This window comes from Astatotilapia calliptera, chromosome 4 (assembly GCF_900246225.1).
Source record: "Astatotilapia calliptera chromosome 4, fAstCal1.2, whole genome shotgun sequence".
Classification (NCBI taxonomy): Eukaryota; Metazoa; Chordata; class Actinopteri; order Cichliformes; family Cichlidae; genus Astatotilapia; species Astatotilapia calliptera.
In genome coordinates, this window is record NC_039305.1 from 29,581,624 (window position 1) to 29,653,712 (window position 72,089).

Sequence of the window (72,089 nt, forward strand, 5' to 3'; positions counted from 1 at the left end):
CCAAAACACACAGACAAGAAGGGAGCTGGGAGAACAGGTGCAAAGTCAAACAGTTCTAAAACCATTCAGTGCAATCTCATACCATGACTACACTGACAATGTAAACTAAAAAATCTGTACATGGATGTAAGTGGTATTTTTCAGTGTAATGGCCTTTTTTGTGTTGGAAATGACATCAAATTCCAAAGTTTTCATATGCAAACTTGTTGTGTAATGTATGTACACACAGGCAAATGTGTCCTCAAAAAACGCACTGTGACAAAAATGAATTTGCCATTAAGAGATGATGAACTGTTCCTGATATTTCTAAATAAGAAAAGGAAGAAACTGACATTCTGGGTTCATCCGATTCTCAAGAGGCAGCAGCAGGGAGGATTTCCTGGTTTGATCCCAGAGTTGAAGCTGTATCGTGATGGCTCTCCTACAGGATGACAGTGGGACAGCTTGAGTTATTGTTGGCAGACTTGGGCAATGTCTACCTGCGTGTGTAACTCTACTATTTCTATATCATTGTGTAGTCAGCAATTGGCACACTAGTTACCAAATACAGTCAAGTGGTCTGATTGGTCAGATGTGATTATTCACATGCGAAAAATAAAACCAACAAATGTGTCCTGCAGCATCACGTGGTCAGCGTGAACAGCAGCATTAAGAAACCGTGTCTCTAAAAATTGCATTTAACACAAATATTTGCATAGATTTTTCGAGTCCATTGTGTAACTTTGCATCTAAGTATATTTTACTGGAAAACAAAACAAAGAAAAAAATAATAATTGTTTTGGCACTTTGAATTTATTCACAGTGTCTCTTTAACATGTGCGCATCTGACATACATGCTGTTACTATTATATTTATTATAATTAAAAATAATGATGTTGTTCTGGGGATTTTACTCACATGTGCATGAGCTACAGTACAAACATATTTAGAACGTATTAGAATGTACTTATTTGTTATCTTACTTTATTCATCCTCTTTTTAGTCCTACAAGTCGTATGGGTTGGGCACAATCCCTGCAAATGCTGCCAGCAGACCAGATTATAAATTTCCTAGAAATTAACCAAGATATTATTCAGACATGCACACCTGTAGACAACAGGAAGTACATAGAAGTAGAATGCACTGACTCTTTTTATGGTCAAAGGAGCTTGCAAAGAAAAGCGTCTGGACTTCTTTAAGTTGCTTGAAGACGTTTCACCTCTCATCCGAGAAGCTTCTTCAGTTCTAAGGTCAAATGGTGGAGAGTCCCAGATATAAACCTAGTGGGAGTTTCCCCCCACAGAGGGACAAAAGGACCCCCTGATGATCCTCTAATCGCCTGAGCCAAGGTGGGAAACTGGGCGTGGGTCCCAATCAGCCAGAGTTTCGGGTGAGTTCATTGTGAAACCTGGCCCCACCTTATCATGCGAATTCCTGAGGTCAGATGGCCCAGGATGTGAGTGGGCGTTAAGGCGTCTGGGAAGGATCTCAAAACTGGATTATAGATGGCAGAGAGTTGGTGTCGTAAACCCCCGCCTCTGTTCAAAGATGGTCGCTCACAGTGGACATAGATGCTTCTTTCACTCCTCTTTCAAACCATCTGTCCTCTCTGTCCAAAATGTGAACATTGGCATCCTCGAAAGAGTGACCTTTATCCTTTAGATGCAGATGGACTGCTGAGTCTTGTCTCTGATACACCGGCTACATAGGGGATGACAATGTTGTTGCGTCTGTCCTTCTTATCCACAGCGTTAATGTGCGCAGTGAAGGATTCCACTTCTTGTGTCTTGATTTTGACCCAGGTGTCGTCCACATATCTGTACCAGTGGCTGGGTACAGACACAAGACACAAGAAGTGGAATCCTTCACTGCGCACATTAACGCTGTGGATAAGAACATCAAGTTCACCAGGGAAGACACAAAGGATAACTGCCTGCCTTTCCTGGACTGCGCTGTGCACATTGAAGAGAACGGCAACCTCAACATCGAAGTTTACCGGAAGCCCACACACACGGACCAGTACCTCCTCTTTGACTCCCATCACCCTCTGGAACACAAACTTGGAGTAATCAGGACCCTACACCACCGGGCAGAACATGTTCCCTCTAAGCCTGAAGGAAAAAAGAAGGAACACACACATGTAAAGGAAGCACTCAAAACGTGCGGCTATCCTAAATGGGCGTTCTTAAAGTCAGCAAAGAGGCACAGAAAAGAAGACCAGACACCAGCGAGGGAGGACAGACGCAACAACATTGTCGTCCCCTATGTAGCCGGTGTATCAGAGAAACTCAGGAGAGTTTTCTCCAAGCATGACATCCCAGTGTATTTCAGACCCAGCAACACGCTCGGACAAAAACTGGTTCACCCGAAAGACAAAACGCCAAAACACAAACTTAACAATGTGGTGTTTGCTGTACAGTGCAGCGAGGAATGCTCAGACCTCTACATTGGAGAGACCAAACGGCCACTTCACAAGCGCATGGCACAACACAGAAGAGCCACCTCCACAGGACAAGACTCAGCTGTCCATCTGCATCTTAAGGATAAAGGACACTCTTTCGAGGATGCCAATGTTCACATTTTGGACAGAGAGGACAGATGGTTTGAAAGAGGAGTGAAAGAAGCCATCTATGTCCACTGTGAGCGACCATCTTTGAACAGAGGCGGGGGTTTACGACACCAACTCTCTGCCATCTATAATCCAGTTTTGAGATCCCTTCCCAGACGCCTTAACGCCCACTCACATCCTGGGCCATCTGACCTCAGGAATTCACATAATAAGGTGGGGCCAGGTTTCACAATGAACACACCCGAAACTCTGGCTGATTGGGACCCACGCCCAGTTTCACACCTTGGCTCAGGCGATTGGAGGATCATCAGGGGTCCTTTTGTCCCTCTGTGGGGAGTCACTACCACTAGGTTTATATCTGTGACTCTCCACCATTTGACCTTAGAACTGAAGAAGCTTCTCGGATGAGAGGTGAAACGTCTTCAAGCAACTTAAAGAAGTCCAGACGCTTTTCTTTGCAAGCTCCTTTGACTACGATGACCTGGATGACTGAGAACCTTCACAGACAGACTCTTTTTATGATGTTCTGTGAACATCAGACTTCAATAAATATTATAACTTTAAAGTAGTGAGTCTTTGGTGCTGTTCAAATAATCACCTCACACCAAGTCCACACTGACCAAAGTGCAGCTGCGCTGACTGTTAGCTGACTGAGATACAACAGACACAAATGATTTCCTCTGCTGGAATTCCAAAGAAAAAAAGAGCTATGATAACAGACAAGGTAATGTCGAGCCCAACAGAAAGAGAGCTTCTTCTTTCAGGTGTTCTCTTTATTCGTCGCCACAGTTGATCTTTGTTCAGTAGCTCCTCTATCCCTCCATCTCAAACACAGACCATCTCAACTGGACCTTTCCAACATCTCCAAACTGTTCAACCTGGCCTGTTCCTCGGATATGTCTCACTACCACCATGTTCACATTCACTTTTACTCCTCCTGCTATCCCTCTGTTGCAAGTCATGCCTGACACTCATCTCCACCCACTCCATCCTGCCTGCACTCTCTTCTTCCTCTCTCTTGTGCACTGTCCATTGCATTGGATGGGTATTTAAACTTATCTAACTTCACAAATTTTAATGTCAGTCTAAGGCTGCTCTAGTATTAGACAGACTCATCTCAGAAATCTCTCATTTCTTGCTTTTTAAACAGAACCCTTTCTTCCTGGATTCACTCACCCATCAGATAACATTAATGCAGTTTGTTCATCCAGTAAACATCCAGAGGACCATTTAGATGGAGCTCTATCATTAATACTGGAAATAAATTGTTCCCTTAGCAACAGAAGGATAGCATACTGACGTGACCTTAATGCTACATCCGAATCCAAAAATACATTAGCAGCACCAGGAGGGTCACAGAAGAATGCTTAAAATGGTAGCTTAACATGTAACAAACAAGTATTTTTGGAACAAATATTTCATTTTCTGACAACAATAATACTGATATTTTGTGATTTAACCTCAAGCACTTGCTGCATCTGGATACTCCGACTGTATCCACTGGAAATTATTCCGGTTTCATGCTTAAGGAAACATCATATTCAAACATTTATAAGTCTTGAGCCGGCCCTAATTTCTTTTTATTTTATAAAGAAAACAGGAAATTTATTGAAACCTCGAAACATAAACAGAGTTTGTACAATCTGGCTGTTCTCTACCTTACAATACAAAGCGGTTTGAGGTGACTGTGTTGTGATTTGGCCCTCTATGAATAAAACTGAATTCAACTGACTTCTCTCACACTTCAGTAGTGTTGAGGCCCCGGGCTCTGGTGAGGCCAATCCATGACTGCTGGCGTGTCGGTTGTGTGTTTTCCTATCCAGGTATCCTTTTGACAGAGTGCTTGGGATCATTGTCATCCTGAAAAATGAAGCCACTGCCAATCAGAAACTTTCCAGATGCTACTGCAAGGTGGAAAAAATCAGACGCCAATTTTCTACCTTCATAATTCCATCAGTTTTGACAGCACCCCAACACCACTGGCCTTAATGACGCCCCAAACCATGAGAGAGCCTCTACCATGTTTTACAGATGACTGTAGACTAGTTTTTAAAGACCTTCTGAAAGACTGCAGAACTATTACTGAAGACCACTGTCTCATTGTATGTGAATCTTCTCACATACGAAGTAGAACAAAGGGCCATAAAGACAACATTAACTGATCTGAAGACAATTCGTTATTTGAAAAGTTTCCTAACAAGCGGTAAATGGAAAGAGTGAAAAGGAAAGCCTGAGCTTCTCAGTCGTCTGCAAACAAACTTAAAAAAAAGCCGAGGCATGCATGGTGTATTGAACCCACAACATAAGTGAACTGGAAAGATCAGCAAATTGTCAGCAGCATCTGTAGCAATTTTACAGGTGTGCACTTAACATACAAATAAAGCTGAATGAGGTGACGATGGGCGTGTCCTGAGAGCTCCATTTGCCTGAAAGCTGGTGTGATCCCATTTACAAGATGGCTCCTAGTTTTTGCTGGAAATTAGGTTGAGGGTTTGAAGGAGGGGTGAGAGGGTTGTGAAGTGACAGAGATGTAAGAGGGAGTTGCACAGATGTGGACAAAAATGGAAGGCGATGAAAGAGAAAAATGAGGGAGGTGCGCTTGTCCTTTGACCCAATGTTCCAATCTATCTCAGCATACTTTGGGGGGCCCTGACAGATGCTTAATGCCTCACATGGAACCACATCAATGTACATTAGCTTGTGTTCACATATGCACGCACGCACACAGGCACGCACACGCGTGCTCCTACAGCTAATCTCTGATATGCTCGTGAGGGTGGTTGGTTAGATTAGCAGAAAGATCAGGGCGCTAAACCATCTCGCTCTCCGTGCAACTCTTTTTTTGTTCCTTCTGTTTCCCTGTCTCCTTGTGTGTGCACATCAGCTCAATAAGAGTGAAAGACACGTGAACGCACCCATGCACTTGCACATGCTTACAAAAGCAGACAGACTGTGAGCTCAATGTCAATAGGTTTGTTTTGGATCCCGGATCAGGTGGTTCACTATGTAGGTCAGAGGGAGAATAAAAGGAAAGGCAAGCCATGTGTCAGATTCTTTAATAATTAATCAAACAGCCCCCCCCCCCCCTTTCTTTCTCTGCCTCCATCTTCTGACTGACATGAATGTGAGAATAAATGGATATGCTGGTGCAAGGCACTCAGGAGGCAAACATGGACAGAAGAAGAGTCAGGCAGCCAACCACACATTGAGCTGTGGAGTTTATTTGTCCTCAGGGAGCTTTAGCTTGGATAATCACCTCAAGGTGTTTTTAGCAAGCTGCTGTCATCACCAGCGTGCCTATCTCATTCAAAGTTCTCAGTGCAAGGAAGGTTGCACATGCTCACGCCCACACGCATGCTTTTGAGGAACACTGCTGTGCCCCGTTGTAAGGATTCTTTTGTGATCTTGCTGGTAACGCGTGGCCCTGCCAAACGAATGGTGTCTACGACCAAAGCACAGCTCAGATGGCCTTGCGTAGATACACAGGCTGGTGACACAGGATATCCTGCTGTAGGCGTCAGCTCAGGGAAGAAGAGGAAGTGCAATCTGCAATGGCTCACGTGAGATCAGCATCAGTCCAAGTTTTCTCCAAAATACAAGGAAGTGATTGTTGTAGACTTCAGATCATTAATTTTATTTGACAACGTTGCTCAGATGCTTAAGCTCAAGAAGTATAAAGGTGATGCTGTTCTGAATGACAGCAGCCCAGTCCACAAGATGTGCTAGCACGAAAATTAGTTTCTTTAACGAGTTCACATGCATACACACCAAGTTTTCAAAAGTCCTGAATGGAGGTGACCGAATGTGAGTGTTTTCACATTTAAATAAATGTCAATTTCAATTTTATTTATAATGCATCAACTCACAATGACTGTTGTTGTGCACAAGGTCTTGAATAATCCGTCCCCATCTTATTCTATTGACATTAGTACCGTATAGTACCATATCACCCAATTTGAGCATTTCGCTCTAAGATCGCAGGCTTACTTGTGGTTCCTAAAAGTAGAATGGGAGGCAGAGCCTTCAGCTTCCAGACAGGCATCCAAGCTACTTTTAATATTAGTCTTAAAACTTTCCTTTTGTTAAAGCACATAGTTAGGACTGGATGAGGTGGCCCTATTCCATAACCGTTTTCATTCACTATGTATTTATACACCACATTTAATTATTAACTCTTATTAATTTGTTGTCGCCTCTTGGCCAGGACTCCCTTGCAAAAGAGGTTTTTAATCTCAATGGGACTTTTCCTGGTTAAATAAAGGTTAATAAAAAATTTCTGGCTGTCTTCCACAGTGTGTCTTTGTCCTTTCTTGGTTCTGCTGGAGGTTTCTTCCTGTTAAAAATGAGTTTTTTCTTCCCACTATCACCAATGCGCTTGCTCGTGGGGGCTCATATGATTGTTAGGGTTTTCTGTTTTTCTTTGTATTTTTGCAGAGTCTTTACCTCACAATACAATCCACCTTGAGACAATTGCTGTTGTGATTCATATAAATAAAATTGAATTTAACTGCATTAGGCACGTTATATTGTAAGTTAAAGACAATTAAAACTCCCTTTTAACAGGAAAAAAGCTCTGGGAGAACCAGGCTCAGGAAAAAGTAAGCTGTCAGGGCAGTTGTGGGTGAGGATTTGGAGACGGGCCAAAGAGGTTAAAATAAAAATATGGCATAATATACACACACACACAAGCAAACTTATATACTTCTACAGAACATAATTTACTTTTACCATAATTAGATTGAAACATTAAAGTAACAAATTTACTCACATTTCACCTTGTTTTTGGTCTCTACCAACTCCATTGTGTTTCAGAGTTTATCCAAACCAAAAGCAACTGCCAGCTCGAGGTTCATGTGGACAATTAATGTATGTGTCAAAGGCCCAAAACAATGAAGTGAAGAAGACTAAAGTGCATGGATTGATTATGCATGATGATGATTATTTTCACATTTCACCGGGTCAAAATGTGTTCTTGTCATGGTAACGACACAAAAGGAAATCAACCACAGTAGTTTTACTGTGACAAAGAGCAGTAATGAGAAGATGTCTGTACATGTATTAGTAACTGAATTTTTTTGTTTTTTTGTTTTTGCCTGTCCCGTTTGGATGTTTAGCCATCAGAATTGTTGTCTGAAAGCTAGAAAGATGCCAAGTGGATTTACTTTACCAAGTGGATCATCATGGCCTTGCCATATTGGTCAATTTGATTGACCTTTATTATAATGTATTCATTTTATTTTCGTTTAATTAAAGACGAGACAGACATGACTGGGGGATAGGACAGGGAGAAAGAATGAAAGAGGGGAGAAGAGATGGTGAGAAAGGGGGGAAGAAAAAAAAAGAAAAGAACAAACAAAACACCTGGATCACCTGTATGGAGATAAAAAACCAGAAGAGAAAACAAACAACAGAAAGCAACATAATAAAAACAACACCATCACAATAAACTAGCTAACAATAGATAACAGTAGATACTTTAATTTCACCTGTTGAGAATGAAAAAAGAAAACAAGCAGAAGAAAACGAGAGCAATAGAATAAACTGTTATGTGACGGCTGTGTGCAGGCAGGAAAAGGACCCAAGGTGCAGACTCCGGAGACAAAACGTGAACTAAAGACAGCTTTAATGCTGAACACAAAAGGGTAACAAAACTAGGAATACAAAATACACTCACGCAGACAGAACACACAGCTTGATAAGGGTAGATCACGACACGGACACAGAGAAACACTGTTAGGGTCCCTGGGTCGTCGACCCAGTGTTTTGTGTTTTTGGTTCTTTGATTTTTGTTATTTCATTATATTCTAGCTTTGCTTTATGGGTTTTAGGGTTATTCTTAGTTTAGGTTCTCTGGGTGGGGTTTGGTTAGAGTTTTAGTGTTCTGGTTTTCTGTCTGTGTTCCATAGTTGCTGTCTCCCTCGTCTGCTGTATCCCCACGTCCAGTCAGTGTCTTTGTCTGCCCTGGTCCCACGTCTCTGTTCCCTTTGTATAGTGCCTGCCTGAGTCTGTGTTATGTTTCCTGTTTTACTTTGAAAGTTCATGTCTGATGTTAATGTGTCTGGTTTTGCTTCCCCTTGTCTCGTTAGGCCTGATTTGCCCAAGCTGTGTTTCCCTCTTGTTACCCATTCCCTGATTGCTCCCTCTATGTATTTAAGCCCTGTGTTTCTTTGTGTCTGTGTTGTGATCTACTCTCATTTATGCTGTGTGTGCGCGCGCCATCTGCCTGGTCATATAAGTTTATTTGGATTTTTGTTACGTTTGCCACGTTTTGCCATCCAGCAATAAAAGCTGAGTTTTGAGTTACTTTCCGCCTCCAAGTGTCTGCACATTGGGTCCTTCTACTTCCACTCCTGCCTGCACACAGCCCTAACCTGACAAACACAGGACTTAAATACACAGAGGGAGCAATCAGGAAATGGGTAACAGGAGGGAAACACAGCTGGGGCAAATCAGGCCTAATGAGACAAAGGAAGCAAAACCAGACGCATTTACATGAGACACGGACTTCCAAAGTAAAACAGGAAACATAACACAGACAGAGCAACTAGAGAACACAGAGACATAAACCATAAGACAGAACTCAAAGAAACCAAAGACTAGAAATGATAAATAATATAATAAACTCAAAACCCTGGGTATGTTTTTGCCATCCTGAGATAAACTAAAGCCTGTTGGCTAAGAAGTAGTGCTGAAAGTTAGGTAGTTCTAATCCTCCTTTATCCTTGGTCTTTTGCAGTGTTTTTAAGCTTATACGTGGGGGCTTATTTTTCCAAAGGAACTTGCACATATACGAATCTAGAGATCTGAACCAATCTTGTGGCGGTTTAGTTGGGATCATTGAGAATAAATAATTTATTTTTAGTAAGACCGTCATTTTTATAGCGGCAACCCTTTCCATGAGTGATATGGGTAAACATTTCCACCTAGCCAGATCACCTTCTACCTTCTTTAAAAGTGGGATATGGTTTAATTTAGTCAGATCTGCAAGCTTGGGAGAGACATTAATACCTAAATATTTTATATTTCCCGATTGCAGTGGTTTAGAAAAGGAATTATGGAAGGAGCAATTAATCGGAAGGACTGTAGATTTTAACCAGTTAATTGAGTAATCTGATATTCTTGCAAAAGAGTTTATCAATTCAATCACCCCAGAGATATTGGTTTGTGAATTTTGGAGAAAGAGTAACACATCATCCGCATAAAGGCTGATTTTATGTTCCACGTTCTTGCATTTTATGCCCTTAATTACTGAATTCTGTCTAATTGCTGCTGCTAGTGGTTCAATAAAAATTGCAAACAGTGAAGGGGAGAGTGGGCATCCCTGCCTGGTGCCCCTCAGGAGAGAGAAGCTGGAGGATGTTTGGTCATTTGTTCTAACACAAGCTGTTGGGGAGTTATATAATATTTTTAACCAGTTAATGAAAGAAGATCCAAAACCAAAATTGTGTAAAGTTGCAAATAGAAATTTCCAGTTAACTCTGTCGAATGCTTTTTCTGCGTCTAAAGAGAATATTGTAGTTTCTAGGTTTTTACTGTATGAGTAGTCTATCAAATTAAGTAATCTACGTGTATTTGTTGATGAGTGCCTACCTTTTATGAAACCAGTTTGGTCAGGATGAATTAAGAGGGGGGTTATTTTCTCCAGTCTCTTTGAGAGAGCTTTGCAGATTATTTTAAGGTCTACATTTATAAGGGATATTGGACGATAGCTTGAGGGATATACAGGGTCTTTGCCTGGTTTTAGCAGGAGATTAATGTTTGCAGAATTCATATTTGATGGAAGTCTGCCTGTTTCTTTGATTTCCAACAACGTTCTGTAGAAAACTGGTGCTAGAATCGTCCAGAATTCTTTGTAGAATTAACTGAACTGAAATTATTTTAAATTCAATGTAATTTTATTCATATAGTACCAAATCATAACAACAGACGTGACACTTAAATAGGAAATGATGGCCTTGAAAAAGCACGTGACCCAAGGGACAGTTTTGATCAATAACCATGTTTTTGTTTTTTTTAAATTATTATTATTTTATTTTTTTCTGAACGCAAATGCATTTTGCTGAAAATATTTAAAGTACAAAGTGAAAAAGGAAAATCCAACAACGGAAAAATGTAATAATGGATTGGATTTATGTAGCGCTTTTCAAGGCACCCAAAGCGCTTTACAATGCCACTATTCATTCACTCTTGCATTCACACACTGGTGGAGGCAGCTACGGTTGTAGCCACAGCTGCCCTGGGGCAGACTGACATATGTCATTGCTTTCTAGTGCCTTGCGATACTGCAAATTTTGATATTGATCTGATATCAAGTAAATACACGTCCAGTATTGCTAATACCAATAGTTATACTTTTAATCTATAAAGGCAGCGTATGTAGGGAAAAGCCGTGTCTCATCATTTATGAGATGAATCATCGTCAAATTAAACATTCTGATGATCATTTACATCATTTATTTGGGGTAAAAACAAACTATTGCATCTGCTAACCTCAGTTAACACCACTAATGGTGCAGGTCAACAAACAGGAATGCTTTCTTGTAAAGACTTAAAAAACAGAGCCAGGTATGAAGCATGTGTGTGGGGTGGTGGGAATACAAAAAGTAAAGGAGGTGGTAATGATGGGGGGAGTGTGTTTGTCTAAGTGTGCGTGTGTCCATGACTTTGCGCTTGTGTGTGGTGGATTCAGTGCCTGAAGCAGATGGAGAATGAAACAATGGAGGAGCTGTGACATGATGGGATTCCCCTGAATTCCCCTGTTTGGCTGAGACAGTGAGGCCAAGCAGTGACAGCGGTGTATTTGCACACAACCCACTTGTCATGTGCAGGACTGAGCGCCACGGGCCATACATGTTTGTGTCCGTAAATAGAGGGTTTATTGTTGCAGGGTATCCGTGAACTGATAAGATTACATACAATCTCCTGCAGAAAGAACATTAGTATCATGAACTTTTCAGTGAATTAAAAAACACAGTTATATAATTTTTTTCTTGTTACAAATTCATGCGAATGTAACAGCGCTTAGGAACATACTGTGTAACCATAGTTGTGCTGTGTAGAAATGGCTGCCCTTATACAACAGACCCAAATATGTCCACACACTCTCACATATGGGCATGTTTTGACCCACATTACTCCAACTGTAGTAATCAGGTCAAAGACTGTTAGCTGGGAAGTCTGCTACTTCCTTTCTGATGTAGTATCTGTTCTTTTTTTTAATGCAAACTCTGTGTTGGTCTGTAGATGTGATTATGTTCTCGTTCAGTTTGCATTACACTGAATTTGAATTTGAACAAAAAACAGATCACAGTTAGATCCACTTGCAGTCAAACTCAAAATACTACGAGTACAAATAATAATAATTGTATTTTTATAGCACTTTTTGTAACACGCAATTGCAAAATATATTTTTAAGATCAAAAAACATTAACATGAAATATCCCAAAATGCCATACATAAAACCTTTCAATCATGCGTTCTTACATATGAACATACATATCTAACCTTCAAGTGACCACGTGTGGTTAGTTAGTAACCCAGCCATACATTTAAGTGTGCTGAGGTGATACTTTCAATGGTAAAGATTTTTCCACTAGTGTGGAACAACTTCCATAAGTTCCACCTATATGCTCTCTTGCCCTATGCCCACCTGGCGCCTATCCCATTGGGCATAGGGAAAGAGACGAGGTGGAACCTGGTCGCCAGTCTATTGCAGAGCTAACAGAGAAAAGTTGCCTCCTATTTGGTGACCTGTGCAATCACCTTGCCATCAAAAGTGATTTAACTTCATGTCATTTTAATCTAAGTTTGCTCCTCTAATGTCATTTCAGGATGACGGTGAACGAAATGGGTCCTCTCGTTCATTTTACTCCCAAACTATTTACATTTATTTCATAAAAATGAATATTTGGTGTCACTGTATCGATACAGTATTGCCACACAAAATAATGCCAATTTTTCCCCCCACCCACAGTAACTCTGTGGTTTATGGGACACAAATATATAACAGAAACAAATATGTCTGTCTCTTTCAACAATTATTGGGTAAAAGTCATCCAGAAAAAAGCCCTTTTCTCCGTTTTCAGAGTTATGTATCATCATTAAGCAGTGCGCAGTATGTGGTGTCTCCCAAACATTTTTGCATATTTTAAAGTAAAGCAAAGTTATCAAATTTTACAGTGAGAAGCTACATGTGCACAGTGATCTTCTGCATCTAAGACAATTTTTATTTTATTTTTGCAGATAATATCATATTATGCAGCCTTTGTGACTGTCATTGTTAGAGTATGATAATATTACATATCTTAGCTGTTGCATTTTGATTGCAGGCTCTCATGGGTGTTTATTATAGAGACCAGAATGAGCCCCAAAATGAAGCTGTATAATTACAGAGTGTGATGAACTTGCATCTCTCCTTTGGTAGTTTTACCTGACTTTATGCATTTCCTGTTTTCAAATTGAATGTTATGTGTTGCATAAATATGCAGTTATTATAAAGAACTAGTAATGACACACTTTTCTGTAAATCCTCTATATTTATATTAATAGTCTTTGTATTCAGCTGTATTTTACAAAAAGTTTAACAGAATATCTCTAACATGTTAGCCTTTATTTCACTAGTGATATTAATGAAATGTTAAAAAATATAAAGTCTGCCCTGTGTTGTACATTTTAATTGATTCATCTAGGATTTGTCACTCACTGACCTGTTATTAATAATAACAAGGGGACATCCACCAGCAGGACAGTATACACTACACAATACATAAACCACCATCATGTGCTATATATAAATTTGCACAAACCCTCCCACATTGATACCCACAGCCCTAACATGCATATTAAAGCCAGTGTTATACATGTATATGCATGTTCACACGCACACACATCTTCTGTACTTAGTGGCTGTGGCATACAGTATGGCTGTGAGTCACATGTTTCATGCATGAAGTCACCCTGTTGCAATAAGGAGTAGGAATGTTGAAAAGAACCATCTATGTAGACGTTTTCACAAATCATCTTATTGTTTGCTGTTGTGCATTTCAGTTGGAGTCCTCCAGATCTCTGATGCAGTTATATGCAGGGTGCAGTTTCCCAGGTGGATGAGCAGGAACTTCCTGTGACATCAGAGATGAGTGCATGAACCCCATTCCACACCAACTTTTCATTACTCCATAAACCAATGTTGTTTCAATGTGAAAGCTACTACTAGCTAAATAAAAGATACATGAAAATGATTCAGCGTATCAGATTTTACCTGAAACCTTGGAAAATGTTAGAAACATTCCTACTGAGCATCAAACACTTGATTAATCATCTACATCTGAATACCCTATATGGTGACATCTGCAGTTTCTTATTTCCTGAGTTACAGTTAGACACCAAAGCTGCTGTCTGTGATAGTTTGAAACACTTGATATGAAGAGGTCTCAGAAAAAATATTACCCACACAGTTTGTTGACTTTGCAGCTGATGGAGTCACAGTCCTATATAAAAAATTCACCCCTAAGCTAAACATTAATCAAAAGTTAGAGTCTGTGGTCTACGATGCTCTAGAAGTGATCTCGTCATTTTCATTTATTGGTTCAGTCTGCTGCTGATCTTATGGAAGGTCACCTCCTTCCCTGGAGATTTGTAGATGGGGTAAAAGAGCACAATGCAGATCGCGCTTTGCAGGAAAGCAGGAAACAAAATCCAGTATCATCCAGTAGCACAACTGGATGAGTAACACTAAACGGATGGTGGGATTCACTCTGACAAACTTCAGCATCCCCGCTCTCTCCAAGCAAAGGGTCAAGACAGTGTACCCACTGCCTTTAAAACTAGCTGTTTATGCCTAAAAAATATCTTGGCACAAACATCCGTCTCCATTAAGAGATGACTAGCAGTTGATAGAGCAGGATAAGGAATGTGATGACTCACTGGTCTCCCAGTCAAGAGCTGTGCTCACTGGAATGCGTGACAAAGTCTGCCAACAATTTCTTAGTGCGAAAATTCAATGTGAGATGGTCCCAGTGAGATGGGCTCTCTTTGCCCCTTAGCTCAGACTTTACAAGAATAAGATCAAATATATTTGGTGGACGGCTGGCTTATGCCAAAATAAAAAAAAACCCAGTTCATCCATGTTGTCAGTCCTTATATGAGGACATGGACTGTGACTTACTGGTTCTTTTGAGTGTGACTCTCCTTTAAAAGAAATGACCTCAGGGCTTGTTTTTACAAAAACATTTTTTAAAACCAAAACCTGCCCAAGGCCCAACAAAGACTGTACTTTTTAAGGAGGTTGAGAGGTTTTAATGTTTCATCTGAAATGATGACTCTCTTTTATAAAAGTTTTATTGAATCTGTTTTAACTTTCTGTATCATTGCTTGGTACGGTAGTATGTCCATGGATAATAAGACCAGACTTAACAATCTGGTTAAAGTGGCGGGCAAGATTTCAGGGAGGTCTCAGGTCCAGCTTGTGGACTTTTATAACAGGCAGGTGCTGAGGAAGGCAACTTCTGTCCTGTTGTGTTCAGATCATCCTCTCTTTAACGATTTTCAACTGCTTCCATCAGGTCGTCGTTATAAAATGACTGCAGTGAAGACAAAGCGACACAAATTGTCATTTGTGCCTAGTGCTATTATCTTAATTAACAACACTAAATTGTAAGTGTTGTTGCCATTGCACATTGCACTTTTTTCGATGGAATATCTAGGTTGTTTTATCAGGCTTATATTATATTATAGTATTATTTTTAATGAGTGTACGTGATGTGTTGGTTGTATGTTTGTTGTTTGTTTTGACATACTGCGAATCAATTTCCCATCAGGGACAATAAAGTTACCATTGACCATTGACCATTGCTTTGTAAAATTAAGTGACTTCTAGTGATCATTGATTGATTGATTGTTTGAATGAATGAATCTTTATTTTTAACATGTTGAAAAAGTACAACAACATAGAATTAAAAGAGACAAATGAACAAAGCAAAACAAAAGGAAAACGAGCAACCACAACTCCAAATAACTTTCATGTTCAAAAAGGAGCAGAAAGAAGCAAAAGCTTATTTAATCCCACCCCTTTTCCACTATCTAGTAATAAATAGACTACAGAAATACCTCCTTGCAATTTCATTATATGTCATGTGTATTTTTTTTTATTATTCATTTTTTTAATATATATATACATATATGTTTCTATCTATCCATACATACGTATATATGATAAGGTGAGTAATGTGTTCAAAATTCTCCATAGTATAGTATAGATACCAGCAAGTGTGATGACACAAACTTTCCTTTTTGCTGAAGCATATAGTTAAGGCAAGATCAGGTGACACAGAATCCTCCCTTGGTTATGCTGCAGTAGGTGTAGACTGCTGGGAGATTCCCGTGATGCAATGAGTGTTTCTTCTTCATACACCTTTCTCATTCACTATATGTTAACAGACCTCTCTGCATTGAATCATACATGTTATTAATCTGTCTCTCTTCCACAGCATGTCTTCATCCCGTTTCCTTCTCTCACCCCAACGTCGCAGCAGATGGCCCCGCCCCTCCCTGAGCCTGGTTCTGTCGGAGGTTTCTTCCTGTATGTATTGTTGTAGGGTCTCCCTTACAATATAAAGTGAGAGGACTGTTGTTGTGATTTGGCGCTGTATAAATAAAGTTGAACTGAATTGAACTGAATTGCATTTCAGCCTGAATGATATTCATGAAGGTTCTTTACCAAAACGTTTGTGTAAGTTGTGCAGGGATTACATTTGATTGTTTTGTAGAACTTTTTCATTTGATGCACCTGTCATTCATTCAGAGTTGCAGAGATTTTGAACCAATTAATTAATCTGACCAAAAAGAAGGCTACCAAATGATGCTTGAACAGTATCCACGGCAACGTTATAGTTGTTTCTTTGGTTCTTCTCTGTGGCATCAAAAGCCTGTCTATGGTGTGCTGGTTTAGCTCAGTGGTCAGGTGACCACATGCTGCATGACTAGAAAACAGTGGTGTAGGTTCAAATGCAATCTCTGAGCTTTTGATGTGTGTCCTCCACTTTCTCTCTCCCTTTTTTCTGGTCTAATATTCAGCTTCAGATGCATCAATTCAGGTAGTGCATTTTTTTAAATCTTCAATTTATGATGCTGAGAATAATATGAAAACAATGAGTCACAATTGTGCATACCTCATGGCTGTTTAACCTTTTTCCCTTCCTGTGCTAACTTAAAATTGGTCTGTCTTGATATCATTATTTGCTATTAAAAATAATAATAAGTAATATAGGCTTAAATCCAAAGTTACACAGAAGAATGCCTACATTCAAATAGGTTCGTAGCCAGGTTATGAGACTGCATTTAATGGTTTTATGAATGTCTTCTCTTAGCCACCTTAATCTATAGAGTTCAACCTGTTTATTTCATTTTATTCTGTTCCTTTGTTAACTTTCTTATTCTGTTTTGTATTTCCCTGCCTCGAGACCTTCTTGTTTCTCTGTGTTTGAGTTTGTGGCAAGTTACACCAAAACATGCTGCAAGCTCCACTGATGCCTGGGGACAGCTGTACTGAAGGCACACCAGCTCCTGCATCTCAGTCTTGTTGGCAGCTATGCAAAGAGACCGTAAGGGCCCTGAACCAGTGACCACCTGGAAGGTTGGTTCAAGTAGTTTTTTTATTTTTGTTTTCAGTGCATTCTTTTAACACCTAACAACTGTCAGTGAATTTGTGTTTTACAGCTGTATAAGTAATGTTTTTCATGTGATTTGAGATTGTGTGTATGTGTGTGATAGTTATGCTTTTCTGCATCAGCTGCTCTTTTTGGATACATGTGTGCTATCAGTGCCATGTTCAGTTCTCTCAAAAAAAGCTCTTTGATAATGTAAGAGGATGTGATACTTCTGAAAGTGATAACTGGACAAACTCAGTTCCCAGTTCCTTACATTCGAACAGAAGAGATGTAGGTTCTCTAGTTTAATATTACACACTAACATTAAGTGAAAAAATTGTATCTTAAAAGGTTACCTTGAATTTATACATCATGTCGTAACATAAGGTTGTGATGTCTTCTGCCACTTGTAGACACTCGTTTTGGAAACACTCATATGGGATGTATTTGTATTTGTATTTTCTTACTCTGGATGGCATTACCTTGGCCTCCAGTAATGCTGTGAGGAACCTTGGAGTCATTTTTGACCAGGACATGTCCTTCAATGCACATATTAAACAAATATGTAAGACTGCTTTCTTCCATTTGTGCAACATCTCTAAAATTAGAAATATCCTGTCTCAGAGTGACGCTGAAAAACTAGTTCATGCATTTATTACTTCCAGGCTGGACGACTGTAATTCATTATTATCAGGATGTCCAAAAAACTCACTGAAAAGCCTTCAGCTAATCCAAAATGCTGCAGCAAGAGTACTGACAGGGACTAGAAAGAGAGAGCAGATTTCTCCTGTTTTGGCTTCCCTTCATTGGCTTCCTGTTAAATCCAGAATTGAATTCAAAATCCTGCTCCTCACATACAAGGTCTTAAATAATCAGGCCCCATCTTATCTTAATGACCTTGTAGTACCATATCACCCTATTAGAGCACTTCGCTCTCGCTCTGCAGGCCTACTTGTTGTTCCTAGAGTATTTAAAAGTAGAATGGGAGGCAGAGCCTTCAGTTTTCAGGCCCCTCTTCTGTGGAACCAGCTTCCAGTTTGGATTCAGGAGACAGACACTATCTCTACTTTTAAGATTAGGCTTAAAACTTTCCTTTTTGCTAAAGCATATAGTTAGGGCTGGACCAGGTGACCCTGAATCCTCCCTTAGTTATGCTGCAATAGACGTAGGCTGCCGGGGGATTCCCATGATGCATTGAGTTTTTCCTTTCCAGTCACCTTTCTCACTCACTATGTGTTAATAGACCTCTCTGCATTGAATCATGACTTTTGTTGTGATTTGGCGCTATATAAATAAAATTGAATTGAAATGAAATTGAATTGAATTGAATTTGTTGTATTTGAGGGAAGCAACAAAAGCTTGATATTGTCGTTTGGACTGGAGGACTTGTTCTTCTTTTGTCCTCTCACTGACTCCACACTGCTAGCCCCAGATTCATCAATTAATCTAATGTGCATGTCTTTGGGAGGAAGCCAACCATGCAGGCACACAAAATGCAAACTCCACACAGAAAGATCCCAGCTGACCCAAAGGTTCAAAACCAGAACCTCTTTGCTAGGCAACAGTGTTAGCCATTCCTCTACCGTGCCACAGCTTGTTCAGCTTATCCAAAAAGCCCCAATATCAAAGAAGACAGAAAGATACTCTGAAATATGTTGGTAAGCACTCGGCTCAGTCCACAGCCCAGCTTCCATAATACAACCAACAACATCTTAAAATTGAGCTTTTATGCTTCCTGCACATTTCGCATCATTAACTGTGTACTTTAAATGATGATGTCATGTAACAATCCTGCTTTACATGCATGTGTACGCACTTTTTTTGTTTGTCTGGTTGCCCCAGGCACAGTGAATAACAGTGCAGTTTAATTTCGTTCATTTGCTTTCTCTTCCCTTATTTTCTGCTTTTTCTCTCTTCTGCCCTTTTAAAGCCATTTCTCAGTGTGTTTTTTAACACCACGGCGTCCAGTTTCTCTCATTTTCAGTTATTTTTCTTCCATATCAACCATTCATTTCATTTATTTCCTCTTTAATGTTCTCGTTCCTCCTGTGCTCCAGCTAGTCGACAGCTTCATCTTTCCCCCTCTCTTGCTTTCTCAAAGTTTAACCTACTTACAGCACAGCTGTCTGATGAATAATGGAGGAGAGACAGTTACTATCAGCAGGATCCTGCCTTTGATCTCTGATCCTGTCCTCCTCTCCTCCCATCCACACAATATTCACCTTTTCTAATAATTCTTTTCACCAGCTTTTTTTTCAGTTCAAACCTCCCAGTCCAGCTTCAGTTCCATAACACAATCAAACCACTGAAATGTTATTTTATATGTAACAATAGGCTTATGTTGATAAATGTCATGGCAGCTGTGGTGGTGCTCAAGATTCCTCCAAAGAAAGGTTCCTTTGTTACCAACCTGTTGTAACAGTTAGAAACCTGGAGTATGTGGAACGACAGAAACATCCATCACTATTTATCATCAGATTGTGAACAAGTCAGTGCTAATGAGGTTATCACTGATGTGCCACATGCGCACATGTAAATTACTCTCAATTTAAAGACACACTAATCATTTTTTTTCTTGCTGTGTGATGCTACAGGTGTTTGTTAAGGTCAAAGGAAAGAATCTGACAGCTGTGTGCGACAAGCAGTAGGTCTACTGATGTTTCAGACCTGCAACATTAGTGTCAACTTAGCAAAGAGCCACTTTCAAATGACATCTTTAGGCAATTTCTTACAGCTTGTTACAAAAACATAATATCTCGAAATTTCCCTAAAAATATAAGGAAACTGGAGAAGGGAGGACAAAGAAAATTGGAAGGCCGAAAAACAATCTACAGTATATGAAAAGTATTTGAAATTCTGGTCCTTATGAAACGTTATCCATGTGCTGTTTAAAGATGATTTAACACAAATGGTTGGCTGTTGGCTGTTGGCTGTCAAGAAGCCATTCATGCTTTCCAATGGACTGACAAGTTTTCCTATGACCTGTATTAATTTTGTATCATATAGTAAATGCTCTCACTACCTTTGTGCCTTAAGGCTGAGTCGCAATAAAACACCAATTTTGACTGACACGAGTCTGTCAGCCTTTAAGATTTGTGGCAAATAATCCGTGGAGGGCCCAGGTCCTGTTACCTGCTGACAGGAACAACATGTTCTGGATCTCACACTTACGGAAGCTACTTATAAGGACATTTCAGACTAATTCATTATTAAAGGGAACTATGACTACACTCCTTTGAAAAACAGATACGGTTCCTACTGTATATGGGGTCAATATCTTGCCCATTCAGGGCTATTTGGCATACAGACTGGCACAGCCAGGGATCAAACCATCAACCTGACTAGCAGATTCCCTGCTCTGCCTGCTGAGCTACAGCCACCCCTTGTCATGTGCTTTTCAAATATTCTGTTATAAGAAGCAGGCAGTCAGGAGAAGGTTGACTTAAAAGCAAGGGGAAGGGCTTGTTCCAGACAGAGAATAAATGATGGCCTGTCATAAAAATAAATAAGCGTTACTGGGAAGTACTAGTCATGCCAAACTATTCTAATTGAGTTCTATAATTAAAAATATGGATTTGAAAATGACCACAATAGGACCCCATTTAATCTGATCTGTGTTTTACAAAAGAAGGAGCCATTGAAATCAATGTAACAGTGGGCTTGAGTCTAATTTTTATTTCCCAGTTAGGGTTATTATTCCCAGTGTACATAAAATAAAATACAATTTTGCCTTAAAAACGGTGTGAAGTAATTTATTACAACATCTACACTTGCTCTTCCATTATGACCAAATTTTAAAGCCAGCGAATGGTTTTCACAGGGCACACAGTCTCCACATTTGCAGCAGTACAGTGCCCTCTGTGTAGTTGCAAAAAATGTATTTTGTGCAATTTGCAAACAAAAGCCTTTTATTGAGGCACATACCTGCCAGCATGTAAGCAGTGCCTGTAAAATTGTTTTTATGAGAAGAAAACTGCAGGCAAAAATAAAAATGGAGCTCACGCTGCTTATGCATGCAGAATATTTCTTAGCGGGATTGGTTGATTTTTGGTTTTGGTTTCTTTGTTTCTTTTAATCATAAGAGAAATCAAAGAAAATGGACTTTTTCAAAGCATGTTTTCAGTTCACTGTGAAACTTTGACAAAAGTGCATTCTTTACTGTTTCATTGTCACCCTGGCTGCTACTCATTTGTGCATTTCCTTGTCTTAGCTGTTGCTTGAATAAGGAAGGGAGAGAAAGCTTGAGGTCAACGGTGGATTCATATGGAAGACATGCTGCAGTTAGAGATGTGTGTGTGTGTGGTAGAAAGAGAGAGACAGAATGGAAAACGGAGGGAGAAGAGCAGTGTGTCAGGCCTGTCACAAAATTGCTGAGTTTAGTCATTCTTAAACTGTTAGTTTGGCTCCTGATATAGAGCAGAATTCCATGGTTCTTTGTGTAGACATATAAAACTAATACAATATGGTAGATAGTAATAATTAGATCTACAACCCTTTTACACATTTGTTCTGACAAACCCAACCTGCCATTGAAGTGGGGCTGCCCCTCTCAGTATAATTTCCCTCAGATCATCAGGTAAGTAATCCATTAAAGGGCGCCATATATCCAAAAAGATATCGTCATTACCGCTTAGTTTTGCACTCAGTCTTTCCATTGGTAAGGCTCTAAAGATTTCTTTATACCACAGAGTTAATGTTGGTTGTTTTTTATTGATCCAATTAAAAACAATACATTTTCTTGCCAAGAATAATAATTTACATAATAGTTAATATTTGTTTTTATCTGGAAATTTGTTCAGAGTTGGCAGCCCCAATAAATACTGAGCTGGATCTTTTTGTATTCTGCTTTTAAGTATACCCTTTAATTTTTGAGCAAGTCCAAAGACAATGCAAGTAGGTCCCCACCGCAGATGTACATTTAGCACATTGTGCCTACTCGGATCAAGTTTATTCAGAAAAGTAGGTGTCCTATACCAGCGGTCCCCAACCCCCGGGCTTCGGACCGGTCTGTGAGTCATTTGGTACCGGGCCGCGAGAGTTGAAGAGTGAAGAGTGAGAGTGAAATGTATGGTTTTCAGGGTTTTTATCGGTTTTCAGCGTTATTTTGTTATCGTTTTTATCGTTAACTCGGTTTTCCTTGGTCTTTTCACATGTGTTATGAATAAATCTTCTTTTTTTCGGTGCCGGTACTAGTTTTATTTTGTTGGATTTATCCGCGACACCTTAAAGGCCGGTCCGTGAAAATATTGTCAGTCATAAACCGGTCCGTGGCGCAAAAAAGGTTGGGGACTGCTGTCCTATACTGTCTAAGTAAAAAATTATATTGTGTTTCTTTAAATCTATTATTAAGAAATAAAGAATGCATAGATTGTATGCACTCACTCCAGGCATGATCATCACAATGACACTGGAGGTCTCCCTCCCAACTCCTGATAAGTTTTCCAATATTGTGTTTGTTATGGCCTTGTAGTGTATTATAAAACTGTCTTATAGTACTTTTATCTGCATTTAAATGTAAAAAGAAATTTCCACTACTTGCACTGTATTGTGTAAAGTATCAAAACTTGAAGTAATTAAGTGACAGGCCTGTAAAAATGCAAAAAAAATCCATTTGATGTATACCATATTTCTTTTGGACCTGCTCAAAAGACATACAAACATTCCCAATAAACAAATCACCAACCAGCAGCAAGCCATCTCTGAAATACTGCACTTGTCATTCCAGGTGTAAAGTGCCGATTATTTGTAAAAGGTGTTAGGTAACTCAGTATCGGATTACTTTCAGTGTATTTGTTCATATCCCACCATATTTTTAAATAAGTATCAATCATTACTTTGTTATGTTTTTTAGTATATTTACTCACTAGTTCACTTAAGAGATTAAATGGCGAACATGTCCAGGCTTCAAGGGGATTCTCTGTCTCTTTTAGATATGCGTGGATCCATTCATGTATGACTCTACTATGGCATGACCAGTTATAAAGCATAATGTTAAGAAAGGCAAGACCCCCTTTATCTTTGGGCAGCTGTAACGCTTAATCTGTTGGTTTCTTACCCCTCCAAATAAACCTTGACAGGTCTTTTTCAATTTCTCTTACAATTGTTTTGTTAAGACTTATCGGGAGCATTTGCAAAGGATATAATCTCATGCGGTGTAGTAGGACTCAGGCGCAGAGCAGAGTTCAGGGGAAAACAACGTTTATTTACACAATCACCAGGTGGAGATATATACAGTGAGGGAAACGGGGGTCCTAGGTCCGAAAGGGAAGTCTGGGATTGGAGTCACAAATACGCTAGCTCTTCTTCTTTACAGCCGGTGGAAACGTCACAGACGAGGAGGGGACCACCGTCCTGCACGGGTCTGTCCTCTAGTATGAGGCCCGTCTGGGTGGATTTAAGCGCGAGGATGTCCGGGTCACCGCTCTGATCGGCAGCCATGGCGGAGTAGTCTATGCCGAGAAAGACGGGAGAAACCAGAGCACGGGACAAACAGTCAGACATGACTGGATTTACCAGCCACATGCCGAATGTCCGTGGTAAACTCAGAAATGGCTGCCAACTGGCGCTGCTGGCGTGCACTCCATGGATCAGAAACCTTGGACATGGCAAACGTCAAGGGTTTGTGGTCCACGTATGCGGTAAAGTGACGACCCTCGAGAAAAAAACGGAAATGACGAGTCGCCAGGTGGAGTGCCAGTAGCTCCCTGTCAAAAACGCTGTAATTGCGTTCGCTGTCACGCAGCGTACGGCTGAAAAAGGCGAGCGGTTGCCAGACACCCGAGATTCGCTGTTCCAGCACCGCACCTACCGCTATGTCCGATGCATCGGTGGTCAACGCAATCGGCGCTGAGGGGGATGGGTGGGCCAGAAGGGCAGCATTAGCTAACGCTGACTTAGCATCAGAAAACGCTTGGATGCTTTCCGGAAACCAGTCAATGGAGTCATTAGCTTTCTTACCTTTTAACGCCCCATAAAGGGGCTTCAGCAGATGTGCCGCTCTGGGGAGAAGACGGTTGTAAAAATTCACCATCCCCAAAAATTCCTGCAGTGCCTTAACATTCGTGGGACGCGGAAATTCCGAAACAGCTCGGACTTTGTCAGGCAACGGAACCGCACCCTCGGCGGAAATACGGTGCCCAAGGAAATCGAGAACGGGCAACCCAACTGGCATTTAGACGGATTAATAATCAGTCCATGCTCCGCCAAACGCTGAAAAACCTGACGCAGATGGAACATGTGCTGCTCCTTCGAGCTGCTGGCCACCAGTATATCATCAAGATATACAAAAACAAAGGGCAGCCCACGCAAGACCGAGTCCATCAACCGCTGGAAAGTTTGGGCGGCACCTTTCAGGCCAAACGGCCGAAAGGTGTAATTATGGCGGTTTTGGGGACATCCTCCGCGCGCACGGGAACCTGGTGATATCCCCGTACCAAATCGATCTTCGAAAAAACCGAGGTCCCCGCAAGATGGGCAGAAAAATCTTGGATGTGGGGAATGGGATAACGATCGTTCTCTGTGACATTATTAAGATGGCGGAAATCCCCACAAGGTCGCCACCGACCATCAGATTTAGGCACCATGTGTAATGGGGAAGCCCAGGCACTATTCGAACGCTGCACGATGCCCAGATGCTCCATGGTGGCAAATTCTTCCCGAGCGACAGCCAGTTTGGCAGGGTCGAGGCGGCGTGCGCAAACACCGGGGGCCCTACTGTAGTTACTGTATGTAATGCTCCACCCCATGCTTCGTCACCGTGCTCGAGAAAGTGGGGACAGTGAGTGAGGGAAACTCAGAAAGCAAACACTGAAAAACGTCACCCGAATCTACTGAGTTAGCATGCACCACGGGCTGAGCACCCCGAGTCAAACAGGGTAATGAGGAAAATGACACAGCATCAATTAAACGTCTGTTAGCAACATCAACCAGCAGTCCGTGAGCACAAAGAAAATCAGCGCCTATTATAGGCACAGAGCTAGCAGCAACAACAAAGTTCCACTGAAAGTCACGGTCGTGAAAGCAAACAGTCACCAACCTTTCACAGAAAGTTTTGATGGGAGAGCCTTTAGCCGCTGTTAGCAATGGCCCGCAGCCCTCAGCTAGCCTGTCCGAGCCAGCCGGGGGAAGAAGGCTCTTCTCTAAGAAAAGCAGCCTTTCCTTGTTGCCAGCGGTCGCGGCTGCTACAGAGCGCTGACATGCCCGTTTCCCTGGATCTGGAAACTGCAAGGCGGAAGACAGCGCCGTGCCTTCGCTCCAAAACGCTGGTGATAAAAACAAAGCCCCTTGCCGCGGTGCCACCGCAGTGCCGCGGTGCTGCGGTGCCGCCGTGCAGCGATTCCGGCCACCGTGGACGAGTCGGAGGGCCCCTGGAGCATCGGTGAGGGGGCGGGGGAAAACGCTGGTGAGTCCTGAACAATCGCCTGGACGCCGAAAGTCCTGGTAGCCAGGAGGATGCGATCCGCCTCTTCCGCAAGGGAGCGGTAATCCTTCGTGGCCAATAGCGGGGAGTTGGCAAGGCCAGCATGCACTAGAGCTGGCAGCTGTCGGAGAAAGAGGTGGGTGAAGACAAATCCTCCGTCATCCGCGCCCAGCAAGGACAGCATGCTCGAGAGCGGTGCCGTTGCCCAGGTCCGCGAGGAAAAGGAGTTTCTCGGCCCGCTCAGCATCAGAGAGGGAGTAACGCCGCAGTAGCAGAGCCTTGAGGGCGGCGTACTTGCCTTGGGCTGGGGCGTCCCGGAGGAGAGTCATCACGCGGCGGGTTGACAGCGGGTCAAGTGAGGCCACCACATGGTGGTATTTAGTATCGTCGGCTGAAACTCCACGAAGAGCAAACTGAGCTTCTACGTGCACGAACTATGAAGGAGATTGTGAAGCCAAAAATCCGGCAATTTAAGCGCCACAGCAAACGCAGCCATCGGCGGAGGTGAAGGTCCGGCAGCAGCCGATGCTTCCAGGCCGGAGCTGGCTTCATTGTCAAGCCTTAGCATGTTCGCTACAGGGGTCACCAATGTGGAGGTATGTAATAACGACAGGAGAGGTCTCAGTGTCTCACTCCAACTTTATTAACTGACTCTCAGAACTTCACATGTAGTAAGCACCAAAATCTCCACCCCAGCACTTCCCTTCAACTTGGGTGTGAGTGGAGCCGCCTGGTGGTCCGCCACACTGCCTTCTTTCATCTTTTAATGACATTATAGCACGGGATTCTAGTTTCCCAGCAGCCAGACGTGCCAATAGGCACCCAGGCTTATCTGCCATCTCAAACAGCCTATGCTCACCATAAAATATACTGGCCTCTGCTTTTTGAGTCAGAAGTTGATTCAGAGCTGATCTAGTGGCTTCTGTTTTTTTCAGTACGTCAGGTGAAAAAATTATTTTAAGTGAGTATTCTAAATTTGCAAATTTTTTTCTAGGTCCAATTGTTGTTTTAAAGATTCTTTCTTTTTCGCTATACAATACGAAATTATAACACCACGTAAGTATGCCTTCATTGTCTCCCAGAGGGTAGAAGGATTTGTGTTTTCATTATCATTTGTCCGTAAAAAAAGTTCAACTTGTTCTTTTATAAAAGTCCAAAACATAGAATTATTTAACAATGATGGATTTAATCGCCAATTACGTGGAGTTGCGTGAGCTTGAGGCGGTGAGATATTTAAATGAACATCTGCATGATCAGACAGTATGCGCATGCCTATATCACAAACACTAACTCTATCAAGGACCTCCCTCGAGACAAGGAAATAATCAACACAGCAGAAACTATTATGTGGATTTGAATAAAAAATATAATCTTTTTCACCTGGATGGAGAGTTCTCCATATATCTACCAGGTGCAAGTCAGAACACATCCCCTTGATAGCTTCCCGCATTCTGGATAATGAGTTTTTGGGTGGTGGATTTTGATCCATTTTTGGGTCTAAAGTGCAATTGAAATCTACTGCAAGAACACAGGAGAAGACACGTTTCAAAATATGTAATAGCATTCACTCCTTCCACACCTTCCTTGACACCAAATATGCGGAGATTATCTCTTCTACTTCGAGCTTCAGCCGGTTCGAGAACATGCACATCTAACTTTCTAGCCTGGCTTCCATGTCGGCAATTATATCTTCCGCATTCGATATGCGGGTTTCGGCTTCATCAAGGCGTCTTGTGTTGCCGTCAAGGGTTGCCTGAATAGCGTCAATTTTGTTTTTAATAACATCCATCTTCCCTTCTACAATCACACCAACCACATCTGTTATTTTTGCAGTTAAGATATCATAATCGAAGGGGTAGCTTGGGTTAGCTTCAGCCATGCTTTTGTTAATAGCTTCAAGGTTAGCCTCCGGGCTGGCCTGGCTTCGAAGTTGTAAATTAGGCTTTGGAGGTCTTTTCTCGGCGTTCTCTATTTTATCTTTTTTAGCTGGCATAATGTCCGTTAGTCAGTGACCTTTTTTGTCCGCCATGGTGACACAACTTATAAGCAAAATATTAAAGTTCTGGAAGTCTTATTGAGAGCTCATGACCCTTGATCCTCTCAGTATGACGCCATCAGTTGATCATCTTTAAGAGAACATTTTAAGAGCAGGAAAAGATTAAGACTGCTTTTCACATAAATAAAGACCTTTAAAGGAATTTAGGAATTTCTGGTTCGAGGGTGCAGGTTAGAAATTTGTACAGGTTAAGTTTAGTGTCTAGGCTGTGAGGATGGGACTTGAGTTCTTGTAGAAAACTGGTTCCCAGTAGTCCAGTTCTTCTGAATTGTTAGTGTGCCTGCGTATCGATCCCCCTTGTTGGTTCTTGCACTCCCGCTATAATCAGATAAGTTCAGTTTACATGTCAGAGGAGGAAAATAATGTAAAGTAATGTAATGAGTAGTGTAACAAATTACTTTTTTAGAGTAATTAAGTGATGTACTGCATTACTGTTAAGAAAGGTGTGCAATACTGTATGTGTAATAATGACTCCAACACTGAACACGGCAGAGGGGAAATACCTCAACACACATGCACAAACATTGGACCCACAGCATGCAGTTCATTTGCATGAATGTAGCTTCTTTATTGCTGCTTAGCGATGGTGGTGACTCTCAAAATGGAGCCAATGAGAATCAATGAGAGAACTGATAAGTGACATATCGATAATAGAACTAGAATCGCTAAATTTGTATAAATTCCCATCACTAGTAGCGTGAGGATTATATTTACAATTTAATCAAATAATTTTTTCCAGCACTAAACACAAAGTACTGGAGATTTCTATTAAGTGCTCCCAATATGTAAAGCTGATATAATATTTACCATGTTCATTTTTGTTCAGCATGCTAACAAACCTGAAAAAGCCAGCATAATTACAATTCTACTAAAACATCTATCACAAAATTTGAGGATTAATTTGAGGAACTTTCAAAATGTACTAAGTCGTGTGAACTAACTGAAAATATTTTATGTTATTATCTATGCTGTTAGAATTGGGACTGTCAGTGCTTACGTGGAACCAACAGAGGCCCAAAAATGGAAATAGAAAGCATATTAGACACCAACCACTGGTGGGTAGATTCAATGAGAACATATTATATGCATTTAGAATAAAACAGAATTCATAATTTTTATGGAAATGATTTCTAGGCGCAGCCAAGTGGCGGAGGGCTTTCACTTCAGTGGCCTCAGAATCTCGTCTCTGCTTTTCGCGGATGATGTGGTTCTGTTGGTTTCATCAGGTGAGGGCCTCCAGCTCTCACTGGAACGGTTCGCAGCCAAGTGTGAAGCAGCGGGAATGAGGATCAGCACCTCCAAATCTGAGGCCATGGTTCTCAGCCGGAAAAGGGTGGAGTGCCCACTTCGGGTCGGGGATGAGTTCCTGCCCCAAGTGGAGGAGTATCACGGGGTCTTGTTCGCGAGTGATGGGAGAAGGGAGCCGGAGATCGACAGACGGATTGGTGCTGCGGCCGCAGTGATACGGACGCTGCACGGGTCCGTCGTGGTGAAGAGCTGAGTGTAAAAGTGAAGCTCTGAATTTACCGGTCGATCTACGTCCCTACCCTCACCTATGGCCAAGAGCTGTGGGTAGTGACCAAAAGAACGAGATCGCGGATACAAGTGGTGGAAATGAGCTTCCTCCAAAGGGTGACTGGCCTCTCCCTTAGAGATAGGGTGAGAGGTTCAGCAATCCGGGAGGGGCTCAGAGTAGAGCCGCTACTCCTCCACATCGAAAAGGAGCCAGCTGAGGTGGTTCAGGCATCTGACAAGGATGCCTCCTGGGTGAGGTGTTCCGGGCATGTACCACCGGGAGGAGGCCCCGGAGCTGACCCAGGACACGCTGGAGAGATTATATCTCTCGGCTGGCCTGGGAACGCCTTGGTGTTCCCCTGGATAAGCTGGAGGAGGTGGCTGGGGAGAGGGAGCTGTGGGCTTCTCTGCTTGGGCTGCTGCCCCCGCGACCCAGCCCCAGATAAACAGAAGAAGATGGATGGATGGATGGATGGATAGAATAAAACATGTAATATTTTAGGGTGAATAATGGTGCTACTGGTCAATGTGTCCATTTCAAACTGTCTCCTTCCACTGCTTATGATGTTATTCCCACTTCTGATTCCAAGAAAATAAAATATCCGCTTAAATTATCTGAAAATTATTACCTGCCATTTCACCTGTTCGTTTCTCTCCGGTTGGTGCCTTTACATTTAACCCATCAGCCCCCATCCTCATTCTCATCATCCTCCTCCTGCTCTTTTCAGCCACCCACCCTTTCTTCCATCCCCATTTTCACCTCGCTTCACCTCTGCCTTCGCGGTTCCCATAGATTAAACTCCCTGCATCGATTAACCGGTAACAATAAATGTGATGTGATTCCCCTTTCATATTTTAACCATGAGCCAATCAATGCAGCAAGGCCTCACAGCAAGGACACACACTCACCTACAGGCAAAGGGCCCAGGCTGTGTGTGGTTAAGACTGTGTAATGCATGGACCACTACTAATATGAGCCTACATGTGCAGAAATACAATCACACACGGCTTGATTTTAGCAAAAGCTCAGATATTTAAAAAGTCCAATATTCTTTTAATAACATCTACTTATAAAATTGAGTTACTGAACCCTTAACTGACAAAATAATCCTACATTTCGTCCACACAGAAATCAGTACCAGGAAGACTGGATAACTGGACTACAAACTTTGTACAGATGTCCTTGAATGTAGCAAATTTATGCTCTAGTTTCTTGGTTGTCAAATGCCATCTGACAGCCAAATTGTTGTCAGAAATTGTTAGGTTGTTAGATGTTAATTGTCAGACTAGATTGCAATACAGTGATTACAAGTACTATCTCATGAAGAGATTAAATGAGAAGGTGTGTCTTGGCATTCTCTGGATGAGCTTCCACCTTAAATGGAGTTGAAGGAGTTCCCAGAGATCCTGAGCACTTGTTATTAATCAACTAAAGAGCAAGACAGACTTTTAATTCATTTGAAAGCTCAGATAAAAAAAATTATTGTGGGTGATTTTAACATCCATGTAGATGCTAAAAATGACAGCCTCAACATGGCATTTAATCTGTTATTAGACTCAATTGGCTTCTCTCAAAATGTAAAAGAACCCACCCACCACTTTAATCACACTCTAGATCTTGTTTTAACATATGGAATAGAAACTGAACATTTAACAGTGTTTCCTGAAAACCCTCTCCTGTCTGATCATTTCCTGATAACATTTACATTTACAATAATTGATTACACAGCGGTGGAGAGTAGACTTCATCACAGTAGATGTCTTTCTGAAAGCGCTGTAACTAAGTTTAAGAATATAATCCACCCACTGTTATCATCTTCAATGCCCTGTACCAACATAGAGCAGAGCAGCTATCTGAACGCTACCCCAACAGAGGTCGATTATCTTGTTAATTAATAATTTTACCTCCTCACTACGTACGACTCTGGATACTGTAGCTCCTGTGAAAACTAAGGTCTCTAATCAGAAGTACCTGACTCCGTAGTATAATTCTCAAACACGTAGCCTAAAGCAGATGACTCGTAAGCTGGAGAGGAATGGCGTGTCACAAATTTAAAGGATCATCATTTAGCCTGGAGAAATAGTTTGTTGCTTTATAAGAAAGCCCTCCGCAAAGCCAGAACATCTTACTATTCATCACTGAAGAAAATAAGAACAACCCCAGGTTTCTCTTCAGCACTGTAGCCAGGCTGACAAACAGTCAGAATACTGTTGAGCCGTTAACATTAACTAGTAATGACTTCATGAACTTCTTCACAAATAACATTTTTATCATTAGAGAAAAAATTACCAATAATCATCCCACAGATGTAATATTATCTACAGCTACTCTTAGTACCATTGGTGTTAAGTTAGACTCTTTTTCTCCAATTGATCTTTCTGAGTTAACTTCAATAATTACTTCCTCCAAACCATCAACGTGTCTTTTAGACCCTATTCCTACAAAACTGCTCAAAGAAGTCCTGCCATTGATTAATTCTTCGATCTTAAATATGATCAACCTATCTCTAATAATCGGCTATGTACCACAGGCCTTCAAGCTGGCTGTAGTTAAACCTTTACTCAAAAAGCCATCTCTAGACCCAGCAGTCTTAGCTAATTATAGGCCAATCTCCAACCTTCCTTTCATATCAAACATTCTTGAAAGAGTAGTTGTCAAACAGCTAACAGATCATCTGCAGAGGTTTATTTGAAGAGTTTCAGTCAGGTTTCAGAGCTCATCACAGCACAGAAACAGCTTTAGTGAAGGTTACAAATGATCTTCTTATGGCCTCTGACAGTGGACTCATCTCTGTGCTTGTCCTGCTAGACCTCAGTGCAGCGTTCGATACTGTCGACCATAATATCCTATTAGAGCGATTAGAACATGCTGTAGGTATTACAGGTACTGCGCTGCAGTGGTTTGTATCATATCTATCTAATAGGCTCCAATTTGTGCATGTAAATGGAGAGTCCTCTTCACACACTGAGGTTAATTATGGAGTTCCACAGGGTTCAGTGCTAGGACCAATTCTGTTTACATTATACATGCTTCCCTTAGGCTGCATCATTAGAAGACATAGCATACATTTTCACTGCTATGCAGATGACACCCAGCTCTATCTGTCCATGAAGCCAGATAACACACACCAATTAGTTAAACTGCAGGAATGTCTTAAAGACATAAAGACCTGGATGGCCGCTAACTTTCTGCTTCTTAATTCAGATCCAACTGAGGTTATTGTACTCAGCCCTGAAAATCTTAGAAATATGGTATCTAACCAGATTCTTCCTCTGGATGGCATTACCTTGGCCTCCAGTAATGCTGTGAGGAACCTTGGAGTCATTTTTGACCAGGATATGTCCTTCAATGCACATATTAAACAAATATGTAAGACTGCTTTCTTCCATTTGTGCAACATCTCTAAAATTAAAATTACAAGGTCTTAAATAATCAGGCCCCATCTTATCTTAATGACCTTGTAGTACCATATCACCCTATTAGAGCACTTCGCTCCCTGAGCCTGGTTCTGCTGGACGTTTCTTCCTGTTAAAAGGGAGTTTTTCCTTCCCACTGACGCCAAAGTGCTTGCTCATAGGGGGTCATATGATTGTTGGATTTTTCTCTGTATCTGTTATTGTACAATCTACTGTCCAATATAAAGCACCTTGAGGCCACTGTTGTTGTGATTTGACGTTATATTAAATAAAAAATTGAATTGAATCTAATTGAATTATTGGCTCTTTTGCTTTCACTCTGTGGTCCATCTCGTCCCAAACTATTTCCATTGGGTTTAGGTCAGGTGACTGTGGAGGCCAGGCCTCCATCACTCTCTTTCTTGGTCAAATAGTTCTGTCACGGCTGCCGAGGCGAGCCGTGTGGAGTTGGAAAAAGGACCCAAGAGCAAGCAGTGTATGAAAAGATTAGTGGAGTTTATTTACAAGGTGTCAGTGGCAGGAACAGAAAACGAATAATGAGACAAACTAACGGAAACCTAAACTGGGAAAACTAAAGAGCAACTAGAAATCCACAGGACACGGGGTGAAAGGCAGAGAGACGCAGACTGACGGAGGATACAAAAACGCAGAGAGACACAGATGAATGCAGAAAAGCGCGGACTTACATGGAGTAATACAGACGAACCGGCAACAGGCAGGAGAACACACAGGGCTTAAATACACACACCAGTAATCAGGGGATAAGAGACAGGAGGGCAACACAGCAGGGAGAAATCAGAGCTGACGGGACAGGGGAAATGTAAACTGAACACACTCACATCAGACATGAACCTTCAGAATAAAACAGGAAATTAACAGACAGAGAACCAGACAGGATACTGAACTTGACAGGCAGACTCATGAGCAGACACAATAACACCATGGACAGACAGAGGGAACACAGAGAAGTGGGAGCAGGCAGGCAAAGAACAGAAACCTAACAAATGGCAAAATAACAACAGAATACACACTCGGAATGAACAAAAGCATAAGGAAACACAAAACACTGAGTCCTCAGACTCAGGACCATGACAAGTTCTTACACAGCCTGGAGATGTGTTTGGAATCATTGTCCTGTTGAAGAATAAATGATGGTCCAACTAAACCCAAACTGGATGAGATGGCATGCCGCTGCAGGATGCTGTGGTAGCCATGCTGGTTCAGTGTGTCTTCAATTTTGAATAAATCATCCAACAGTGTCACTAGCAAAGCACCCCCAAAACCATCACACCTCCACGGTGGGAACCATGCATGTAGAGACCATCCTTTCACCTTTTCTGTGTCGCACAAAGACACGGCAGGTGGAACCAAAGATCCCACATTTTGACTTGTCAGACCAAAACAGATTTCCACTGGTCTAATGTTCATTCCATGTTTTTCTCGGCCCAAACAAATCTCTTCTGATTGTTGCTTTTTCTTAGTTGTGGTTTCTTAACAGCTATTCGACATATAGGTCTGATTCATACCGTCTCCTCTGAGCAGTTGTTGTAGAGATATTTCTGCTACTGGAACTCTGTGTGGCATTTATCTGGGCTCTAATCTAAGGTTCTGTTAACTTAAGGTTTCTGAGGCTGTTGACTTGGACGAATTTATCCTCAGTAGCAGAGGTGACTCTTGGTCTTTCCTGGGGCGGTCTTCGTGTGATCCAGTTTCATTGTAGCGCTTGATGGTTTTTGCAACTGCACTCAGGACACATTCAAAGTTTTTGCAATTTTCCAGACTGACTGACCTTCAATTCTTAAAGTAACAATGGAGTGTCGTTTTTCTTTACTTAGCATCTTGCCATAATATGAATTCTAACAGCTTTCAAATGTGTACCAACCTGACTTCTGTCCAACACAACTGATGGTCTCAACCCCACTAAGAAGGCAAGAAATTCCACAAATGAACCCTGACAGTGCACAGCTGTGAAGTGAAATCATTTCAGGTAACTTTTGTCATGTAATGCTGTGGCAGGCAGGATGAGGTCCCAAAAGCCGCACTCACAGATACAGATGGATGAACTTAAGGAGGTAGCTTTATTGCTGTATAACCATATAAAAACCTCAAGAACACAGAACTCAAACTAGGAAACTAAACTGGAACTAGGACATTATTAGGAGCACGGAAGAAACACACAGCAAAGAGGATACAACATGACAACAGACAGAGGAAAACACAGGGCTTAAATACACAAAGGGATAATGAGGGAATGAGACACAGGAGGAAAACATAGCTGGGAGAAATCACACATAACGAGATGTGGAGAAAGCAAAACTGCAAACAATAAGTACGGGACACAAGACTTTCAAAGTAAAACAGGAACTAAGAGACATTTACAAAGCCGCCGACTTGACACTGAGACATGGAGACACAACTAACTGAGGAGACAGAGGGTACATGGAGACAAGCGTGATTAGAAAGTAACAAAGTAACAGAAACCTAAAGCCTAGGAACCAAGAATATAACACCAGCAGAAAAACAATAAAGAGAACCAAAACCATGAAGAACAACAAATTCAAGACTATACCTTTAACTAGAATTACACCTACTGGGTCTCTGTGACAACTACATGATGAAACTCACTGAGAAAAGGCCAAGGGTTTGCAGTACTGTCAACAAAGCAAAGTGTGGCTACTTTCAGGAATCTAGAATATAAAACATATTTAGAGTTATTTTTTTATTTATTCTTTGCTACATAATTCCATAAATCTTGCTTCATATATTTGACATGTTCAGTATCTATCTACAATGAAGAAAGTAGTAAAAATAAAGAAAAACCGTTAAATGAGAAGGCGTGTCCAAACTTTTTCCAGTATCCTTGTCACAGCACCATCTGTCATTACCTCCTACACAGTCCAAAAGTCCATTTACTGCTCTTTATCTTTATGAAGTTGCTTTTAAGCAACTACTTCATATTTTTCTGTATATTCAGCACATAGACTCTTTATTCTTGACAGTATTTATTTATTTTTTATGTATTTGTTGCCATTTATAATGTAAAAACGTGATATGCTCAAGTCCTTACACAATAATTTAATATTGTAGTTGAGATTTGTGTTAAATGTATTTTTCTGAGTCAAATAGCATAAAACATTTTATTTATTAACCTTGTTGTTTTTTGTGATGGTTAGCAGCTGCTGTTCTGCTTTTCTGCTGACAGATACTGCAAATGTAAGTTGACAGAATAATGGATAGACAGAGGCTTAACATTAAGGTTTAATGTAGGTGTGCGCGCTCAATTAAATCCAGCATTTATGAAAGCATATTTTTTTGTCAGCTGTTTTCTATATTTGTTGATGTCACTGTCGAAGCCTTCTCATAACCCTACAAAAATGGATTATAGCTCAGAACATAGGCATCAAATATTTGAACAGTGTAAAATAAAAGTTTAGTGCACACAGAGCATTTATAGTTTATGGTCCCACACTGCTCGCTTGCGTCAGTTGACCAGCAGGTTTTAGTGCCTGTTGTTCCAGACCGGACAGGCTTTCTCAGTTGTAGCTCCTAAACTCTGGAACGGCATCCCTCAACAGATCTAGTCACCTACCTGATAACAGCACCTCCCCACTGAAAACACAGCACCCCTGCTTACCCTTTTCAGGTTAGGATTTGGTGCAAAACACAGCTATATCCAAGACTTGCCCAAGTGTATCTTTGAAAAAAGATGTTTGTTTGTTTTTTACAATGATTTTTCATTTTTACTATAGTGCTTTAATGGCCTCTCAGTTACTTGCTGTGCAGCAGTTGTTCAACATTTGATTATGCTGAATACTTACAGCAGATTTTACAGTATCTTGATACTGAATTCCGTTAAAATGGAGCTTACATGATTCCTTGTCCCCTCATTTGTTGAGCCTGAGTAAATACACTTTGGATGTAGAACATTAGTTTATCTGACAATTCTCTTGGAATAAAAAGTGAAATATATATTATAGCTGAAAATGTTGTGCAAGTAGAAACTTAAACTATCACAAAATGTAAACTGCATCTCAAAACTAAGTATTGGCTCTGATACATGCCCTCCATAGAGAAGTTACTAAAAAGATTCAAACACTGAAACTTTTTCAAATAATAAAATCTAAACTGAAAGGAGAAAATCCATTATGGAAACTCATTGAAACTTAAATGAATTTTTTTAAAAAAGGATAAAACTTAATTTAAAAATTGGAATATACAAAGCTAGAATAACCGAGTGGTAGAAAAGAGGTCTTTCTCACACACTCATTTCTTTTAAGATAATCTAGTAAAGGGAAGTTGGGGAATGGCAGTGGGCCAAACTGCTGCAAGTGAATTGTTCAGTGATTAAAATGTACTGTTTAAATTTACTCCATTACCAAACTGTTATGGGACAGGCAAATCTCCGAAAGCCCTTATATGGGGGCAAGGGAAGCCACGATTAAGATCATTTCCTTTAACTCTATACCCTCCTCCTGGTGGAACAAAGCAGGTAGGTTTTATTTGGAGGCTCGCGCATGACAAGTAGGGGGAGCTCGTGCGCAGCTGGTGTCTCTCACCAACCAGAAAGAGAGCGAGAGAGAGAGGAGAGAGAGAGAGGGTGGGGGGAGAGAGAGAGAGGCCGTCGGGTACAGAGTGGGGGTTACCACAGGACACTCGTGTACCGCTGCTGGACCTCAGCTACTAGCAACAAGCAGCGCTCCTGACTGCCTCGGATTATCTCTCCAGCTTTCCTCACCTCTGGATATTCTGCTCTTTGCATATACAGCAGCAACTTCAAAGTCCCACACCGCTCACATTTGCACATTTGGGCTTTTTTTCGGTTTTTTGCGTATTTTTGCTTTTAATGCGTGCACTCTCTAAACCGGAGCGAGCGACGCACCAACCGACCGGACCGATTTACTTTAAGGCTTTGGTTACATTCATTGACAGCGTGCGTGGATTTCAGGACAGAGTGTACTGGCTGTGACATTACGGAGCACAATGTCGGTGAAAAAGACTTCACCTGGGTGGCTTCAGGGGCAAGTTGTATGACACGATATATTTAGCCTAATAGAAAATAGGAGCTGTGGATCAGCGGACGCAGGCGGCAGCCCACACTCACTATGAAGTAAAACATGACACACGACTGTGTGACGGTGCGAGAGGCGACTGGAGCGACAGTGTTTCTCTCCCCTGGCTTTTAGTCTTTTCGTCTTTTCAGGGCTTCGAGGTAGCAGCGGCACTTGGGTTGTTAGCACTTGTAGCATTTGGACTGTAGCGATGTTTAATTTGTGAAAGAGACACAAAAGAATACATGAATAACATCACAAAAGACGGCAAAGTTTGACTGTTAACTACGTTTGTCCGAAGCCTGAAAGGTCACCGGGAATCCTCCTCCTCCTCCTCTGGCTCCTATCAGTCTGTTATGAAGATGTGAACTCTTCCTTCCCTCCGCTCCTCTTTCTCTCATCGCCGTCCAGGACGCTTTGATCTTCTCCCCCCCTCCCTCTATTTACCACACAGAGACCACATCCCGACTCCCGCCTCTCGGAGATGTACGAAAGCGTGGATGTTGTGGGTTTAAGCCCAAGCCCCAGCAGCCCAAGCACGGGCTCTTTTCTAAGCATGGACTACTACCACAGACCCCCGGGGCTCGGGCCGGAGAAGGGACTCTTGTCCGTTGTAGGAGGACTCCAGCGCCCCTTTGGAGGGTCTCTGCTGACCGGCAGGCACTGGAGCGGATCCAGCCACTGTGAGTGAGACAAAGATTATTTGTCATGTTGGAGTTTTACACAGAGCGCTGCATCATCGGCCATAGATCTGTAGTAGTACTTAAATGAGTTAAAACAAGTACCAGGGGAGTGCAGGATAATCCAGCGCTCATGCTGGAGTATTCTTGTCAGCTGAAGGGAATGAGTACATCCGTTAGCTGAGGCCAGCTGGGACACATGCCAGCATCCTCTTCGAGCTGCCACGGTTTGTTTTTAGCCTGCTGAATGAGAAGTGAGGACACAGCTACACCATTTAGCTTTTCTTAGCTAGTGTCCTTAATTAATAACGTGCTTTAAAGTCTTTACAGCTTTTGTGAGCTTTTGGTCACAGCTGTCACCTCTGTGTCAGGAGGGTTTGGACAAAAATATAAAGACATAAACTGGTCCCAGCTGTTTCACTTTGTCATCGCGTTTCCTCTTTTTCAATTGTAATTGACACATGCTGTGTGTCATCTCGGGCTTTAGCTAATTTTGATCAGTACCTTTTCACCACTTTCAGACATTTTTTTTAAGCCAAACTTTGAGTTATGAATTAAGAATGCGCTTAATCTACCGATTAAAATTGTGGTTTGTCGCAAGTGTCCATATTATAAACTTACAATTCTATAAAGTGTTCATATAATCGTACATTTATTTATTTAGTTACCAATGAACTATTGGACACACACACTTGAAACTGAAACAAACGCAGATTGTAAATAAAACTGGGATTAATGTTTTCGGTAACAACTAAGGCCCATAGGCATCTTTTATTGGTATTATTTGTTCATTTTGATTATATTGTTTTTTTTCCCTTTTCAGCCCAGGACAAAATCTTTGTTATTGAAGTTAAAAGTCTTTAGTGATCTAAAGTCTTTCAGCCCATTGTCACAAAATCGCTACATTGATCTGACACAACAGACAAACCATGGTAACTGACATCATTACGTGACGTTGTTGCCCGTTGATATTTGCGTCCATGGTGCCATCAGCCAGTTAACCTCGGTGTGTCTAAACTGTAAAGATATGAATGACTGATAAAGAATATTCCAGTTTATGATAATGACTATCCTCTGAGTTTGAGTATCATGATGACGGCGTCATTTTGGTGCATAATGGCAAAACCACACATGTATGAGATGTGAGTGTGCATGATTGTCTCTGTGTGTGTTAGCCCTGTGACAGACCAGCGACCTGTCCAGGGTGTACCCTTCCTCTCACCCTAAGCTATCAGTGTGTGTGTGTGTATATGTATATATATATATATATATATATATATATACATGTGTGTATAATATATACATACATGTGTGTATATATATGTACACACACATACATAGTATGCATAAGAATTTTGCTTTAAGAAGTAATCGGGGGAGGTGATGGCGCACTGTTTGGCCTCAGTTGTGGAATAATCTTTGCTCCTTACCATATAAGGTGCATAAATTTACCATCCAGACACTTTGATGCTTCGATGAGGTATGATATGTATGCAGAATATCAGTTTCAGCCATTATGTGCCCTGCTGACTGATCTCAGGGAATTAGATGTGATTTACAGTGGCCAGTATTCATCTGTTGTGTCACCTCCGTTTTGCACTGGCTAAATGTTCAGTGATGTTTGATATTAATAGCGCTGCTGCTTTCACTTCCTCCCTGGTACAAAAAGGGGGACAAAAACAAACTCAAACTGTAGAGACATCAGCTGTTGGCCGAATATTGACCGCAAATGGGTCAGGTAATTGAAACAGATTGGCAAGTAAATAGCAACAACAACTAGAAATAAAATCTCGGTATCTACTAATGCAAATTGTTGATTTGAAACACTGTTATTTACCTAGAATTTCACAACTGGTGCATCCCAGTTGTGGGAGGGTTGTTAAAGCCTGCTAAAGGTCGCATTCACTCGGGATGGGCTGCGCATGTGTCACAGGACTAACACGAGAATATATAAATACATAACTTCATTGATATGATTCGACAGTGTTGCCCCACCCCACTGTGACATGGCTGAAGCACTAAGCCTGAGAGTCAGACTGTAACCCTGTGGTGATGCTGCAGTGATGTCACAGCTTGCACAACTGAGTAAAAGCAATAAAGAGGAAAAGTGCAAAGTGGACTCTGGTTAGCTGGTGAGAGGGGAGGGGGGGCATATAGGAACAAGAGAGGAGCGCTCGTAAATCCAGGCTGTAAAGATGGGGATGGTTGCCCTGTGTGTGTGTGTGTGTGTGTGTGTGTGTGTGTGTGTGTCTTTGCGTGACTGGAATGAAGAGTGTCAAACAAGTTCAAAGGCCAAAGGCTATACACAGACCCAGGCACACATATTCAGCAACAACACAGAAGCTGTGTGTGTGTGTGTGTGTGTGTGTGTGTGTGTGTGTGTGTGTGTGTGTGTGTGTGTGTGTGTGTGTGTGTGTCCCTCTTCTTGAATGTTTGTTGGGTGTGATCCAGAGCAATGACTCACTGACAATTGGGAAGTGACCTACATCTCCCCCTCCCTTTATTCTTCCTTCTATCTAACTCTTTCTTTCCTGTGTCAGCTGCCCAGTCATCATTTCTCTGCACTGGATGACCTCTCTTTCTGTCTGTTGGAGGCAGTGATGCACACACACGCGCACACACACACAGTCACATTCACAGTTTGTCTGGGAATGCAAGGGTATGCTGGCCAAGTTTAACTGAAGTGTGCAAAAAAAGAGAAAAGAAAAAAAAGGTGTTTTTTGTATTCCTGTGTGTCGGTGTGTATCCTATCATACAAATGTTAAAGAGTAGTCATGGAAACCTACTTATTAATTGATTTGCTTGAGACACAGTCCTCTGCTATACAAAATCTTGGTGTACAGTTCACATCTTCATGTCCTGGTCTCATCACTGGATGCATGAGAAAGAATGAAATGTAAACCAGCCACACAAACACTTTGTTGTTTCATATTCGTAACATGCTAATTATCGCTCATATCCACTGACTGTATGTCAAAGATGGACACGGCTACTGATTTTGGACTCTGCATTTTTAAGCCTGAAGGTCAGTGCTTTGGAGCTGCGACTACAGTCGAGGCCAAAATGTTGGCGGTAGAAACTTTGACTTGTATAGTTTCCAAATGCCTTGATTGCATTTCATGCCGAAAGATTGTCACTTGCTGAAATTTAGTCATTGCAAACTGTTGAGTAAGTTTTAAAAATGTAAACTAGATAAGCTTTCATATGGTCATTTATTTCTATTTTTTGTTTTTCTGAGAAAATGTTGACTGCCAACTCAGTGGGCTAAGTTTCTGTTGTGGCGATCCACAGCTGGATCCTTGCAGAGGATCTCTTGAAGGACATAGTTGAGCTTCATCACATTGGACTACAGCTGGAGACAGAAGTCCTTGTTCCGCTCTGGAGAACTACTGCGAGCTGTGTCACTCTAACCTGGATCTGCAGAAAGAGGAGAACTGGTTGACGTGCTGCCACAGCTCATTGGCTGCAGAGCAGAACAACGACTGTCGCTCTCAGCTGCAGTGCAAGACATTGGAGCAAGAGTTCATTCACAGAGCCAGCAGAGAAGAAGCTGTTAGTGCTGTTACGCCTGAAAGTAGTGCACTGTGCAAGCCTCCGTACATATTTCAGGATGTCAGTCGGACAGTTTGAGCTCTTGTTGGCAGAGTTGGGGCCACATTTGAGGAGCCAAATAGATCATGTCAGAGATCCGATTGACCGGGATATGTTCAATACCGCTGAGCGTACCGCAAGCTACAAATGCACTTGTTGCCAAATGCAGCGTTCTGATTGGTCAGTCTGTCTTTTGGTCTGTTATTTACATTAAAAAATAAATAAATAAATGCAGCATAAAATCAGTTTAACAAACTTTGAAATATGAATCTTAGGCATAAAATTCAACCATAAGGCCTTTTATAGTTCAATGTGGCAAGTGTGTGTAATACAAGCTGTCCTTGTGGTTGCGTTATGTTATTAGGTCAGAGTGAGCACATCATTGTGTAGTCACTGCTTTTTGGCAATACTGGATTTACAGGATTGTTGATAGTTATGAAATAACTTGATTTAATCATTATTACACAATGTAATAAGCCAAACACGAACATCGTCATCCCATTCAGTGCAGTACTTTCAGCTGCAGGCTTACAGCAGGTAGTTCTGCATGTTTGGTTTGTCTCTCATTCAGGAATCAAACCAGGGAGCGTTCACTTGTTAGACAATCGTGTAAGCCAGCGGTCCCCAACCTTTTTTGCACCACGGACCGGTCAGACAATGTCAGACAATATTTTCACCGGCCTTTAAGGTGTGACGGATAAATACAACAAAATAAAATGACAGGACCAAGACAAAAACTGTTGTATTTTGTAAATATAATAATAAACGCGAATTCACTGTGTAATTGTGTAACTTTATTAGCATTAACAACATTTAGAGTAACATCCTCCTCTCTGCCCCTTAATGCTCTCTGGTCGCTATAGTAACACATAAATATTTCTTTCAAAATAAGACACACAAGTTAATGGTGAAAACCCTGAAAACCATGAATTTCACCCCAAACCTCAACTCTCGCGGCTCGGTACCAAACGACTCACAGACCGGTACCGGTCCGTGGCCCCGGGGGTTTGGGACCGCTGGTGTAAGCCACGTCACTGCTGATTCCAGCTGCAATGAGCTTTTCAGTACAGCTCGTTATCATTGTGATATGGAACAAGATGATGGGGGAATTTCATCCATATTGCTCGATTAGAGGTGAAACGAGCTAGTGTCTAACCAAGAAAATTCTTCAAAAGTAATAAAGATGGTATGAAAGTCAAGTTTAAGAACTTCCTGGTTGCCGTCTCTCTGTGTTTCTGGTCTCTAAGCTGGCAGATCACACTCTCTATTCAGCAGAGGCTTGCTGGCGCCATGCCATGACTGCCTGGGGCTCCCATTTAACAATATTTTACATCAGATTGGTGAAACGGCTCAGCCCAGCACTGGCTAACATTTCATGCTGCTGCTGCTGGTCGTGAGCTGACCCCAGGACACAGTTTGGCTGAGCACACCAGACTCTGAAGGGTTTAACCATTTGTTGACCTGAGTAAACCTCAAGGCTCAAATTAATATGGGCTTTACTAGTTAGCTGCAGGTGTTAAACTAACTTTTGGATAAAGTTTTATTTCGTATGTGTGCACAGTGCAGCTAGAAAAGCATTTCATTGTGTGCGTCTGTACTGCATCGGGACAGTAAAGCTAACGTTCTGGTTCAGGTTGGAAAAACTTAACTAGAGGATCCTGATAAGAAACAAAAGAGGTGATGACTAACTAAAGGGCTGATAAACCGAACACACGGCCCAGCTGGCCTCTCATCTTATTGAGACAAAAGCTCTTATCTCATGACCATAGAGCTTTAAAAGACGATCTTTTCTCTTCCTTAAAGGTACAACTTTAGTTTGTGCCTTTTTAAAGCAAACCAAATGTATACTGATACTCCACCCAAATCACTACAGCTGAAACCACCAATCTATTTTTGCAGCAACCGTTAAAGGAAACTAAATCATCATATTTATAGGAATCATTTCAAAAGTAAAAGAGAAAAAAATGTGTACTTTATAGCTTCTCAATGGAAAGATTTTTGTCTGTCTGTCATGATCACTTATGAAAGTATTTGTAATGTAGTGCTATGTGTGGTTACAGTGCCATAACCTCACTTCAGATTGTACTTGAGAGGGCCACCTGATTCTATTTTGCAGTTCATTTGAACATTTATTATTTTTCACATCGGTTGAATGAATGGATACTAAAAAGTCACAGAACAAAACAATCAAATGTACACTGTATGTATATCAGAGTGCCATTTTAAGCCTTTATTCACATTTCTTATTAAATACATCATATTTAAAGTGTTTATGAAACACTGACGAAGGTCACACAGGCTGAAACGTTGTAACTGAATAAAATATTATGGTAAGCAGGACTGTCTGCCGAGGTGCTACTATATATTTTCCTGTCTGCACCTGTCATTGACTCAGTTGTGCAGAGTTTCCTAAAAAGAAAAAGTGTTTATAAAATGAAACGAGGCACTTGGTGACATATTGCATGCGAGATGCCAGATCAGATTGCCGTGTGTGGCTAACGCTGGCAGCAGCAGTCTTCATGTAGGTTAAAGTCCACATGCTGGTGCAGAATGTGGTTGCTCTCTGGTCGAGTGGTTATTCTTCAGCTCTCTGTGACATGTACATTCTGCTGTTCACTTTCTACATCAAAGCCGTGCAGGTTTGCTGGTTAGGACAGCTTACTTTGCACCCACAGCTCTGAGGGTGAGGGCAGCAGCTTTTCCACGTCTGGCCATCCTAGTCACGCATATCCCCAAACAATGTGCCTGATAGGAAAAACTCATTTCACTCCTCTTTATAGAGTAACTTGAGAGTGTTTGATACAATCGGGTCTTTAGAAAGAGTTCTCTTGAGTTTTTGCACATGGGTGGCAAAATGACGCAGTGATTACCTCACTGAAGGTACTGTGTCCAAGTTTCCTCTCAGCTTTTTTATAAGCCTCCTGTAGTCACAGGCTTAAAAGGACTGGAAAAACTGTGATTAGTTGTAATTATTGGGATTATTCTTTGCAAAAATGAGCTAAAAATCCTCTGCGGTCAGTAAGTGTGTGAAGACAGGAACCATGGAGGTCACCAGATGCTGAAGTTTCCCTTCTTGAGAAACTTGGCCCAACATTTACAGCAGCTGTCTCCAGTTGTTGGTTCCAAAATTCCTAAAGTTTTGATTTCAGGAAATTAAAAGTCTTTAATATGTTTAATAAATTTATTTTTTAAATTTAAATCCAACCCCCCAAAACACTGTGACATAAAAAGATCTGTTTACTTAAATCTTTGTCTTATTGTTTGTTTGCTTTTTTGTAGAATTATTTCAAATGAATAACTGTAGATGTGCTCAAAATTGATCAAAACACTAGCATCTGTTCCTAAATCAAGTTGGAGACCCGTCTTTGGAGATGCCCTCTTACTCGCTTATACAGTAAAGACCTTTGCCCTCGTTTGGAGCCACAGCTCCAGCGCTGCAGTGTGTGTGCGTGTGTGTGTGCGCGTGTGTGTGTGTGTGTGTGTGTGCGTGTGTGTGTGTGTGCGTGGACACACTGCTGCCTGTGGCCGTCATGTCCGACACACTGAAGCAGAAGTGGAAAGCAATAGGAAGAGATTAACAAACACAAAGATGAAAACAGAGAAAGAGGCACTTGGTAAGCAGAGGGGAGGGAACGCATGGCGAGAGGCGGGTCTGAGTGAGAAGTTTAAAAGAGGTCAGACGGTGCTTCAGGGAATGCATGGCTAGAGTGTCAGTGAGAAGAGAGCAAAGGCAAATAGAGGAAAGATGAAGTGAGGAGAAGATGGAGGAATGGTATGATGCGGCAGAGGAGGAGGATCTCTGCGTTTCTCTCTGTGTAAACAGAAGCACAGCAGAGTAGAGGGGAGTTGAATCTCCTCCATAGAGGAATGTCTGGTATGGCTACTAAAGGGGGAGGGTAGACGTGTGTGTGTGTGTGTGTGTGTGTGTGTGTGTGTGTGTGTGTGTGTGTGTGTGTGTGTGTGTGTGTGTGTGTGTGTGTGCGAGAGAGAGAGAGAGAGAATGTGTTAGGTCAGAGGAGGCAAAGTGGGAGAGGGAGTAGGGTTTGTTAATCTGAAGGGCCGAGACCTCCAAAGTAAATCACCGTTGAAGTTTACCTTTGAACAAAACAAGGCGTCAGCTTTGACAGAGACTCAGGAGCAGAGCAGCACTTAGTGCTAACACACAGCAACTCTGATCAGCAGGCTGATGTGATCCAGCTTTGTCGGGCCAAGTGTGTCCGGTGCTGGATGGTTGAGCTGATTACTGTGAGTTTGCTCGGCTAACATCATCTCAGAAGTTCCCTTAAATATAAATTATAATAAATATCCATATTAGTTTGTTTTGTTTTTTCCGTTATTTGTTTGCCCACACCAACCAGATACCCATGGCCTTTCACTATCTCACATTTAGGGGTGAGGAATGTACCTCAAAACGTTTTCTGTGATTGCAGCAGCTGCTGTTGTGGCAGCAACAGCATTACAGTGCAAGACTACAGTGATAGCCAGTAACTGAGGGAACTTATCCCTGTAACTGTTCAGGGCATGCACAATGTTGTCGCATTGAAATAAAATATTATTTTGTACCTTTAAGCCCTCCTTTAACACTGCATCAGTAATTTCCATCCACAGGTAGAGTATGACTAGCGAGTACTCCAGTGATATCTCCTCCTCACTTGCTTTCATAGCCTGATTGTACTTGACGATGTATTTTTGAGTGTCCAAAAAGGAACCAGGTGAGGGATGAGTTACTATCCCAGGTGAGTAGTTTTTAGCCTGAGCTCTGGGGAATCCCCAAAAGAACGAGAAGTTTCCTTCAAAGGGTGGCTGTGCTCTTAGAGATAGCGTGAGGAGCTCGGTCATTCGAGAGGAAGCTGGTTGAGTTGAATTAGGCGTCTGACTAGGATGCCTTTTGGACACCTTGTAGGCGAGGTGTTCCGAGCAAAACCTACTGGGAGGAGGTCCCGGATCAGACCCAGGAGGGAGTATATATGTTGGCCAGTTTGGGAACAACTCAGTGTGCCCCCAGCCCTGGATGAGCTGGAAGACGTGACCAAGGAGAGGGAAGTTTGGGCTGCTCAGCTGAGACTGGTACCCCTGTGATCTGAACCCAGACAAGGAACATTGGATGAAAAACACTGATGGATGATGGACGGGGTGGCTGTAGCTCAGGAGGTAGAGCAGGTCATCTGCAGATCAGAAGGTGGTTTGATTCCTGGCTCCCTCAGTCTCCATGCCAAATATCCTTGAGCAAGATACTAACCCCCACTTGCTCTCTGATGCATACATCAGAGTATGAATGCGTATGAATGTGTATGTTAGCTAAAGCACTGACAAAGCATAGAGTGCTTGTGTGTATAGGTGAATGAGGCGTGTTGTATACAGCGCTTTGAGTCCTCCAGGAGAGTAGAAAAGCACTATATAAGAATAAGAATCAGTCCAAAAAAGGCCACATCGGCACTAATAAATACATGTGTGTCATAAACGACTCCACTCAGTCACTTGAAGGTTAAAGAAAAGTCTCCTTTCAGACAGGCAGAGCTCCAGGATGACATAAATGAGGATTATTTGCTCTTTGTAAATTGTAGCCTGATTGCATGTAAATCTCTTTTGCAGCCATAGAGACCGAGAGCACGAGCTCAGGGGAGGACCTGCTTGTCCCCAGTCCTCCCTCACCTCCTCCACCACCTCGTATCTACAAACCCTGCTTTGTCTGCCAGGACAAATCATCAGGATACCATTATGGAGTCAGCGCCTGCGAAGGCTGCAAGGTAGGCAGCGAAACATAAGCACTTGAGTTTGGAAAACATGCACACTAAGCCACAGTGCTCCTTCTGGACCATAAAACTTCATCTACAGTTTGAAAGCCAACTTAAATGGCAGCGTATAGAGCAAGAGACTTCGGAGTATTTGCAGAAAGTGTCAGCAAAGAGGTCACGACCTTTATGCTTCATCTAATCCTGTAGAGACACACAAAGGATCTGTCTGTGCAATTAGTGTCTGCTTTGATATTGCTGTGTGTGTGTGTGTGTGTGTGTGTGTGTGTGTGTGTGTGTGTGTGTGTGTGTGTGTGTGTGTGTGTGTGTGTGTGTGTGTGTGCTTTGATGTGCTTGTGGTCAGACTCATGTTCTGTTAGACCTCCGCCCAGCAGCCCATCAGCTGAATGAGTCACTTCAGGATTACACTTGTTACAGTTGAAATAATTCTGCAGTTTTCATTCCAGTTCCAGCTCCTGCCCACGCTCACAGCGCTTTCTGTTACCCTTTTTCTCAACATCTGTTTCTCTCTGTCAGGGTTTCTTTCGGAGGAGCATCCAGAAGAACATGGTGTACACGTGCCACCGGGACAAAGTCTGTGTCATCAACAAAGTGACGAGGAACCGGTGTCAGTCATGTCGACTACAGAAGTGCCTGGATGTGGGCATGTCTAAAGAGCGTGAGTACGGGCGCAGGTTGATTTTTGTGGGTGTGTGGAAGAAAGGCAGCTTCTTAAGCAGGCAAATGCTTTAAGTTGCTTAGAGGTCTTGCAGTTTTACTCTTTGGGGTGGCTGTGGCTCAGGAGGTAGAGTTGGTCGGCTACTAATCAGAAGGTCGGTGCTTCAATCCCTGCATTTCAGACTTATGTGAATATTAGATAGGAAGCACTTACAGGGGGTGTATATGTGTTTATGGGGAAAGACTTTTCCTGACTTCTGGGCCTCAGTGCTGTATTCTAACCTTGTTGTTTGTCTCCCTCTGGTGGTCGTTCCTAGTTAACACATGGCCCTGAAAGCTTTAGTGCTCCTGCATGTCTATGCTGGCTGCTTTTTCATATCATTTCATAATGCACAGCGTGTGAACCAAGAATCAAGTCAGTATGAATGTAGTAGATGTGATTATACTCATTTATTTCATGAAGAGGAAAACTTTCCCTTACCCTGGTCTGGAACAGATGCTGTTTGGCAGATTTTGCTTCCTGTGAAAAAAGAGAGTGGTGTTAACTGTAAGCAGCAGTTTGAGACATGAACCCCCGTTTAGTGTTGAGTCAATCTGCAAATAAAAAGAAACTTAATAATTTTGGACTTTTAGGGCTAATTCGTGAAACAGTCTCCAGGCTAGTTGTTTCCAGTCCATGTGCTAAGTGAAGTGGCTGCATATTAAACGGGGAAGTATTTCAGGTGTCCGACGTCTTACGGTGGATTGCAGATTCTTCATGGGGATGAATGTTCTCAGCTAAATCCTCTCATCTTCATTTCCATTCCAAGTGGTGCGAAATGACCGAACAAAGAAGAAGAAGGAAGAGAAGAAGCAGCCCGACACAGAGCTCTACGTCCTGTCAGCAGACATGGAGCAGATGATCGAACGAGTTCGCCGGGCCCATCAGGATACATTCCCCTCCCTCTGTCAGCTGGGAAAATACACCACGGTACTCACACACACACACAGACGAGCGTATGTGAGTTCAAAAACTGAAGGTCAAAAACTGATTTTTATTCAATCGGCCTTTGGTTTCTCTTCTATCCTGCAGAGCAACAGCTCGGAGCAGCGCGTGGCTCTGGATGTGAGTCTCTGGGACAAGTTCAGCGAACTGTCTACCAAATGCATTATTAAGACAGTGGAGTTTGCTAAGCAGCTCCCAGGTTTCACCACCCTAACCATCGCTGATCAGATCACGCTGCTCAAAGCCGCATGCCTCGACATACTGGTGAGGATTTCCTGCAAGCTGCAATAAACAATTTCTCACAAACAGACGTCGCGGATGGAAACTGAACGCCTCTGACACGTCGGCCTCCGTTATAACAAAGAGTTACTAAACAGATAATGAATCCTTTTCCTAGATTCTGAGGATCTGCACCCGCTACACTCCAGAGAAGGACACCATGACCTTCTCCGACGGCCTCACCCTCAATCGTACTCAGATGCACAACGCCGGGTTTGGACCGCTCACAGACCTGGTGTTCGCCTTTGCCAACCAGCTGCTCCCGCTGGAAATGGACGATGCAGAAACGGGGTTACTCAGTGCCATCTGCCTGCTCTGTGGAGGTACTGCACTGTGTGTCGCAGCAGCATGAGTGAAAGGAAAGACAAAGGAGACATACTGACACTGAAGCGATGCTTTGTGTTTGTTATTTGTTTTTCACAGATCGTCAGGATCTGGAGGAATCAGAGAAGGTGGATATTCTTCAGGAGCCGATGCTCGAAGCTTTGAAGGTTAGACTTTAAGTTATTACTCGACTTCCATTCTTGAGCATAAACTTTGCTGTACAAAACTAACGTGTGCAGTTGAACAGATGTGCGTATCTGTGTTTCTGCGCTCTAAGCACAGTGTGTCTTTACTGAAGGCACAAAGCTTTAAAAGGAGTTATCTTAATAAAGTGACATTTGGCGCTCATGTTCATGTTAATCAGGACACACGCCACTTCACGCGGCGGTGTGACTCACTGATGCGCACTGATGGAGGAGGAGGGAGAGAGAGAGAGTGTGTTCAGCTGACAGGATAGAGATTAGTAGCTGCCCACGTGTGTTGAACTAGTTTCAGTGGAGAACAATGATTGGTCATGAAGAGCAAGAGAGGAATCCTGAATTTTACTTGTTGTAGTCAAGTAATCAGTTACTTCAATGCTACTGTATAACCCTAAATAACATTCTTTCCATTTATTTAAATTAGAGCTGGGCGATATGAGATTTTTTCATATCACGATATGTTTTTTTCATTTCAGGCGATAACGATATCTATCACGATATAAGCCAAATAACTATATTTGTAAGATTTAAATGTGCTGTTGCTCACAAGTAAAATGTGAAATAATCAGCAGCTTGTTTTTATTTAAATATTATTTCAGTTACAGTTACTTTAGTCTGACAAAAGCCGAATGACGAATTAGCGCTTCCATTCAGAGATTGAGCTGCACCGCTTTATTGTATTTCCAGACTTGCTTTCGGCACATTTACAGTGCACGCTACTCTGTTTGTTGTCAGACTTGAAATAGCCGAAATACCTTCACACTACGGAACTTCTGTGGCTCTTCCGTTCGACAATCTCTCCGGCGTTGGAACCATCATCTGTTTTCTCTTCGGTAACCTTCGGTCACGCTCTCGGTTGATTTTTCTAGTCGGCACACTCATTTCCTCCATTACCCGGGCGGCACGGCGGCTGGCTGCTTCCCAAACAAATACACATGTGCGGCTTGGCACTTGTGCTGTACGTAACAAGTCACGTGACGTGACGTTGCGGCTGTGATTGGTTCGGCTCTGGTTCGTTAATTTGGATTGGCTGTTCTTCTTCTTCTTTTTTTTTTTTTAAGAGAACAAGAGCGGTGAGGCCTATCACAATAGTTTAACTTTTTTATCGAGAAAAAGTTATTTCGCAATACATATCGTTATCGTTCTATCGCCCAGCTCTAATTTAAATACTTATTCCATCTGTGCATGAATATTTTACTCCATGAAGACTTGGTGCTTCTTTCTTGGTTTGTCCGTAGTGTAAACTGCTCTTTGCATTTCTTTGGTTAAAGCTGTTTATTTGTGTTTGGAGAGTTTTAGCGTACATCAGTGCTGATTAGAAAACAGTTGATGGTTAACTGCTGATGCACATTCTTAAACACTAATCTCAGGAGTGCTCTGACCGGCATCATTCAAGCAGCTCCTGTTGGAATATCAAAGAAAATGTTGAGATGCTGCTTATATTCAGTTCACTTCATTTCAATTCAGTTCAGCTGTGTTTCTATTGCACCGAATCACCACAACAGTTACCAGTGAAAGTAAAGATGCAACATTAACCCCATCAATCAGAGACCGGGCCTATCCTGATGTGCACATTGGTTCGCCGTCCTGGGTTATGGGGCATTACGGTTAATTGGTTGTGTGTAAATACATCAGTGTGTTACAGCGTGTATGAGTTTCATTCAATTGTTCCTACTAAACGTGGTGATATAGCCTCAAAATCATGTCTCAGTATTTGAAGAATATTTCGACAACACAAAATACTGAAAAACATTTTCTTGATACTTGGAGTCTGCAGGCATCAGCAGTAAAGCTAAACGAAGGGCTTTTAAGTAAGCACAAATAGAGCTAAAATGTGTTTTCCATGGAAAGTCACTAAAAACGTGTAGAGTGGTCCCTCGCTACAACGCGGTTCACCTTTTGCGGCCTCGCTGTTTCGCTGATTTTTTTGTGCCATCTTGCTTTTCTTTTTTTCTTTTTTTTAACAGCACATTGTGTTCTGCGTCCTGATTGGCTGCAGACCATTGTCAATCAATCTCGTGCTGTGTCTCCTGTCCAGTACAGAATGTGTTCAGCTTGTCAAATGTACATAAATCTTTGATTGCTAGCATTGAAGTCCTGCGCTGTATGTTTGTAAGTTCCCCCCCCCCCCCCCCCAAAAAAAAAAACAAAACAGCAATGTCAACTAAACATTTTGCACCATCAAAGGCACCTGCGGGTTTGGTTTCATTCTATAATACTGGGCTTATTTTTCTACGAAGGTTTGAGTGTTAAACAAGAGAGAAAAGTGTGAAAGTGTGAGGAGTTTTACAGCCTTACAACATCTATAATAATTGTAAGAAATAAAGCTGACTACGTCACGGATTTATTTTTAGAACGTAACTCCCGCGATAAACGAGGGAGCACTGTACATGGGTATTATCGTGGATGATAACACCTCTTCCTAAAATGTTCATCACCTGTGTCTGTAGCTCTATGTGAGGAGGAGGCGGCCTGACAAACCCTGCATGTTCCCCAAGATACTGATGAAGATTACTGACCTCAGGAGCATCAGTGTTAAAGGTAACACATTTACACACACACACATTAACTGGCAAATACTAACCTCTTGTGTTTGAAACAAACATTGTTAGAGCTACAGCTGGACTCATGATCTTTCTTATCTAAAATGTAATGGTGGTTTCCCAGCAGTGCATTATCCTTCATTAATATCTAAATGAAAAGTAAATGAATTTTAAAGTTTAAGAATTCATTCCTCCTGTGATGTTTTATTCCACCAAGGCCGTTATGCTGACCTTCTCTCTGAAACGCTTTCTCTTAGGAGCAGAGCGAGTGATCACACTGAAAATGGAGATCCCTGGCTCCATGCCTCCTCTCATCCAGGAGATGCTGGAGAACTCTGAGGGACTGGAGGGGCACGGAGCAGGGGGAGGAAAAGGAAGAGGAGGAGCCAGGAGGGAGGTGGAAGAAGAACCGGGAAGCTGCCGTTCGAGTCCGATGCACAAACCGGTCCATTTTCCCAGCCCGAGCCCCGTTCCCCGCTCCCCCTCCTCTCCTTCCCCTCCCTCCACCTGAGGCTCCACAATCTGCAAACGGCAGTAGAGGAACTTGAGCAGAGCATCTTGCTCCAGGAACTTTCTGGGTTGTTGGTGACCTGCTTGGACTGCTTGTGTTGACAAATCATGGTTCTTGATGTTAAATGCAAAAAAGCCAACACATTTCTTTTTAATGATGTATAAAAAGCTGATGACATGGACAGACCGAACAGAATTCCTCGTGAATCAGATTTCCTTCAGTGCAAAAAGTCACGTGCTGTATAGTTGGGAGATTTATTGTGTGTAATATAGTGTATATATCAAAGGCTGTGAAAAAAGAAGAAGCTGAGACTGAGACAGGCTGATACAAGAGGTTATTTTCCTAACTGTACATATGTAAATACTGTATTTTTCCCAGCACAGCTAACCAGCCTTCACCTCACCAACACAAATACACTTCACCTCCTCTCTTCTTACCGCTCACAAGGATAAATAAAAATCTTGGAGACTTTGTAGATCATCATCATCAACTTTGGATTATTTTCAGATTCAAGTCCAGCAAATTAAAGTAGCTTCAACAAACTGTGAAACACATGAAATTAGTTTTATATAATAATAACCTGTCTTCCCCGTTGGTGGACATTATCAACCAAAGCAGAGTTGATAGACGTGTCATCAGTGACATCACGAACATCTAAATGTTCAAGCTGTGTTTTGAGGCTGCAGTGGTGCCCTTGAAGTATTGTTACAACTGAATTCATTTTCAGTGGTCACCGTATGTACAGAATCACCAGTCAGATTAACTGTTTAAGAGGGTTACCATCTTTATGACAAAATAAAGCTTTAATCTAATTTAGTTTTTCCCCTGGGAAGTTCTGCTTCGAACACCATGTTTGCCACTGCAGAATTCCCCCTAACTGCAGCTTCAGCACGTGGAAATATGCTATACAAAAAGCTGCCAAACAAATGTTCCATGTATGTAGGGAGGGCACTGGCCACTCTGTAAAATTTGCTGCCCCCCCCAGTGGCCCCGCCCCCGGCAAGACTGTGTTATGTTGGTAATAATTCTAAAAAATGTGAGCACGAGAGAGGAAGACACCCTACAGTGGGTTTAAACATTAACTCAGGCGCTCCTGGTTTGTATGCCATCAAAAGAAAATACCATTTGTTCTGTAGAGGCCACTGCAGTAGAAACATGTTTTTGTCTATCAGTGCCCGGCTCCCTCACTGCTTTTTGCTCAGTTGTTTTTTATTGTGTGCACCTCTTGATGTCACCGTCTGTTTACACAGTGTTACTGCCTCACTACAACTTCCCTGCTGTCAGGTACAATTCATCTCTATTTCAGTGTTGTCCCCTTTACTGTCTGGTGAGGCAACACTGGAAAGTCTCACATACAGAGCGTTCAATAAAGAAGCGTCACTCTCTTATAAATTGTGAAAATATGTGTTTTTGTGGTGCAAAATGCTAGCAGGCAGGGTGTAGATGCAACGCTATAACCAAGTGGCAGGCATAGCATACACTGTGCTTAGTTTGGCCTGAAAGTCCTCAGGTCAAAATGGGCGCCGCCCCCTAGGATGGTCAAGAATGATGAAGCTAAGATACTGTGGGACTTAGAGATACAGACAGGCAAACTGGTGATGGCTAACCAACCTGACAGTAGTGATGGATAAGCAGAGGAAGCTGTATTGATAGATGTAGCTATACCAAGTGATAGCAACATCAGGAAGAAGGAACATGAAGCTGGAGAAATACCAAGGGCCAAAAGAGGAGCTCAAGAAGATGTGAAGGCAACAGTGGTCCCAGTGCAATTGGAGCACTCAGGGCAGTGACCTCCAAAACTGGGCGAGTGGCTCCAGCATATTGCAGGAACAACATCTGAGATCTCTGTCCAGAAGAGCTCAGGCTGTGGCTCAGGCAGTAGAGCAGATCAGCTACTGGAAGGTTGGTGGTTTGATTCCTGGCTTCCCCAGTCTGCATGCCAAATGTCTTTGGGCAAGATATTAACCCCAAATTACCCTCCGATGCGTTCATCGGAGTGTGAATGTTTATTAGTTGTACTTGAGTTTATGAGTGCGTGTGAATGTGGCATGTTGTATAGAGCTCTTTGAGTACTCTGGGAGAGAAGAAAAGCGCTATAAGAATCAGTCCATTTACCATTTACCAAGAGTGCAGTCCTGGGAACAGCCAAGATACTGTGCAGGACCCTCCCAAGCCTCTGGTAGAGGACCCGAGCTTGCAAGATAAAGACTGGCCACAACTCGAGTGTGAAATTTATTAGACCAAATAACATCACTGCTTCTTTAAATAAATAAAATAAAATAAATCTCAACATAATAAATAATTTATAAGCAACATGGAGTCGTGTCGTGTTCATGTCTGAACTTTGTCTGAGGCACAATTTAAAAACTTATATTGGTATTAATAAATATTTTAGAAAAAGAGGATAGGAAATTGGTATATCTGTCAAGATTAAATTCAGAGGTTTTTTAAAATAAAAATAAAAAACATCAGTCAATTTTAACAGAAGGGGGCAGCATTTCATCAGAGCGCCTATCTAAACGTTTTCAGGTTTTCTGACTTTTAATGTTTCTTTTTAGCGCCATTATATAGCCAGTATAAATAAAAATGTCAATTTAAGTCAGTTTTATTTATGTAGCACAATATAATAATAGGAGATGACCAAAAGTGCTTCCAAAGTAAACACATTTACATTGCAGGTCTACAAAAACCCAATTTCAGACCACAACAGTCACAAGAGAACCGGTTCTCTACAAGAACTAGTTCTCAATTCTCATCTCTACTAGTAAGAAATTAATAAGACAAATGTTCACAGTAGACGTAACAAAACCATGAAGCCTCAGATGTGAATAAAAGCAAGTGAAAACAGGTAACGGGTCTTTATAAAGCTATTTCTCAGTTGTTTGACAAGTTTTTATTGTGGTGTTGCAGTCAATTCTAGACCCTGGGGGCAATAACAGCAAAGGACAAGGTGCCTTTATCTTTTAGGTGAGAATGGGAAACTGTTAGAAGATGCTACGAGGATGGTCTGAGTTCCCTGAGGCAAAAATCTGTAGTTTAAAAATTGTGATAAATTGTATAGCTGAACCATAGAGGAGGTCTATAAACAAATTATAAAATTTTGAATTCAATCGAAATTTCACAGGCAGCCAGTGCAATTGAGCTTAAATGGGAGGGGTGTGTTTTTCTTTGTACCACACAGCGGGGTTTTGAACCATCTTCAATCAAAAAAAGAGCGAAACTGGGCAATCCTGAGTTACAGGGAGTGCAGAATTATTAGGCAAGTTGTATTTTTGAGGAATAATTTTATTATTGAACAACAACCATGTTCTCAATGAACCCAAAAAACTCATTAATATCAAAGCTGAATGTTTGTGGAAGTAATTTTTAGTTTGTTTTTAGTTTTAGCTATTTTAGGGGGATATCTGTGTGTGCAGGTGACTATTACTGTGCATAATTATTAGGCAACTTAACAAAAAACAAATATATACCCATTTCAATTATTTATTTTTACCAGTGACACCAATATAACATCTCCACATTCACAAATATACATTTCTGACATTCAAAAACAAAACAAAAACAAATCAGCGACCAATATAGCCACCTTTCTTTGCAAGGACACTCAAAAGCCTGCCATCCATGGATTCTGTCAGTGTTTTGATCTGTTCACCATCAACATTGCGTGCAGCAGCAACCACAGCCTCCCAGACACTGTTCAGAGAGGTGTACTGTTTTCCCTCCTTGTAAATCTCACATTTGATGATGGACCACAGGTTCTCAATGGGGTTCAGATCAGGTGAACAAGGAGGCCATGTCATTAGTTTTCCTTCTTTTATACCCTTTCTTGCAGCCACGCTGTGGAGTACTTGGACGCGTGTGATGGAGCATTGTCCTGCATGAAAATCATGTTTTTCTTGAAGGATGCAGACTTCTTCCTGTACCACTGCTTGAAGAAGGTGTCTTCCAGAAACTGGCAGTAGGACTGGGAGTTGAGCTTGACTCCATCCTCAACCCGAAAAGGCCCCACAAGCTCATCTTTGATGATACCAGCCCAAACCAGTACTCCATCTCCACCTTGCTGGCGTCTGAGTGGGACTGGAGCTCTCTGCCCTTTACCAATCCAGCCACGGGCCCATCCATCTGGCCCATCAAGACTCACTCTCATTTCATCAGTCCATAAAACCTTAGAAAAATCAGTCTTGAGATATTTCTTGGCCCAGTCTTGACGTTTCAGCTTGTGTGTCTTGTTCAGTGGTGGTCATCTTTCAGCCTTTCTTACCTTGGCCATGTCTCTGAGTATTGCACACCTTGTGCTTTTGGGCCCTCCAGTGATGTTGCAGCTCTGAAATATGGCCAAACTGGTGGCAAGTGGCATCTTGGCAGCTGCACGCTTGACTTTTCTCAGTTCATGGGCAGTTATTTTGCGCCTTGGTTTTTCCACACGCTTCTTGCGACCCTGTTGACTATTTTGAATGAAACGCCTGATTGTTCGATGATCACGCTTCAGAAGCTTTGCAATTTTGAGACTGCTGCATCCCTCTGCAAGATATCTCACTATTTTTGACTTTTCTGAGCCTGTCAAGTCCTTCTTTTGACCCATTTTGCCAAAGGAAAGGAAGTTGCCTAATAATTATGCACACCTGATATAGGGTGTTGATGTCATTAGACCACACCCCTTCTCATTACAGAGATGCACATCACCTAATATGCTTAATTGGTAGTAGGCTTTCGAGCCTATACAGCTTGGAGTAAGACAACATGCATGAAGAGGATGATGTGGACAAAATACTCATTTGCCTAATAATTCTGCACTCCCTGTATAGTAGAGGTAACAAAGGTATGGATCATTTTTCTAATGCCTTTAGTGCTAAAGTTTACTTTAATTTAGTGATGGTTTCTGATTGGGGGCAGCAACCCTCCACAAAACTACTGGTTTAATCGTTAAAAAGCAAGTAACTGTCCAAAAAAAACTCCAACATTTTCTTGTTTTGCTATCTGGGTGGTTAACATTGTTGTCTCACAGCAAGAAGGATACAAACCATACTGTCATCTAAGGTCATCTGGGTGCTTCAGCTTCCTCCCACTGTCCACAAATATGCATGTTAGATCAACTGGTGGTTGTCTGCCCTGTGATCAGTGCTTTGTTCAATGAGGTGCTCTGCCTGTTGCAGGGCCCATGCCTGACAGGGGCTCCAGACAAGAGTAGAAGATTCAGTTTTGTTTTTTGTGTGAATATTATTGCCCTGTCAGCATAAAATAATGTTTACATTAAAACGTGTTCGTTTTCTAGCATTTTTTCATTTGTTTTTGGGAACAAATGAAAAAATCCAGTCAGCCTCTGACCCCACCCCTCCTTATTTCATGTTTTGGTTTGGTCCACGTGCTGATTCGGAGCGCTAGAGCACATAAAGCTGTTTGACTTTCCCACTATTAGAAAAGAAAATAACGTGTTTATGTTTTTTAGCCAACATGTAATTGATCACAGATCAAACCTCTGGCTCAGGGCTAGATGTGCCACTCCCATCACCCCACACTCACCCTCTTGACAGTTAACCAGCCGCACCGATATCTGAAGATGTAGGCGAGTTCTTTTCTGTCTAAAATCTGTCTGATTGCTGGATGCCCTGTGGGAAGTTTTCATTTGTCTTCTATGCACATAATATATTATCATTATAACCCAAATAAACAAAGAATTTTTGGAGAAGTGTGTATTTCACAATGTAATACTTTCAGGCTTTAGGTATGTCTTTCAATATTAAAGTGGTCGTGGCCACAGTGATATTTTTTCACACAGAATAATAGTGAACAACATGTATCAGGTAAAGACAGGTAGAGTTATCTGGTTGGTGAGAGTGGGTTCTAACTTTGTAATAGAGAAAATAGTGGAAAATTTGACCCCGCAAACCAACTTCGTGCTCCAGACAGGATGTGTTCTGTTGGTTAAATAAAAGTTAAACTGAATACTCAGAATACTTTATTTGTCACGGTCTGGCTGGCAGACCGTGGGGATGTGGGGAAAGGAGGACCCAAAACGCAGACTCTGCGATGCAAACAGTGCTCTTTATTTACAGTGAAAAGGCTGTAAATACAATAACTCCCCGTTGCTCCCTCGAACCCCGTGTGCGTGCTTCCCTCCGATATCTGTGCTCGTGCTCCCCGCTGTTGTGTTTCCGCACCCCCGTGCGTGCTGCCTCTCCGGACCACTCCTCCTCCTGTAGGGAAACCAGAGACGCAGCCGTCAACACTAACCCTCGGCGGGCATATACGCACAGCACAGACCTAAGCTAACACACACTGACTTGGTAAGATAACTCAATGATCCCGCGTCGGTGGGAGCTCCAAGACTCTCCTAAGTAGCTCCCCCGACGAGCCCTGATCAGCGGCAGGTGTGTGGCTTCGGGTGTGGCCAGTCCCTCCGCAGGGCCACACCCCTCAGGCCTGCAGGTGGCCGAGCTCCATCCTCCAGGCACACCCGCAGACATACACACCCATACCTCGCCTAAACATATGAGTGGGACACAGACTAACACAGCACAGAGAAACACACATATGTACACGCACAGAGAAGGGGAAACGACACCAAAAATACATAATAATAATACACAGGTCCATGACTGCCCAGGGATCCTGGGTCGCCCAGTCCCAGGACCCTGACATTATTAATGCCTAAGGAAATTATGTGGTTACAGTTGCTCCATGACATTAATAGTTACAGACTGAACTAAATTAAAACCAAAACCACCGTGCTTGATGTGCATCACTGTATCACATGTCTGAAAATTACTAAATAAGTCAAACATGAATGGAGCATTTCTTCATCAAGTTAGAACGACAGTAGCGTGATGAACCATTTCTTAAAGCAATATGCAGATGAGTTCTTTGCTGACTTTTCAAGCTTTCATCTAGAAAGAAGAAGTTGATCTCTACAAGCAGCTTATTTTGCACATTTGTCTTCTTGACAAAAATGCAGAACAGAGAGAGAAACTGATGACCCTGCTGCTGATGCCCCATTTAAGATGGTATTTTTTCAGTACTATTAGGGTATTGTTGACTATGCTAAACTCATAAACTGAACTGATGAAGTTATCATTATCATCAGTAATCAGTTATCATTGTGGGTTTTGTTGATTTAAAAAGAAATGGATTATATTGGTAAATGGTAAATGGCCTGCATTTGTATAGCGCTTTTCTAGTCCATAGGACCCCAAAGCGCTTTACACTACATTCAGTCATCTACCCATTCACACACACATTCACACACTGGCGATAGCAAGCTACATTGTAGCCACAGCTGCCCTGGGGCGCACTGACAGAGGCGAGGCTGCCGGACACAGGCGCCACCGGGCCCCCTGACCACCACCAGTAGGCAAACATGTCATGGCACAGTGGCCCGTGGACATGGGATGGACTCAAGTGCAGATTCAAAACCGGAGGCCAGGGGTGAGGTGTAACGAAAAGAGATTTTATTTTACAATGCTCAGAGGCTAACAGAAAGTGCAGACTAGAATCAATGAACATAAACTAGATGTCTGAGGCGAGAGAAAATACTGTGATGATAACTAGATGGCAGGGATAACTGGGTACAGGTACTGGGCAGGGGAAACTGTGGCGGGCCAGGGCACTGAAACAGAGGAGAGAGCAGTCAGGGGAATCCCACAGAGGGTTGCAAGTGAATCTAAGGATAGTACACAGAGCTGTCTTACAAGCTTGCAGGTGGGGTTGCGTGGAGGGGGGAGGCAGGAGAGGTCCAGGTGGGTGCTGTATGCAATGCAGGGAGGCAGGCAGGAGAGAATGGCAGTTCCAAAACGGAGAGGGATTACCGGCGGCAGCAAACTGGTATCCAGGAGAACTTGGTAGGTGGGTTTCAGAGGCTGACGAGAAAAACAGAGATACGGTTAATACACACGATGAGTCACCAAGGAACGGACGTGAGGCCGAGAACTGACTAAAGTTGGCAGATAATCTGGCGAAGACCAGTTGAGTGCGCCGGTCATAAATACTGCTGGTACGATTGCCATCAGGTGAGGAACAACAAAGACTCCATCCAGTGGGGAGGAGCCGATGCTGTGGAAAACCACCCAGACCACGACAAAACATTATGGATTACTTGTTACTTTTAAGGGGGGGGGGGGAATGTCCCAGCTGGCCAAAACTAAGACCAACATGTAGAATAGCAGAGGTAATGACTGCACTACCATTACACACACAATGCTAAACAACTAATATAATTATTGCTTAAATATAAATTTTCAGGAACAAAACAGAAAACCCAAAAACCACAGAGAGACTGTGTTGGTGTTTGTGATCAAAGAAGAAAACATTTGTATCAGCTGAAGTGTTTAACTCTTCAACATATGTGGCAACATGATTCAACTGTATCACATGCAGAGTAATCTGTTAAATTCTCCAAATCTCCCCAGCATTCAAACTGAGCATCTTCTGAAGCTAGCAAGAATTTGTAAACCCTCATGAAATAGGCTACTAGTAGCTGCTAGCACTGTAAGACAGTTTTTAGCCTGTATTGTTTACACTGTGGCATATTGGAAATAGCAGCTATTGGCGGATTCTGTTATATATTCATCAACCTAAAATATCCTTGTGTTACTTTGATACTGAGGAAAATATTAAAGCTGTCCAATATTCAGGTAAGTATCTGTTTTACATTAAGCTTATTTCAGTTTATTTTGGGCTGATGATTCATAAGACATACCATTATCTTTTGAGTGAGTCAATATGACCCTCTGTCTCACTCTAATATTGGTATAATATTTGTACACTATGGTAGCTTTACTGTTTCTCCTGATGTACATCACTGCTCATGTAGCTTCAGATTGGTCATGTCTAAAGAAGCAGCAGCTACTTTCAGCTGCTCACTTATCCACATGGTCACCACTAGAGATGGACCGATCCGATATTACGTATCGGTATCGGTCCGATACTGACCTAAATTACTGGATCGGATATCGGAGAAAAATAAAAAATGTAATCCGATCCATTAAATATCACGAAAGCACCTCACAAAACTTGCAACACGCCGTAACTCGCCTCAGAACGTTAGCACGTCGGAGCAATATGCATCACGTGATAGAGCGGCTGTGGCATGCGGGACCTGTCAGTGGTCTGGATAGCATTTGGAGCTTCGCTAGCAACCCGGCATTTCATCTCTGACAAAGTTATCCCGAGAGAAGCAAAGCAAGTGTGTAAGTCCATCTCTGAATGTTTGTAAAGCATTCCTGCGTTAAGCTTAACAACTAATATATGGAGCGACTGCCTCTCTCTCTCTCTTGCTGCTACTTCAATCATGAAACTGCTTAACGATCAGCTGATCGGCTTTTCTGTCGCGAGTCCGTGTCTCTAGTTTGCTTTTGGCCCACTTTGCACCAGAAAGAGGAAACCAGCGGCTGAACAACAGCAGCACGTTTAAGCTTGATCAGCTGTTGTTAGAATTTATTTAATATTACTTTCTACTCGAGGATCTTTTTCTACGTAGCTGACGCTGGTAACTGTGCAGGGGCGGATCTAGCAAAGTTTAGCCAGGGGGGCCGATAGGGCATTAACAGGGAATGGGGGGCACAAAGACATACTTTTCTTTCTTATTCTCATTTAAAATGTCTAGCTTTTAATAAATAATTATCTGACACCCAAAGTTTTAATTTGATGCAAAATAAATAGAAGTCCATTACTGTATATAGTAACTATTAAGTCTAATATATATACCCTAGTAAGCTATAGTACTTTTTCCTTTGGGAAGGTACCATCTGTGCAGTCTGCAATTTTGTTGAAGAAAGATGTTGAATCTATTTAATATTTCTTGAAAAATAATTGATTTCTGTGCATTTTTTTTTCACACTGCATCAAATTAAGGTTGATTACGTCGATTAAGCATCATGAGGTGGAGCGTGAGGGGTGGTTCCCTATTTTTTATTTATTTATTTTTGTTGTTGCTGGGAGTTGGAACCCTATTAGTTAGGCTGCTTAATATTTATGCTAAGTACTCTTTAAAATACCAGAATAGGGAGGATGGTGTAGGTTTAAGTTTATTAGATTGATCAGTATTGCTGAACTATGAAATATTTTTTTTTGCATACAGGTATAACAGAATAGCTTTAGTGTAGTTGTTGTTTTAAACTTGAGTATGAACTTATACAAAATGCAGCAAGATATTAAAAAAAAAACAGTTTTGTTGATTAAAAAACACTATATCGGATTCATATCGGTATCGGCAGATATCCAAATTTATGATATCGGTATCGGTATCGGACATAAAAAAGTGGTATCGTGCCATCTCTAGTCACCACAGCAGGTAGCTCAGCGTGTTTATGAACTGGATCCCCCTTTTTGCACAGCACCAAAAGGAATTTGTGTCCTTTTTTAGATAACGCTTCTGGAAACGTGGAGACATTGTGAAAGTGGAACTGAAATTCTTGTTTTTTTTAAAACCATTTATAACATAGAATTTTACACGGACAAAATAGAAATGCAGTCATGGTCTCAGTCATTCATTGCACAACAATTGTAACTATTTATTGCTTTACACTGAAAACAACATGTGCTTTAATACATTCTCTGTTAACACACTGATGCATAGTTTTGATTCTTCCCTCTAGTCTCTTTTCTCTTCATGACATCTTCACCTGTTGCAGGTTGGTCCATTCTCCCATGTAGCAAATTCCTGTTTTTGTTCTGTGGGAAATATTTGGATTTTGAATCTTTGTTATATCTGTCTGACAGATAGTCAGATCAGACCTGCTGGGTCTGGGTCAATAATGTGGCCTGTTCAGGAACTGAAAGCTCTCTAACCAAGTGTTGACACAGAGCATTTGGGAAACATAACTGTGGGCATGGTGAAGATGCTGGTGTCAGCATTCAAGTAAGACGACTCACCATGAAGCATTAGCAGCTTCTAAATAACTTGTTTAGCTTGTTATGTACTTTTATTCCTTCCCCAACAGGCTTACACAAGCTAATGAATCAGACTTATTACAAGCCAAACCAATACAAAGGTGTACTACGATGTCAGCTGGTCAGCTTACGACCGCTTGTTCAATCTCAACTCAGGTGGAACATTGACTCTGCAGCAGACCTGAGGCTCATCCAGGAAAAAACAAATATCAACTACAAACTCTGTTACCTTTAATGTCCCTCAAGTGATTTTGTCCCTTGAGGGATATTAATGAGGAGGATATTAATGAGAAGGAGCCTGCAGCCTTGTTGCTCTGGCCGCAGGCTCCTTCTCATCACTCACCCAACATGGAAACACACTGAAATGAACGCAGTTCACACAATTTATAACCCAGCACCAGCACCCCATGAGAGGGAATCTGCCCCCAGACCCAGGTTTAAAAAGTTAGTAAAAAGTTAGTGTTTAAAAAGTTTACCATCTTTATGATAAAATAAAACTTCAGTTCTGCTTCTAAATCTGTCATATACTGGGTTGCCTGTGTCGAGCGGGTGGGCGTTGCGGCTTTACGCCACCATGACATGCTTTGCGGCAGGGCTGTCTATGTGCAGTTCTTCTCTTAGCTGCCACACCCGTTGTTGTGCTGTTATAACCCATGCTGGATACATGTTCAATAAAGCAGCATCATAAGAAAGCTACCGAGTGGTCATTCTACATGGTGTTAGAAGTGGCCCGGACCATCGCCAGAATTACGCCATAAGGGAGAAAACAACAGAATGGCTAAGTTTATTCCCCCGACAAGCTTCCCCTTCGATAAGCCGACGGAATGGCCCGACTGGAAACAGCGTTTCGAGCGCTACAGGATTGCAATGAAACTCCACAAAGACGAAGGACAAGTACAGGTGAGCTACCTAATCTATGTGATTGGGAAATGAAGCAGAGAACATTTACAAGTCACTCACCTTCGCCGCCGATGAAAGTCGTGACGACTTCGCCGTCGTAATGAGGAAGTTCGACGAGTATTTTTTCCCGCAGAGGAACATTATACATGAGAGAGCATGTTTTCACCAGCGTGTCCAGCGGCCAGGTGAAACGGCGGAAAGTTTTATCCGAGCCCTGTATGACCTCTCAGAGCACTGTGAGTTTGGTGCATGTAAAGAGGAAAATATTCATGATCGTATTGTGGTCGGGATACGAGACAAGGACCTCTCCCGCAGGCTACAACTGATGAAGGACCTCATGTTGGCACAAACGACCCAGATCATCAGACAGTCAGAGGAGTGTCCAAAAATTGGACACTGGGCCAGGGTGTGTCGTAACACCAGATCAGTGAATGAGGTTACAGAGACAGAGAAAAGCGAGCAGGCCTCATATTTTCTAGGCTCAGTGTGTAATACAAAAGGAAATAGCAAAGCATGGACTGTGCAGTTACTGCTAGACTCTGCCCCAATAGAATTTAAGATTGACACAGGAGCAGATGTCACTATCATAAATGAAGATACGTTCCACACACTTGCTCATAAGAGAACACTAGAGCCTTCTAATCTCCCTCTAGATAGCCCCGGAGGAGAGCTGTTATGTCTCGGCTACTTAAAGGCCACAATAAGTTATAAAGGCAAAGACTACCTGTCCAAGGTGTATGTGGTTCGTGGACGCAACCTTCTCAGCCGCTCCTTGTCAGTGCAGATGAACCTGGTGAGAAGAATTGATGAAGCAACGATCACACTCACCAGGAACCAACCACTTTACGGTGAACACGGAACACCAAAAACTGAACCAGTCAAAATTCAGTTAAGGGACGATGCTGTGCCATACGCGGTGCATACGGAACGCCGTGTGCCTTTCCCCATGCTGCAGAAAGTGAAGGAGGAACTACAAAGAATGGAGAACCATGGTGTCATTGAGAGGGTGACCCAACCTACCGGATGGTGTGCCCCAATGGTGCCTGTCTTGAAGAAGAACACAGCAAGGGCCAGGATCTGCGTTGATCTGACAAAAATGAATAAGTCTGCCAAAAGAGAGCGCTATATCTTGCCTACCCGCCCCACTCAACCATGTTCAGGTTGAGTGGGGCAACGGTCTTCTCCTTGCTGGATGCAGCCAGTGGATTTTGGCAGATCCCATTGCATCACGAGAGTTGCAAACTAACGACATTCATCAGGCCATTTGGCAGGTATTGCTTTAAGAGGCTTCCCTTTGGGATAACAAGTGCACCAGAGATCTTTCAGCGAAAGATGTTGGCGACCTTAGAGGGGCTCGAAGGTGTGGAGGTCTTTATGGATGACATCCTGGTCTATGGGGCCACCATGGAACAACACGACACCTGACTTGAGGAGGTGCTGCAGCGCATTGAGCTAGCCGGATTGAAGCTCAACCAAGAGAAGTGCTCCTTCAGACAGAGCCAGCTTTGCTTCCTAGGGCACCTGATCGACTATTCTGGGGTCAGGCCAGACCCTGAGAAAGTGAACGCCATTCTTCAGCTGCCGTCACCAGAAAATGTGCAAGAGCTTAAAGGGATCCTAGGAATGGTTAATTACCTGGGCAGATATATTCCTGCTCTTGCCACAGTATGCCAGCCACTGTACGAGTTGCTTAAAAGCAAAAACAGTTGGACCTGGGGTCACCCACAGCAGGCAGCCTTCGAGAACATTAAGAGAGCGCTTACATCAGCACCTGTTCTTGCCTTCTATGACGTCAACAGACTCACAGCCGTATCTGCCGACGCCAATAGCTACGGACTTGGGGCTGTGCTGCTTCAGCTTTATGGCGCAGAGTGGAAACCTGTTGCCTACTGCTCTAGACGCCTCACGGAGGCTGAAACACGCTACGCACAAATCGAAAAGGAGTGTTTGTCAAGTGTTTGGGCCTGTGAGAAGTTTGATAAGTATCTATGTGGCTTAGATCGCTTCAGGCTTGAGACCGACCATAGACCTTTGGTGCCCCTGGTCAACAGCCGGGACCTTGACAATGTTCCATTGAGGTGTCAACGCCTCCTGATGAGGCTCATGAGGTACAAGCTGGAGGCCGTCTATGTCCCTGGCAAAATGCTTGTCATCGCCGATACGTTGTCACGGAGTCCACAGACTTGGGCTGAGGATGACACTAGCACTTACACTGAAGTGGACTGCTACATAGCCACCGTGTTACAGGGCATTCCAGCGTCCCCAAGCCGAATGGAAAGCATTAAAGCAGCCACTGCAACGGACGCTGAACTACAGACTGTCATCACGTACATACATGAAGGGCACCAAGGCCTCACCAAGTGCAGGGATAGGGCTAATTCATTCTTTAGCTCCACTGAGCTAAAGAGTGCTGCAGTGCCACACATGTCTGGCACAGAGGCCAACACAGACAAGGGAGCCGCTCATCTCCACACCTTTGCCGGATCGTCCATGGCAAAGGATAGCCCTGGATCTCTGTGAACACAACCGGAATAATTATCTTGTTGTGTCGGACTACTACTCACATTTTCTGGAAATACTGCACCTACCATCCACGACCAGTGGCCAAGTTGTTCAGAAACTGAAGTCGACCTTTGCTAGGTTTGGGATCCCTGACGAAGTGGTGAGTGACAATGGCCCTCAGTTCTCCAGCTCTGAGTTCTAGGCCTTCGCGAGAGAGATGGATTTTGCCCACATAACGTCTAGTCCCCACCACCCACAGGGAAATGGTCACGTGGAGAGGGCAGTACAGACTGCAAAGCAAATCCTCCGGCACAATGACCCACTGATAGCACTAATGTGCTTTAGGTCTACTCCCTGTACCACTACAGGCTTCAGCCCAGCGGAACTTATTATGGGGAGGAAGATCAGGACAACCCTGCCTACCTTGGAGAAGAATCTTCAACCTAAATGGCCAAACAAAAGAGAGGTTAAACGAAGGGATGCTGGTCAGAAGGCCAAGCAGGCGTTCTACTTCGACTGCCGCCATGGTACTAAGCCCCTACCTCCACTCCATCCAGGGGATGCTGTCCTAACTACGCTGGACAGGGAGAAGGCTTGGGCAACACCGGCCATCATCTCCAAGGAGAGCATCACTCCGAGGTCCTATCTCGTTGCCACACCCCAAGGTGCGGTGCTGCGACGGAACCGCCGTCATCTCCACCTCGAACCATCTCCACGGGCTATGCCAAAACCCCTTCCAACACCCACTGTGGACACTGAGGAGCTGCCATCTCAGTGCGCTGGTGCGTCCACTCCAGAGACCCCAGCTTTGGCCCCTAGTCTGGCCCCAACGCTTGCACCCATTCGCGCCGACATACCGGATCAGTTACGCATGAGGTGCGGCCGGGTACGCAAGCCAGTCAAGAGGCTGGATCTGTAGACACTGGGGTAATGGGAGAGAAAGAAGGACGGTGGAGTGGGAATGTTGTATTGTTGCTGTTTTGCACTTATGTTTTGACCTGCAACCAATACTGCTGTTACCTGGTTGAGTTAATTACCTTAAAGGTTTACCATGTTTAATAAGTCCTGTTTTGTGGACACTGCCCTTCAGGCCGACAGTAGGCCAGTTGTGCCCGGTCCTTAAGAGAACCGCCCAGAGGCTATTATAGTGTCACATGTTATCATTGTGTCGTTGCTGTTCTATTTGGGGTTTGTTATTGGAAATAACATGAAAAGGGGGGGAGATGTCATATACTGGGTCGCCTGTGTCGAGCGGGTGGGCGTTGCAGCTTTATGCCACCATGACATGCTTTGCGGCAGGGCTGTCTATGTGCAGTTCTTCCCTTAGCTGCCACACCCGTTGCTGTGCTGTTATAACCCATGCTGGATACATGTTCAATAAAGCAGCATCACAAGAAAGCTACCGAGTGGTCATTCTACAAACACCATGTTTGCTACTGCAGAATTCCCCCTATCTGCAGCTGGAGTCTATGGCAGCACGTGGAAATATGCTATACAAAAAGCTGCCAAACAGGAAGCAAATGTTCCACAGATTCAGCATCACTTTGTGGGACTGTTCTAAAGAAAATGATATCATTTGTCCTCTAGAGGGCACTGCAGTAAGTAGAAACATGTTTTTGCCTATCAGTGCTCTTTTCTGCTCAGTTGTTTTTTTATTGTGTGCACCTCTTGATGTCACCGTCTGTTTACACAGTGTTACTGCCTCACTACAACTTCCCTGCTGTCAGGTACAATTCATCTCTATTTCAGTGTTGTCCCCTTTACTGTCTGGTGAGGCAACACTGGAAAGTCTCACATACAGAGCATTCAATAAAGAAGCGTCACTCTCTTATAAATTATGAAAATATGTGTTTTTGTCTTTGGTAAATTCTGCTTTTCACAGTGATTTTATAAATATCTTTAGGCTGATACCAGTACAGGACTTTCAAAATCAGTACTGGGTGGTGGTCAAAGGTGTAGGAGAAAATCTTTAAGTGGAAATAAACCAAATTCATATAAGGTATGTTTTGGATTTATGGAAGGACTACCAGATTACTGATTTGCAGTAATTACTGATAGGTGTAAAGAGACCAGTTTTTAGCACCCATCACCTCTGTCATTCAGCAGTATGCTGTGTGAGCTTAGTTTGTATGGAGCATCAGCCTTTTCCATCTATCCAACCAGTTTCTTCCATTTATCCAGTTCAGGGTAGGTGGTTGGAATCTATCCCGGCTGTCATAGTGTGAGAGGTGGGGTACCCCTTGTTTACTCTTTGGACAAACAGGGTCAACTCTAACCACAGCAACAGGAGAAGTTGAAGTACGAAAATTTTCTTCAGTTCATCGAACTGAACTGAAGAAGCTTCTCGGATGAGATGTGAAACGTCTTCAAGAAACTTGAAGAAGTCAAGACACTGTTCTTTCCAAGCTTCTTAGAATATGATGACCTGTTGAAGTTGAAGTACATTTATTTGACCTTTAAATACAAAGTATGATCACAAGTATGGGAAGCTAAAAACTCAAAAACTTTAACTGAGTTAAATTTGGTGCATTCAGCCTCATCTCTTCTCGGAGAGGTACTAGTACAGCTTTAACCTCACTTCATCCAAGACATGTAGTGCCCTTTTGTACGTTGGTCAACTATGACCTCTCCCTGGAAGTCCACTTCTGACCACTTGCACATTTTCAGTGTGGGATGGGTCTTGAACACAGCAATAAAAAGCTGAATCTTCAACTTAAATTTCACTTCACTGCAGAAAGAAGAAGAGGAAAACCTCACATCAAGGGAACTTAATCTGGGGAGTAAAACTGGTGGTAAGCAATAATAATACTAGTAATAACCCTGTTAATGCCTACTATGGTTATTATAGCATTTAATCTTACATTAAAAGCATAATTTAGACGTCCTTAATTTGATTTTCGGGTCAGTGTCAGTTATTAGAGTGAGCTCGCTTTTTTCATTTTAGTTCTTAGTTGTTAGGTTTTAGTTTTAGAATATTATATTATAATATAACAAACTCGGGATCTCGCAAAACAAACTCGGGATCTCGCAAAAGTTTTGCGAGATCTCGCAAAAGTTGAATTCCAACAATGGCGGCAGCTACTTAGTTGTAATATTACTCTTTCTGGGTCACAAAATACACTTTTAAGATATTTTGAGGCGTGAATGTAGTTGTGTAAATGTCAGATACCTGCTCGGTTTACAAGACATCACATATTTGCAAAAGTGCTCCGACGTTTTCGGAGATCTGACACCCACCATCTCGAAGCTAATGGGAGGTCGAGATCTACTACATCCGGGAGGAACACCGCTTTCCCGGCACATCGTGCCTCGACCTCCCGGTCGGCTTCGAGCTGGCGGCCTACGAAGAATGCGGCTAAAACTTTTGCGAGATTAAGACGGACTTTTGCGAGATCTCGCAAAAGTCCGTCTTCATTTTTTTTCTCCCATGTCCCCTGCGGGGCTCCGTACCAAACAGATATTACAACTTTTAAAAAGCAGACACGGACAAAGACATTTCAGTCTTAGTAAACATATGCGAGGAAGTCTGTTTATTTTGGTTATGTTAAAAATTGGCCAAAATGACTAAAGATGTGCACAAGATGTGCCCAGATCAGTAGGAGAGGTGTTCCAAATAACAGGACCACAGAAACTGAGGCACACTTGGGTCTCAATCTACGATCAGTTGAAAGATCTGCAGCTGATGACTTGAGTGATCTGACTGGTATTTGAACAGTGAGCAAGTCAAAGATGTAGTAGGAGGTCAAACCATAGAGTGCTTTGGGAACTAATACAATCATTTTATATTGCACTGGAAGCCAATGAAGTGATCCTGATACTGGGGTAATAGAGTCAGATCTCTGCATAAGCACTCCGACTGGTACATTTTGAATGTGCTGGAGTCGTCTTACTGATGATTTGGAGTGTACAGAAAATGGAGCATATAATGATCTAACCTGCTTGATATCAAAGCATAGTCTATGCTTTGATATCAAGCAAACTGTTTAAAGTTAATAATGTATACTTTATTAAACCTGTAAGAAATTGTTTAGTCCTCTGCATTTAACCCACTAACTCAGTGGGCAGCTAACAATTCAATGCCCGGGGAGCAGTGTGTAGGTATCTTAGGCGAGCTGTTCGATGGATTTGAACCTCCAACTTTTTGATCATGGGGCGAACACTCTACCTACTGAGCTATCTCTGCCCTTCTTCACTGAACCCACTTCATTTTAGAAAAGGCAATGATAAATATTCTGTCTCTGACTTTTTTGGACCAACAGCAAATGTTTCTGTCTTCAATCTGTTTAGTTCTAAAAGGTTGTGAATCATTCAGTGATTAATGCCATCAGTGCAGCTCATTACTTTCTGAATAGAGGTCAGATCATCAGAGGAAAACTGATAAGTATTATGTGCACAAGAAGAGTAGGATATGTTATGATTCTTACCAAGTGGGAGCATGTACAGTGGGGCAAAAAAGTATTTAGTCAGCCACCGATTGTGCAAGTTCCCCCACTTAAAATGATGACAGAGGTCAGTAATTTGCACCAGAGGTACACTTCAACTGTGAGAGACAGAATGTGAAAAAAAAATCCATGAATCCACATGGTAGGATTTGTAAAGAATTTATTCGTAAATCAGGGTGGAAAATAAGTATTT

General features: G+C 42.3%; 1 protein-coding gene across 1 annotated transcript; it reads left to right on the forward strand.

Moving 5' to 3' along the window:
• The first annotated feature begins 37,188 nt into the window (after positions 1 to 37,188).
• LOC113021358 (retinoic acid receptor alpha-B-like) lies at positions 37,189 to 54,560 on the forward strand. The gene is made up of 9 exons (XM_026165983.1): positions 37,189 to 38,328; positions 47,509 to 47,663; positions 48,186 to 48,327; positions 49,136 to 49,296; positions 49,399 to 49,575; positions 49,709 to 49,913; positions 50,014 to 50,081; positions 52,565 to 52,655; positions 52,915 to 54,560. Exons 1-9 carry the CDS (start codon positions 38,130 to 38,132, stop codon positions 53,166 to 53,168), a joined length of 1,452 nt encoding a protein of 483 aa, XP_026021768.1. The 5' UTR covers positions 37,189 to 38,129; the 3' UTR covers positions 53,169 to 54,560.
• Positions 54,561 to 72,089: the final 17,529 nt, after the last annotated feature.

Coding starts and splice junctions, on each gene's coding strand:
- LOC113021358 (XM_026165983.1), top strand. CDS start 38,130: ATGTACGAAAGCGTGGATGTTGTGGGTTTAAGCCCAAGCCCCAGCAGC. Junction 47,664..48,185: donor GCGCCTGCGAAGGCTGCAAG/GTAGGCAGCGAA, acceptor TCTCTCTGTCAG/GGTTTCTTTCGGAGGAGCAT. Junction 50,082..52,564: donor CGATGCTCGAAGCTTTGAAG/GTTAGACTTTAA, acceptor CTGTGTCTGTAG/CTCTATGTGAGGAGGAGGCG.